The sequence below is a fragment of the Schistocerca nitens genome, chromosome 6 (assembly GCF_023898315.1).
Source record: "Schistocerca nitens isolate TAMUIC-IGC-003100 chromosome 6, iqSchNite1.1, whole genome shotgun sequence".
In the NCBI taxonomy this organism is placed as follows: Eukaryota; Metazoa; Arthropoda; class Insecta; order Orthoptera; family Acrididae; genus Schistocerca; species Schistocerca nitens.
This window is the reverse complement of record NC_064619.1, coordinates 753385024-753457112: the sequence shown is the minus strand read 5'-3', so window position 1 is coordinate 753457112 and position 72089 is coordinate 753385024.

Genomic DNA, 72089 nt, shown 5'->3' with positions numbered 1-72089 from the left:
TGCATCGGAATCTAAAACAGGTTACACAGGATAGGCTCAAAACATAGACACTCAGAAAAGTCAATCTTCTTGTACTTAAGTCTGAATTGTGCCATTTATATTTAATTCCGATGCAATTTCCGTGTTTCATCCTCAATGGTCCAAGGGATGCAGTAAACCTGCAGTTGTGCATCGGAATCTAAAACTGGTTACACATGATGGGCTCAAAACATATACATTCAGAAAAGTCAGTCTTCTTGTACTTAAGTCGGAATTATGCCATTTGTATTTAATTCCGATGCTATTTCCGTGTTTCATCGTCAATGTGAAGGTCCAAGGGATGCAGTATACCTGCAGTTGTACATCGGAATCTAAAACTGGTACCCAGGATAGGCTCAAAACATAGACAATGAGAAAAGTCAGACTTCTTGTACTTAAGTCGGCATTGTGCCATTTGTATTTAATTCCGATGCAATTTCCGTGTTTCATCGTCAATGTGAAGGTCTAAGGGATGCAGTCAACCTGCAGTTGCGCATCGGAATCTAAACCTGGTTAGACATGATAGGCTCAAAACATAGACACTCAGAAAAGTCCGTCTTCTTGTACTTATCTGGGCATTGTGCCATTTGTATTTAATTCCGATGCAGTGTCCGTCTTTCATCGTCAATGTGAAGGTGCAAGGGATGCAGTAAACCTGCAGTTGTGCATCGGAATCTAAAACTGGTAACACAGGATAGGCTCAAAACATAGACGCTCAGAAAAGTCAGTCTTCTTGTACTTAAGTCGGCATTGTGCCATTTGTATTTACTTCCGATGCAATTTCCGTGTTTCATCGTGAATGTGAAGGTCCAAGGGATGCAGTAAACCTGCAGTTGTGCATCGGAATCAAAAACTGGTTTCACAGGATAGGCTCAAAACATAGACACTCAGAAAACAAAGTCTACTTGTACTTAAGACGGCATTGTCGCTTTTGTATTTAATTCCGATGCAATTGCCGTGTTTCATCGTCAATGTTAAGGTCCAAGGGATGCAGTAAACCTGCAGTTGTGCATCGGAATCTAAAACTGGTTACACAGGACAGGCTCAAAGCATAGACACTCAGAAAAATCAGTCTCCTTGTACTTAAGTCGGAATTGTGCCATTTGTATATAATTGCGATGCAATTTCCGTGTTTCATCGTCAATGTGAAGGTCCAAGTGGTGCAGTAAACCTGCGGTTGTGCATCGGAATCTAAAACTGGTTGCACCGGATAGGCTCAAATCATAGACACACTGAAAAATCAGTGTTCATGTACTTAAGTCGGCATTGTGCCATTTGTATTTATTTCCGATTGAATTTCCGTGTTTCATCGCCAATGAGAAGGTCCAAGGGATGCAGTACACCTGCAGTTGTGCATCGGAATCCAAAACTGGTCACACAGGTTAGGCTCAAATCATAGACACTCAGAAAAGTCAGTCTTCTTGTACTTAAGTGGGCATTGTGCCATTTGTATTTAATTCCAATGCTATTTCAGTGTTTCATCGACAATGTGAAGGTCCAACGGATGCAGTAAACCTGCAATTGTTCATCGGAATCTAAAAATGGTTACACAGGATAGGCTCAACACATAAGCACTCAGAAAAGTCAGTCTTCTTGTACTTAAATCGGCATTGTGCCATGTGTATTTAATTCCGATGCAATTTCCGTGTTTCATCGTCAATGTGAAGTTCCAAGGGATGCAGTAAAACTGCCGTTGTGCATCGGAATCTAAAACTGGTTACACAGCATAGGCTCAAAACATAGATACTCAGAAAAGTCAGTCTTCTTGTACTTAAGTCGGAATTGTGCCATTTGTATTTATTCCGATTGTATTTCCGTGTTTCATCGTCAATGAGAAGGTCCAAGGGATGCAGTAAACCTGCAGTTGTGCATCGGAATCTAAAACTGGTTACACAGGATAGGCTCAGAGAATAGACACTCAGAAAAGTCCGTTTTCTTGTACTGAAGTGGGCATTGTGCCATTTGTATTTAATTCCGTTGCAGTGTCCGTGTTTCATCGTCAATGTAAAGGTGCAAGGGATGCAGTAAACCTGCAGTTGTGCATCGGAATCTAAAACTGGTTACACAGGATAGGCTCAAAACATAGACACTCAGAAAAGTCAGTCTTCTTGTACATAAGTCGGCATTGTGCCATTTGTATTTAATTCCGATGCAAATTTCAGTGTTTCATCGTCAATGTGAAGTTCCAGGGGATACAGTAACCCTGCTGTTGTGCATCGGAATCTAAAACTGGGTACACAGGTTAGGCTCAAATCATAGACACTCAGATAAGTCAGTTTTCTTGTACTTAAGTCGGCATTGTGCCAATTGTATTTAATTCCGATGCAATTTCCGTGTTTCATCGTCAATGTGAAGGTCCAAGGGATGCAGTAAACCTGCAGTTGTGCATCGGAATCTAAAACAGGTTACACAGGATAGGCTCAAAACATAGACACTCAGAAAAGTCAATCTTCTTGTACTTAAGTCTGAATTGTGCCATTTATATTTAATTCCGATGCAATTTCCATGTTTCATCCTCAATGGTCCAAGGGATGCAGTAAACCTGCAGTTGTGCATCGGAATCTAAAACTGGTTACACATGATGGGCTCAAAACATATACATTCAGAAATGTCAGTCTTCTTGTACTTAAGTCGGAATTATGCCATTTGTATTTAATTTCGATGCTATTTCCGTGTTTCATCGTCAATGTGAAGGTCCAAGGGATGCAGTATACCTGCAGTTGTACATCGGAATCTAAAACTGGTACCCAGGATAGGCTCAAAACATAGACAATGAGAAAAGTCAGACTTCTTGTACTTAAGTCGGCATTGTGCCATTTGTATTTAATTCTGATGCAATTTCCGTGTTTCATCGTCAATGTGAAGGTCCAAGGGATGCAGTCAACCTGCAGTTGCGCATCGGAATCTAAACCTGGTTAGACATTATAGGCTCAAAACATAGACACTCAGAAAAGTCCGTCTTCTTGTACTTATCTGGGCATTGTGCCATTTGTATTTAATTCCGATGCAGTGTCCGTCTTTCATCGTCAATGTGAAGGTGCAAGGGATGCAGTAAACCTGCAGTTGTGCATCGGAATCTAAAACTGGTTACACAGGATAGGCTCAAAACATAGACACTCAGAAAAATCAGTCTCCTTGTACTTAAGTCGGAATTGTGCCATTTGTATTTAATTCCGATTTTATTTCCGTGTTTCATCGTCAATGAGAATGTCCAAGGGATGCAGTAAACCTCCAGTTGTGCATCGGAATCAAAAACTTGTTTCACAGGATAGGCTCAAAACATAGACAATCAGAAAACACAGTCTACTTGTACTCAAGACGGCATTGTCGCATTTGTATTTAATTCCGATGCAATTGCCGTGTTTCATCGTCAATGTTAAGGTCCAAGGGATGCAGTAAACCTGCAGTTCTGCATCGGAATCTAAAACTGGTTACACAGGATAGGCTCAAAACATAGAAACTCAGAAAAATCAGTCTCCTTGTACTTAAGTCGGAATTGTGCCATTTGCATTTAATTCCGATTTTATTTCCGTGTTTCATCGTCAATGAGAATGTCCAAGGGATGCAGTAAACCTCCAGTTGTGCATCGGAATTTAAAACTTGTTACACAGGATAGGCTCAAAACATAGACACTCAGAAAAATCAGTCTTCTTGTACTTAAGTCGGCATTGTGCCATTTGTATATAATTGCGATGCAATTTCCGTGTTTCATCGTCAATGTGAAGGTCCAAGTGGTGCAGTAAACCTGCGGTTGTGCATCGGAAACTAAAACTGGTTGCACCGGATAGGCTCAAATCATAGACACACTGAAAAATCAGTGTTCATGTACTTAAGTCGGCATTGTGCCATTTGTATTTATTTCCGATTGAATTTCCGTGTTTCATCGCCAATGAAAAGGTCCAAGGGATGCAGTACACCTGCAGTTGTGCATCGGAATCCAAAACTGGTTACACAGGTTAGGCTCAAATCATAGACACTCAGAAAAGTCAGTCTTCTTGTACTTAAGTGGGCATTGTGCCATTTGTATTTAATTCCAATACTATTTCCGTGTTTCATCGACAATGTGAAGGTCCAACGGATGCAGTAAACCTGCAATTGTTCATCGGAATCTAAAAATGGTTACACAGGATAGGCTCAAAACATAAGCACTCAGAAAAGTCAGTCTTCTTGTACTTAAATCGGCATTGTGCCATGTGTATTTAATTCCGATGCAATTTCCGTGTTTCATCGTCAATGTGAAGGTCCAAGGGATGCAGTAAACCTGCAGTTGTGCATCAGAACCTAAAACTGGTTACACAGGATAGGCGCAAAACATAGAGAATCAGATAAGTCAGTTTTCTTGTACCTAAGTCGGCATTGTGCCAATTGTATTTAATTCCGATGCAATTTCCGTGTTTCATCGTCAATGTGAAGGTCCAAGGGATGCAGTAAACCTGCAGTTGTGCATCGGAATCTAAAACAGGTTACACAGGATAGGCTCAAAACATAGACACTCAGAAAAGTCAAACTTCTTGTACTTAAGTCTGAATTGTGCCATTTATATTTAATTCCGATGCAATTTCCGTGTTTCATCCTCAATGGTCCAAGGGATGCAGTAAACCTGCAGTTGTGCATCGGAATCTAAAACTGGTTACACATGATGGCCTCAAAACATATACATTCAGAAAAGTCAGTCTTCTTGTACTTAAGTCGGAATTATGCCATTTGTATTTAATTCCGATGCTATTTCCGTGTTTCATCGTCAATGTGAAGGTCCAAGGGATGCAGTCAACCTGCAGTTGCGCATCGGAATCTAAACCTGGTTAGACATGATAGGCTCAAAACATAGACACTCAGAAAAGTCCGTCTTCTTGTACTTATCTGGGCATTGTGCCATTTGTATTTAATTCCGATGCAGTGTCCGTCTTTCATCGTCAATGTGAAGGTGCAAGGGATGCAGTAAACCTGCAGTTGTGCATCGGAATCTAAAACTGGTTACACAGGATAGGCTCAAAACATAGACACTCAGAAAAATCAGTCTCCTTGTACTTAAGTCGGAATTATGCCATTTGTATTTAATTTCGATTTTATTTCCGTGTTTCATCGTAAATGAGAATGTCCAAGGGATGCAGTAAACCTCCAGTTGTGCATCGGAATCAAAAACTGGTTTCACAGGATAGGCTCAAATCATAGACACTCAGAAAACACAGTCTACTTGTACTTAAGACGGCATTGTCGCATTTGTATTTAATTCCGATGCAATTGCCGTGTTTCATCGTCAATGTTAAGGTCCAAGGGATGCAGTAAACCTGCAGTTGTGCATCGGAATCTAAAACTGGTTACACAGGATAGGCTCAACACATAAGCACTCAGAAAAGTCAGTCTTCTTGTACTTAAATCGGCATTGTGCCATGTGTATTTAATTCCGATGCAATTTCCGTGTTTCATCGTCAATGTGATGTTCCAAGGGATGCAGTAAAACTGCAGTTGTGCATCGGAATCTAAAACTGGTTACACAGCATAGGCTCAAAACATAGACACTCAGAAAAGTCAGTCTTCTTGTACTTAAGTCGGAATTGTGCCATTTGTATTTATTCCGATTGTATTTCCGTGTTTCATCGTCAATGAGAAGGTCCAAGGGATGCAGTAAACCTGCAGTTGTGCATCGGAATCTAAAACTGGTTACACAGGAAAGGCTCAGAGCATAGACACTCAGAAAAGTCCGTTTTCTTGTACTGAAGTCGGCATTGTGCCATTTGTATTTAATTCCGTTGCAGTGTCCGTGTTTCATCGTCAATGTAAAGGTGCAAGGGATGCAGTAAACCTGCAGTTGTGCATCGGAATCTAAAACTGGTTACACAGGATAGGCTCAAAACATAGACACTCAGAAAAGTCAGTCTTCTTGTACTTAAGTCGGCATTGTGCCATTTGTATTTAATTCCGATGCAAATTTCAGTGTTTCATCGTCAATGTGAAGTTCCAGGGGATACAGTAACCCTGCTGTTGTGCATCGGAATCTAAAACTGGGTACACAGGTTAGGCTCAAATCATAGACACTCAGAATTGTCAGTCTTCTTGTACTTAAGTGGGCATTGTGCCATTTGTATTTAATTCCAATGCTATTTCCGTGTTACATCGACAATGTGAAGGTCCAAGGGATGCAGTAAACCTGCAATTGTTCATCGGAATCTAAAAATGGTTACACAGGATAGGCTCAAAACATAAGCACTCAGAAAAGTCAGTCTTCTTGTACTTAAATCGGCATTGTGCCATGTGTATTTAATTCCGATGCAATTTCCGTGTTTCATCGTCAATGTGAAGGTCCAAGGGATGCAGTAAACCTGCAGTTGTGCATCAGAACCTAAAACTGGTTACACAGGATAGGCGCAAAACATAGACACTCAGATAAGTCAGTTTTCTTGTACCTAAGTCGGCATTGTGCCAATTGTATTTAATTCCGATGCAATTTCCGTGTTTCATCGTCAATGTTAAGGTCCAAGGGTTGCAGTAAACCTGCAGTTGTGCATCGGAATCTAAAACAGGTTACACAGGATAGGCTCAAAACATAGACACTCAGAAAAATCAGTCTTCTTGTACTTAAGTCGGAATTGTGCCATTTGTATTTAATTCCGGTAGTATTTCCGTGTTTCATCGTCAATGAGAATGTCCAAAGGATGCAGTAAACCTCCAGTTGCGCATGGGAATTTAAAACTGGTTACACAGGATAGGCTCAAAACATAGACACACAGAAAAATCAGTCTTCTTGTACTTTAGTCGGAATTGTGCCATTTGTATTTCATTCCGATTGTATTTCCGTGTTTCATCGTCAATGAGAAGATCCCAGGGATGCAGTAAAGCTGCAGTTGTGCTTCGGAATTTAAAACTGGTTACACAGGATAGGCTCAAAACATACACACTCAGAAAAGTCAGTCTTCTTGTACTTAAGTCGGCATTGTGATATTTGTATTTAATTCCGATACAATTTCCGTGTTTCATCGTCAATGTGAAGGTACAGGGGATGCAGTAAACATGCAGTTGTGCATCGGAATGTAAAACTGATTACACAGCATAGGCTCAAACATAGACACTCAGAAAAGTCAGTCTTCTTGTACTTAAGACGGCATTGTCCCATTTGTATTTAATTCCGATACAATTTCCGTCTTTCATCGTCAATGTGAAGGTCCAAGGGATGCAGTAAACCTGCAGTTGTGCATCGGAATCTAAAACTGGTAACACAGGATAGGCTCAAAACATAGACACTCAGAAAAGTCAATCTTCTTGTACTTAAGTCTGAATTTTGCTATTTATATTTAATTCCGATGCAATTTCCGTGTTTCATCGTCAATGAAAAGGTCCAAGGGATGCAGTAAACCTGCAGTTGGTCATCGGAATCTAAAACTGGTTACACATGATGGGCTCAGAACATATACATTCAGAAAAGTCAGTCTTCTTGTACTTAAGTCGGAATTGTGCCATTTGTATTTAATTCCGATGCTATTTCCGAGTTTCATCGTGAATGTGAAGGTCCAAGGGATGCAGTATACCTGCAGTTGTACATCGGAATCTAAAACTGGTACCCAGGATAGGCTCAAAACATAGACAATGAGAAAAGTCAGTCTTCTTGTACTTAAGTAGGCATTGTGCCATTTGTATTTAATTCGGATGCAATTTCCGTGTTTCATCGTCAATGTGAAGGTCCAAGGGATGCAGTCAACCTGCAGTTGTGCATCGGAATCTAAACCTGGTTAGACATGATAGGCTCAAAACATAGACACTCAGAAAAGTCCGTCTTCTTGTACTTAAGAGGGCATTCTGCCATTTGTATTTAATTCCGATGCAGGGTCCGTGTTTCATCGTCAATGTGAAGTTGCAAGGGATGCAGTAAACCTGCAGTTGTGCATCGGAATCTAAAACTGGTAACACAGGATAGGCTCAAAACATAGACAATCAGAAAAGTCAGTCTTCTTGTACTTAAGTCGGCATTGTGCCATTTGTATTTACTTCCGATGCAATTTCCGTGTTTCATCGTCAATGTGAAGCTCCACGGGATGCAGTAAACCTGCAGTTGTGCATCGGAATCAAAAACTGGTTTCACAGGATAGGCTCAAAACATAGACACTCAGAAAACACAGTCTTCTTGTACTTAAGACGGCATTGTCGCATTTTTATTTAATTCCGATGCAATTTCCGTGTTTCATCGTCAATGTGAAGGTCGAGGGGATGCAGTAAACCTGCAGTTGTGCATCGGAATCTAAAACTGATTACACAGGATAGGCTCAAAACATAGACACTCAGAAAAATCAGTCTTCTTGTACTTAAGTCGGCATTGTGCCATTTGTATTTATTTCCGATTGAATTTCCGTGTTTCATCGCCAATGAGAAGATCCAAGGGATGCAGTACACCTGCAGTTGTGCATCGGAATCTAAAACTGGTTACACAGCATAGGCTCAAAACATAGACACTCAGAAAAGTCAGTCTTCTTGTACTTAAGTCGGAATTGTGCCATTTGTATTTATTCCGATTGTATTTCCGTTTTTCATCGTCAATGAGAAGGTCCAAGGGATGCAGTAAACCTGCAGTTGTGCATCGGAATCTAAAAATGGTTACACAGGATAGGCTCAAAACATAAGCACTCAGAAAAGTCAGTCTTCTTGTACTTAGATTGGCATTGTGCCATGTGTATTTAATTCCGATGCAATTTCCGTGTTTCATCGTCAATGTGAAGGTCCAAGGGATGCAGTAAACCTGCAGTTGTGCATCAGAACCTAAAACTGGTTACACAGGATAGGCGCAAAACATAGAGACTCAGATAAGTCAGTTTTCTTGTACTTAAGTCGGCATTGTGCCAATTGTATTTAATTCCGATGCAATTTCCGTGTTTCATCGTCAATGTTAAGTTCCAAGGGATGCAGTAAACCTGCAGTTGTGCATCGGAATCTAAACCTGGTTAGACATGAATGGCTCAAAACATAAACACTCAGAAAAGTCCGTCTTCTTGTACTTAAGAGGGCATTGTGCCATTTGTATTTAATTACGATGCACTGTCCGTGTTTCATCGTCAATGTGAAGTTGCAAGGGTTGCAGTAAACCTGCAGTTGTGCATCGGAATCTAAAACTGGTAACACAGGATAGGCTCAAAACATAGACAATCAGAAAAGTCAGTCTTCTTGTACTTAAGTCGGCATTGTGCCATTTGTATTTATTTCCGATGCAATTTCCGTGTTTCATATTCAATGTGAAGGTCCAAGGGATGCAGTAAACCTGCAGTTGTGCATCGAAATTTAAAACTGGTTACACAGGATAGGCTCAAACATAGACACTCAGAAAAGTCAGTCTTCTTGTACTTAAGTCGGCATTGTCCCATTTGTATTTAATTCCGATACAATTTCCGTCTTTCATCGTCAATGTGAAGGTCCAAGGGATGCAGTAAACCTGCAGTTGTGCATCGGAATCTAAAACTGGTTACACAGGATAGGCTCAAATCATAGACACTCAGAAAAGTCAATCTTCTTGTACTTAAGTCTGAATTTTGCCATTTATATTTAATTCCGATGCATTTTCCGTGTTTCATCGTCAATGAAAAGGTCCAAGGGATGCAGTAAACCTGCAGTTGGGCATCGGAATCTAAAACTGGTTACACATGATGGGCTCAAAACATATACATTCAGAAAAGTCAGTCTTCTTGTACTTAAGTCGGAATTGTGCCATTTGTATTTAATTCCGATGCTATTTCCGAGTTTCATCGTGAATGTGAAGGTCCAAGGGATGCAGTATAACTGCAGTTGTACATCGGAATCTAAAACTGGTACCCAGGATAGGCAAAAAACATAGACAATGAGAAAAGTCAGTCTTCTTGTACTTAAGTAGGCATTGTGCCATTTGTATTTAATTCGGATGCAATTTCCGTGTTTCATCGTCAATGTGAAGGTCCAAGGGATGCAGTCAACCTGCAGTTGTGCATCGGAATCTAAACCTGGTTAGACATGATAGGCTCAAAACATAGACACTCAGAAAAGTCCGTCTTCTTGTACTTAAGAGGGCATTGTGCCATTTGTATTTAATTCCGATGCACTGTCCGTGTTTCATCGTCAATGTGAAGTTGCAAGGGTTGCAGTAAACCTGCAGTTGTGCATCGGAATCTAAAACTGGTAACACAGGATAGGCTCAAAACATAGACAATCAGAAAAGTCAATTTTCTTGTACTTAAGACGGCACTGTGCCATTTGTATTTAATTCCGATGCAATTTCCGTGTTTCATCGTCAATGTTAAGGTCCAAGGGATGCAGTAAACCTGCAGTTGTGCATCGGAATTTAAAACTGGTTACACAGGATAGGCTCAAAACATAGACACTCAGAAAAGTCAGTCTTCTTGTACTTAAGTCGGCATTGCGCCATTTGCATTTAATTCCTATGCATTTTCGGTGTTTCATCGTCACTGTGAAGGTCCAAGGGATGCAGTCAACATGCAGTTGTGCATCGGAATTTAAAACTGGTTACACAGGATATGCTCATAGCATAGACACTCAGAAAAGTCAGTCTTCTTGTACTTAATTCGGCATTGTGCCATTTGTATTTAATTCCGATGCAATTTCCGTGTTTCATCGTGAATTTGAAGGTCCAAGGGATGCAGTAAACCTGCAGTTGTGCATCGGAATCTAAAACTGGTTACACAGGATAGAATCAAAACATAGACACTCAGAAAAGTCAGTCTTCTTGTACTTAAGACGGCATTGTGCCATTTGTATTTAATTCCGATGCAATTTCCGTGTTTCATCGTCAATGTGAAGGTCGAAGGGATGCAGTAAACCTGCAGTTGTGCATCGGAATCTAAAACTGGTTACACAGGATAGGCTCAAAACATAGACACTCAGAAAAATCAGTCTTCTTGTACTTAAGACGGCATTGTGCCATTTCTATTTAATTCCGATTGTATTTCCGTGTTTCATCGTCAATGAGAAGGTCCAAGGGTGCAGTAAACCTGCAGTTGTTCATCGGAATCTAAAACTGGTTACACAGGATAGGCTCAAAACATAGACACTCAGAAAAGTCAGTCTTCTTGTACTTAATTCGGCATTGTGCCATTTGTATTTAATTCCTATGCAATTTCCGTGTTTCATCGTGAATGTGAAGGTCCAAGGGATGCAGTAAACCTGCCGTCTTGCATCGGAATTTAAAACTGGTTACACAGGATAGGCTCAAAACATAGACACTCAGAAAAATTAGTCTTCTTGTACTTAAGTCGGCATTGTGCCATTTGTATTTAATTCCGATGCAATTTCCGTGTTTCATCGTCAGTGTGAAGGTCCAAGGGATGCAGTAAACGTGCAGTTGTGCATCGGAATCTAAACCTGGTTAGACATGATAGGCTCAAAACATAGACACTCAGAAAAGTCCGTCTTCTTGTACTTAAGTCGGCATTGTGCCATTTGTATTTAATTCCGATGCAGTGTCCGTGTTTCATCATAAATGTGGAGGTGCAAGGGATGAAGTAAACCTGCAGTTTTGCATCGGAATCTAAAACTGGTAACACAGGATATGCTCATACATAGACACTCAGAAAAGTCAGTCTTCTTGTACTTAAGTCGGCATTGTGCCATTTGTATTTGATTCCGATGCCATTTCCGTGTTTCATCGTCAATGTTAAGGTCCAAGGGATGCAGTAAACCTGCAGTTGTGCATCGGAATCTAAAACTGGTTACACAGGATAGGCTCAAAGCATAGACACTCAGAAAAATCAGTCTTCTTGTACTTAAGTCGGAATTGTGCCATTTGTATTCAATTCCGATTGTATTTGCATGTTTCATCGTCAATGACAAGGTCCAAGGGATGCAGTAAACCTGCAGTTGTGCATCGGAATTTAAAACTGGTTACACAGGATAGGCTCAAAACATATACACTCAGAAAAGTCAGTCTTCTTGTACTTAAGTCGGCATTGTGCCATCTATATTTAATTCCTATGCATTTTCGGTGTTTCATCGTCACTATGAAGGTCCAAGGGTTGCAGTCAACCTGCAGTTGTGCATCGGAATTTAAAACTGGTTACACAGGATAGGCTCAAAGCATAGACACTCAGAAAAGTCAGTCTTCTTGTACTTAAGTCGGCTTTGTGCCATTTGTATTTAATTCCGATGCAATTTCCGTGTTTCATCGTGAATGTGAAGGCCCAAGGGATGCAGTAAACCTGCAGTTGTGCATCGGAATAGAAAACTGGTTTCACAGGATAGGCTCAAAACATAGACACTCAGAAAAGTCAGTCTTCTTGTACTTAAGACGGCATTGTTCCATTTGTATTTAATTCCGATGATATTTCCGTGTTTCATCGTCAATGTGAAGGTTCAAGGGATGCACTAAACCTGCAGTTGTGCATCGGAATCTAAAACTGGTTACACAGGATAGGCTCAAAACATAGACACTCAGAAAAGTCAGTCTTCTTGTACATAAGTCGGCATTGTGCCATTTGTATTTAATTCCGATGCAATTTCCGTGTTTCATCGTCAATGTGAAGGTCCAAGGAATGCAGTATACCAGCAGTTGTGCATCGGAATCTAAAACTGGTTACACAGGATAGGCTCAAAGCATAGACACTCAGAAAAGTCCGTCTTCTTGTACTGAAGTGGGCATTGTGCCATTTGTATTTAATTCCGATGCAGTGTCCGTGTTTCATCGTCAATGTAAAGCTGCAAGGGATGCAGTAAACCTGCAGTTGTGCATCGGAATCTAAATCTGGTTACACAGGATAGGTTCAAAACATAGACACTCAGAAAAGTCAGTCTTCTTGTACATAAGTCGGAATTGTGACATTTGTATTTAATTCCGATGCAATTTCAGTGTTTCATCGTGAATGTCAAGTTCCAGGGGATACAGTAACCCTGCTGTCGTGCATCGGAATCTAAACCTGGGTACACAGGATAGGCTCAAATCATAGACACTCAGAAAAGTCAGTCTTCTTGTTCTTAAATCGGCATTGTGCCATTTGTATTTAATTACGATGCAATTTCCGTGTTTCATCGTCAATGTGAAGGTCCAAGGGATGCAGTAAACCTGCAGTTGTGCATCGGAACCTAAAACTGGTTACACAGGATAGGCGCAAAACGTAGAGGCTCAGATAAGTCAGTTTTCTTGTACTTAAGTCGGCATTGTGCCAATTGTATTTAATTCCGATGCAATTTCCGTGTTTCATCGTCAATGTGAAGGTCCAAGGGTTGCAGTAAACCAGCAGTTGTGCATCGGAATCTAAAACAGCTTACACAGGATAGGCTCAAAACATAGACACTCAGAAAAGTCCGTCTTCTTGTACTTAAGTGGGCATTGTGCCATTTGTATTTAATTCCGATGCAGTGTCCGTGTTTCATCGTCAATGTGAAGTTGCAAGGGATGCAGTAAACCTGCAGTTGTGCATCGGAATCTAAAACTGGTAACACAGAATATGCTCAAAACATAGACACTCAGAAAAGTCAGTCTTCTTGTACTTAAGTCGGCATTGTGCCATTTGTATTTACTTCCGATGCAATTTCCGTGTTTCATCGTCAATGTGAAGGTCCGAGGGAAGCAGCAAACCTGCAGTTGTGCATCGGAATCAAAAACTGGTTTCACAGGATAGGCTCAAAGCATAGACACTCAGAAAACACAGTCTTCTTGTACTTAAGACGGCATTGTCCCATTTGTATTTAATTCCGATGCAATTTCGCTGTTTCATCGTCACTGTGAAGGTCCAAGGGATGCAGTCAACATGAAGTTGTGCATCGGAATTTAAAACTGGTTACACAGGATAGGCTCAAAGCATAGACAGAAAAGTCAGTCTTCTTATACTTAAGACGGCATTGTGCCATTTGTATTTAATTCCGATGCAATTTCCGTGTTTCATCGTCAATGTGAATGTCCAAGGGATGCAGTAAACCTGCAGTTGTGCATCGGAATCTAAAACTGGTTACACAGGATAGGCTCAAAACATAGACACTCAGAAAAATCAGTCTTCTTGTACTTAAGTCGGCATTGTGCCATTTGAATATAATTCCGATTGTATTTCCGTGATTCATCGTCAATGAGAAGGTCCAAGGGTGCAGTAAACCTGCAATTGTTCATCGGAATCTAAAACTGGTTACACAGGATAGGCTCAAAACATAGACACTCAGAAAAGTCAGTCTTCTTGTACTTAAGTCGGCATTGTGCCATTTGTATTTAATTCCTATGCAATTTCCGTGTTTCATCGTGAATGTGAAGGTCCAAGGGATGCAGTAAACCTGCAGTCGTGCATCGGAATTTAAAACTGGGTACACAAGATAGGCTCAAAACATAGACACTCAGAAAAATCAGTCTTCTTGTACTTAAGTCGGCATTGTACCATTTGTATATAATTCCGATGCAATTTCCGTGTTTCATCGTCAATGTGAAGGTCCAAGGGAAGCAGTAAACCTGCAGTTGTGCACCGGAATCTAAAACTGGTTACACAGGATAGGCTCAAAACATAGACAATCAGAAAAGTCAGTCTTCTTGTACTTAAGTCGGCATTGTGCCATTTGTATTTAATTCCTATGCAATTTCCGTGTTTCATCGTGAATGTGAAGGTCCAAGGGATGCAGTAAACCTGCAGTTGTGCATCGGAATTTAAAACTGGGTACACAAGATAGGCTCAAAACATAGACACTCAGAAACACAGTCTTCTTGTACTTAAGACGGCATTGTGCCATTTGTATTTAATTCCGATGCAATTTCCGTGTTTCATCGTCAATGTGAAGTTCCAAGGGATGCAGTAAAACTGCAGTTGTGCATCGGAATCTAAAACTGGTTACACAGGATAGGCTCAAAACATAGACACTCAGAAAAGTCAGTCTTCTTGTACTTAAGTCGGAATTGTGCCATTTGTATTTATTCCGATTGTATTTCCGTGTTTCATCGTCAATCAGAAGGTCCAAGGGATTCAGTAAACCTGCAGTTGTGCATCAGAATCTAAAACTGGTTACACAGGATAGGCTCAAATCATAGACACTCAGAAATGTCAGTCTTCTTGTACTTAAGTGGGCATTGTGCCATTTGTATTTAATTCCGATGCAGTGTCCGTGTTTCATCGACAATGTGACGGTGCAAGGGATGCAGTAAACCTGCAGTTGTGCATCGGAATCTAAAACTGGTTACACAGGATAGGCTCAAATATAGACACTGAGAAAAGTCAGTCTTCTTGTAATTAAGTCGGCATTGTGCCATTTGTATTTAATTCCGATGCAATTTCCGTGTTTCATTGTCAGTGTGAAGTTCCAAGGGATGCAGTAACCCTGCAGTTGTGAATCGGAATGTAAAACTGGGTACACAGGATAGGCTCAAAACATAGACACTCAGAAAAGTCAGTCTTCTTGTACTTAAGTGGGCATTGTGCCATTTGTATTTAATTACGATGCAATTTCCGTGTTTCATCGTCAATGTGAAGGTCCAAGGGATGCAGTAAAACTGCAGTTGTGCATCGGAATGTAAAACTGGTTACACAGGATAGGCTCAAAACATAGACACTCAGAAAAATCATTCTTCTTGTACTTTAGTCGGCATTGTGCCATTTGCATATAATTCCGATGCAATCTCCGTGTTTCATCGTCAATGTGAAGGTCCAAGGGATGCAGTAAACCTGCAGTTGTGCATCGGAATCAAAAACTGGTTCCCCAGGATAGTCTCAAAACATAGACACTCAGAAATGTCAGTCTTCTTGTACTTAAGTCGGCATTGTGCCATTTGTATTTAATTTGATGCAATTTCCGTGTTTCATCGTCAATGTGAAGGTACAAGGGATGCACTAAACCTGCAGTTGTGCATCGGAATCTAAAACTGGTTTCACAGGATAGGCTCAAAACATAGACTCTCATAAAAGTCAGTCTTCTTGTACTTAAGACGGCATTGTGCCATTTGTACTTAATTCCGATGCAATTTCCGTGTTTCATCGTCAATGTGAAGTTCCAAGGGATGCAGTAACCTGCAGTTGTGCATCGGAATGTAAAACTGGGTACACAGGATAGGCTCAAAACACAGACACTCAGAAAAGTCAGTCTTCTTGTACTTATGTGGGCATTGTGCCATTTGTATTTAATTCCAATGCAATTTCCGTGTTTCATCGTCAATGTGAAGTTACAAGGGATGCAGTAAACCTGCAGTTGTTCATCGGAAACAAAAACAGGTTACACAGGGTAGGCTCAAAACATAGACACTCAGAAAAGTCAGTCTTCTTGTACTTACGTTGGCATTGTGCCATTTGTATTTAATTCAGATTGTATTTCCGTGTTTCATCGACAATGCGAAGGTCCAAGGGATGCAGTAAACCTGCAATTGTTCATCGCAATCTAAAAATGGTTACGCAGGATAGGCTCAAAACATAAGCACTCAGAGAAGTCAGTCTTCTTGTACTTAAATCGGCATTATTCCATTTGTATTTAATTCCGATGCAATATCCGTGATTCATCGTCATTGTGAAGGTCCAAGGGATTCAGTACAACTGAAGTTGTGCATCGGAATCTAAAACTGGTTACACAGGATAGGCTCAAATCATAGACACTCAGAAAATTCAGTCTTCTTCTACTTTAGTGGGAATTGTGCCATTTGTATTTATTCCGATTGTATTTCCGTGTTTCATCGTCAATGAGAAGGTCCAAGTGATGCAGTAAAACTGCAGTTGTGCATCGGAAACTAAATCTGGTTACACAGGATAGGCTCAAAGCATAGACACTCAGAAAAGTCCGTCTTCTTGTACTTAAGTAGGCATTGTGCCATTTGTATTTAATTCCGATGCAGTGTCCGTGTTTCATCGACAATGTGAAGGTGCAAGGGATGCAGTAAACCTGCAGTTGTGCATCGGAATCTAAAACTGGATACACAGGATAGGATCAAAACATAGACACTCAGAAAAGACAGTCTTCTTGTACTTAAGTCGGCATTGTGCCATTTGTATTTAATTCCGATTGTATTTCCGTGTTTCATCGTGAATGTGAAGGTCCAAGGGATGCAGTAAACCTGCAGTTGTGATCGGAATTTAAAACTGGTTGCACAGGATAGGCTCAAAACATAGACACTCCGAAAAGTCAGTCTTCTTCTACTTAAGACGGCATTGTGCCATTTGTATTTAATTCCGATGCAATTTCCGTGTTTCATCGTCAATGTGAAGGTCCAAGGGATGCAGTAAAACTGCAGTTGTGCATCTGAATGTAAAACTGGTTACACAGGATAAGCTCAAAACATAGACACTCAGAAAATTCAGTCTTCTTGTACTTAAGTCGGCATTGTGCCATTTGTATATAATTCCGATGCAATCTCCGTGTTTCATCGTCAATGTGAAGGTCCAAGGGATGCAGTAAACCTGCAGTTGTGCATCGGAATCAAAAACTGGTTCCCCAGGATAGGCTCAAAACATAGACACTCAGAAAAGTCAGTCTTCTTGTACTTAAGTCGGCACTGTGCCATTTGTGTTTAATTCTGATGCAATTTCCGTGTTTCATCGTCAATGTGAAGGTCCAAGGGATGGAATAAACCTGCAGTTGTGCATCGGAATCAAAAACTGGTTTCACAGGATAGGCTCAAAACATAGACTCTCATAAAAGTCAGTCTTCTTGTACTTAAGACGGCATTGTGCCATTTGTATTTAATTCCGATGCAATATCCGTGTTTCATCGTCAATGTGAAGGTCCAAGGGATGCAGTAAACCTGCAGTTGTGCATCGGAATCTAAAAGTGGTTTCACAAGCTAGGCTCAAAACATAGACACTCAGAAAAGTCAGTCTTCTTGTACTTAAGTCGTCATTGTGCAATTTGTATTTAATTCCGATGCAATTTCCGTGTTTCATCGTCAATGTGAAGTTCCAAGGGATGCAGTAACCCTGCAGTTGTGCATCGGAATGTAAAACTGGGTACACAGGATAGGCTCAAAACATTGACACTCAGAAAAGTCAGTCTTCTTGTACTTAAGTGGGCATTGTGCCATTTGTATTTAATTCCGATGCAATTTTTGTGTTTCATCGTCAATGTGAAGGTACAAGGGATGCAGTAAACCTGCAGTTGTGCATCGGAATCAAAAACTGGTTACACAGGGTAGGCTCAAAACATAGACACTCAGAAAAGTCCGTCTTCTTGTACTTAAGTCGGAATTGTGCCATTTGTATTTATTCCGATTGTATTTCCGTGTTTCATCGTCAATGAGAAGGTCCAAGGGATGCAGTAAAACTGCAGTTGTGCATCGGAATGTAAATCTGGCTACACAGGATAGACTCAAAGCATAGACACTCAGAAAAGTCAGTCTTCTTGTACTTAAGTGGGCATTGTGCCATTTGTATTTAATTCCGATGCAGTGTCCGTGTTTCATCGACAATGTGAAGATGGAAGGGATGCAGTAAACCTGCAGTTGTGCATCGTAATCTAAAACTGGTTACACAGGATAGGCTCAAAACATAGACACCCAGAAAAGACAGTCTTCTTGTACTTAAGTCGGCATTGTGCCATTTGTATTTAATTCCGATTGTATTTCCGTGTTTCATCGTGAATGTGAAGGTCCAAGGGATGCAGTAAACCTGCAGTTGTGATCGGAATTTAAAACTGGTTACGCAGGATAGGCTCAAAACATAGACACTCCGAAAAGTCAGTCTTCTTGTACTTAAGACGGCATTGTGCCATTTGTATTTAATCCGATGCAATTTCCGTGTTTCTTCGTCAATGTGAAGGTCCAAGGGATGCAGTAAAACTGCAGGTGTGCATCGGAATGTGAAACTGGTTACACAGGATAAGCTCAAAACATAGACACTCAGAAAATTCAGTCTTCTTGTACTTAAGTCGGCATTGTGCCATTTGTATATAATTCCGATGCAATCTCCGTGTTTCATCGTCAATGTGAAGGTCCAAGGGATGCACTAAACCTGCAGTTGTGCATCGGAATCAAAAACTGGTTCCCCAGGATAGGCTCAAAACATAGACACTCAGAAAAGTCAGTCTTGATGTACTTAAGTCGGCATTGTGCCATTTGTGTTTAATTCTGATGCAATTTCCGTGTTTCATCGTCAATGTGAAGGTCCAAGGGATGCACTAAACCTGCAGTTGTGCATCGGAATCAAAAACTGGTTTCACAGGATAGGCTCAAAACATTGACTTTCATAAAAGTCAGTCTTCATGTACTTAAGTCGGCATTGTGCAATTTGTATTTAATTCCGATGCAATTTCCGTGTTTCATCGTCAATGTGAATGTCCAAGGGATGCAGTAAACCTGCAGTTGTGCATCGGAATCTAAAACTGGTTACACAGGATAGGCTCAAAACATAGACACTCAGAAAAATCAGTCTTCTTGTACTTAAGTCGGCATTGTGCCATTTGTATATAATTCCGATTGTATTTCCGTGATTCATCGTCAATGAGAAGGTCCAAGGGTGCAGTAAACCTGCAATTGTTCATCGGAATCTAAAACTGGTTACACAGGATAGGCTCAAAACATAGACACTCAGAAAAGTCAGTCTTCTTGTACTTAAGTCGGCATTGTGCCATTTGTATTTAATTCCTATGCAATTTCCGTGTTTCATCGTGAATGTGAAGGTCCAAGGGATGCAGTAAACCTGCAGTCGTGCATCGGAATTTAAAACTGGGTACACAAGATAGGCTCAAAACATAGACACTCAGAAAAATCAGTCTTCTTGTACTTAAGTCGGCATTGTACCATTTGTATATAATTCCGATGCAATTTCCGTGTTTCATCGTCAATGTGAAGGTCCAAGGGAAGCAGTAAACCTGCAGTTGTGCATCGGAATCTAAAACTGGTTACACAGGATAGGCTCAAAACATAGACAATCAGAAAAGTCAGTCTTCTTGTACTTAAGTCGGCATTGTGCCATTTGTATTTAATTCCTATGCAATTTCCGTGTTTCATCGTGAATGTGAAGGTCCAAGGGATGCAGTAAACCTGCAGTTGTGCATCGGAATTTAAAACTGGGTACACAAGATAGGCTCAAAACATAGACACTCAGAAACACAGTCTTCTTGTACTTAAGACGGCATTGTGCCATTTGTATTTAATTCCGATGCAATTTCCGTGTTTCATCGTCAATGTGAAGTTCCAAGGGATGCAGTAAAACTGCAGTTGTGCATCGGAATCTAAAACTGGTTACACAGGATAGGCTCAAAACATAGACACTCAGAAAAGTCAGTCTTCTTGTACTTAAGTCGGAATTGTGCCATTTGTATTTATTCCGATTGTATTTCCGTGTTTCATCGTCAATCAGAAGGTCCAAGGGATTCAGTAAACCTGCAGTTGTGCATCAGAATCTAAAACTGGTTACACAGGATAGGCTCAAATCATAGACACTCAGAAATGTCAGTCTTCTTGTACTTAAGTGGGCATTGTGCCATTTGTATTTAATTCCGATGCAGTGTCCGTGTTTCATCGACAATGTGACGGTGCAAGGGATGCAGTAAACCTGCAGTTGTGCATCGGAATCTAAAACTGGTTACACAGGATAGGCTCAAAACATAGACACTGAGAAAAGTCAGTCTTCTTGTAATTAAGTCGGCATTGTGCCATTTGTATTTAATTCCGATGCAATTTCCGTGTTTCATCGTCAGTGTGAAGTTCCAAGGGATGCAGTAACCCTGCAGTTGTGAATCGGAATGTAAAACTGGGTACACATGATAGGCTCAAAACATAGACACTCAGAAAAGTCAGTCTTCTTGTACTTAAGTGGGCATTGTGCCATTTGTATTTAATTACGATGCAATTTCCGTGTTTCATCGTCAATGTGAAGGTCCAAGGGATGCAGTAAAACTGCAGTTGTGCATCGGAATGTAAAACTGGTTACACAGGATAGGCTCAAAACATAGACACTCAGAAAAATCATTCTTCTTGTACTTTAGTCGGCATTGTGCCATTTGCATATAATTCCGATGCAATCTCCGTGTTTCATCGTCAATGTGAAGGTCCAAGGGATGCAGTAAACCTGCAGTTGTGCATCGGAATCAAAAACTGGTTCCCCAGGATAGTCTCAAAACATAGACACTCAGAAAAGTCAGTCTTCTTGTACTTAAGTCGGCATTGTGCCATTTGTATTTAATTTGATGCAATTTCCGTGTTTCATCGTCAATGTGAAGGTACAAGGGATGCACTAAACCTGCAGTTGTGCATCGGAATCTAAAACTGGTTTCACAGGATAGGCTCAAAGCATAGACTCTCATAAAAGTCAGTCTTCTTGTACTTAAGACGGCATTGTGCCATTTGTACTTAATTCCGATGCAATTTCCGTGTTTCATCGTCAATGTGAAGTTCCAAGGGATGCAGTAACCTGCAGTTGTGCATCGGAATGTAAAACTGGGTACACAGGATAGGCTCAAAACACAGACACTCAGAAAAGTCAGTCTTCTTGTACTTATGTGGGCATTGTGCCATTTGTATTTAATTCCAATGCAATTTCCGTGTTTCATCGTCAATGTGAAGTTACAAGGGATGCAGTAAACCTGCAGTTGTTCATCGGAATCAAAAACAGGTTACACAGGGTAGGCTCAAAACATAGACACTCAGAAAAGTCAGTCTTCTTGTACTTACGTTGGCATTGTGCCATTTGTATTTAATTCAGATTGTATTTCCGTGTTTCATCGACAATGCGAAGGTCCAAGGGATGCAGTAAACCTGCAATTGTTCATCGCAATCTAAAAATGGTTACGCAGGATAGGCTCAAAACATAAGCACTCAGAGAAGTCAGTCTTCTTGTACTTAAATCGGCATTATTCCATTTGTATTTAATTCCGATGCAATATCCGTGATTCATCGTCATTGTGAAGGTCCAAGGGATGCAGTAAACCTGCAGTTGTGCATCGGAACCTAAAACTGGTTACACAGGATAGGCTCAAAACATAGAGATTCAGATAAGTCAGTTTTCTTGAGCTTAAGTCGGCATTGTGCCAATTGTATTTAATTCCGATGCAATTTCCGTCTTTCATCGTAAATGTGAAGGTACAAGGGATGGAGTAATCCTGCAGTTGTGCATCGGAATCTAAAACTGGTTCCCCAGGATACGATCAATACATACAAACTCAGAAAAGTCAGTCTTCTTGTACTTAAGTCGGTATTGTGCCATTTGTATTTAATTCCGATGCAATTTCCGTGTTTCATCGTCAGTGTGAAGGTCCAAGGGATGCAGTAAACCTGCAGTTGTGCATCGGAATCTAAAAGTGGTAACACAGGATATGCTCATACATAGACACTCAGAAAAGTTAGTCTTCTTGTACTTAAGTCGGCATGGTGCCATTTGTATTTAATTCTGATGCAATTTCCGTGTTTCATCGTGAATGTGAAAGTCCAAGGGATGCAGTAAAGCTGCAGTTGTGCATTGGAATCAAAAACTGGTTTCACAGGATAGGCTCAAAACATAGACACTCAGAAAAGTCAATTTTCTTGTACTTAAGACGGCACTGTGCCATTTGTATTTAATTCCGATGCAATTTCCGTGTTTCATCGTCAATGTGAAGGTCCAAGGGATTCAGTACAACTGAAGTTGTGCATCGGAATCTAAAACTGGTTACACAGGATAGGCTCAAATCATAGACACTCAGAAAATTCAGTCTTCTTCTACTTTAGTGGGAATTGTGCCATTTGTATTTATTCCGATTGTATTTCCGTGTTTCATCGTCAATGAGAAGGTCCAAGTGATGCAGTAAAACTGCAGTTGTGCATCGGAAACTAAATCTGGTTACACAGGATAGGCTCAAAGCATAGACACTCAGAAAAGTCCGTCTTCTTGTACTTAAGTAGGCATTGTGCCATTTGTATTTAATTCCGATGCAGTGTCCGTGTTTCATCGACAATGTGAAGGTCCAAGGGATGCAGTAAACCTGCAGTTGTGCATCGGAATCTAAAACTGGATACACAGGATAGGATCAAAACATAGACACTCAGAAAAGACAGTCTTCTTGTACTTAAGTCGGCATTGTGCCATTTGTATTTAATTCCGATTGTATTTCCGTGTTTCATCGTGAATGTGAAGGTCCAAGGGATGCAGTAAACCTGCAGTTGTGATCGGAATTTAAAACTGGTTGCACAGGATAGGCTCAAAACATAGACACTCCGAAAAGTCAGTCTTCTTCTACTTAAGACGGCATTGTGCCATTTGTATTTAATTCCGATGCAATTTCCGTGTTTCATCGTCAATGTGAAGGTCCAAGGGATGCAGTAAAACTGCAGTTGTGCATCGGAATGTAAAACTGGTTACACAGGATAAGCTCAAAACATAGACACTCAGAAAATTCAGTCTTCTTGTACTTAAGTCGGCATTGTGCCATTTGTATATAATTCCGATGCAATCTCCGTGTTTCATCGTCAATGTGAAGGTCCAAGGGATGCAGTAAACCTGCAGTTGTGCACCGGAATCAAAAACTGGTTCCCCAGGATAGGCTCAAAACATAGACACTCAGAAAAGTCAGTCTTCTTGTACTTAAGTCGGCACTGTGCCATTTGTGTTTAATTCTGATGCAATTTCCGTGTTTCATCGTCAATGTGAAGGTCCAAGGGATGGAATAAACCTGCAGTTGTGCATCGGAATCAAAAACTGGTTTCACAGGATAGGCTCAAAACATAGACTCTCATAAAAGTCAGTCTTCTTGTACTTAAGACGGCATTGTGCCATTTGTATTTAATTCCGATGCAATATCCGTGTTTCATCGTCAATGTGAAGGTCCAAGGGATGCAGTAAACCTGCAGTTGTGCATCGGAATCTAAAAGTGGTTTCACAAGCTAGGCTCAAAACATAGACACTCAGAAAAGTCAGTCTTCTTGTACTTAAGTCGTCATTGTGCAATTTGTATTTAATTCCGATGCAATTTCCGTGTTTCATCGTCAATGTGAAGTTCCAAGGGATGCAGTAACCCTGCAGTTGTGCATCGGAATGTAAAACTGGGTACACAGGATAGGCTCAAAACATAGACACTCAGAAAAGTCAGTCTTCTTGTACTTAAGTGGGCATTGTGCCATTTGTATTTAATTCCGATGCAATTTTTGTGTTTCATCGTCAATGTGAAGGTACAAGGGATGCAGTAAACCTGCAGTTGTGCATCGGAATCAATAACTGGTTACACAGGGTAGGCTCAAAACATAGACACTCAGAAAAGTCCGTCTTCTTGTACTTAAGTCGGAATTGTGCCATTTGTATTTATTCCGATTGTATTTCCGTGTTTCATCGTCAATGAGAAGGTCCAAGGGATGCAGTAAAACTGCAGTTGTGCATCGGAATCTAAATCTGGCTACACAGGATAGACTCAAAGCATAGACACTCAGAAAAGTCAGTCTTCTTGTACTTAAGTGGGCATTGTGCCATTTGTATTTAATTCCGATGCAGTGTCCGTGTTTCATCGACAATGTGAAGATGGAAGGGATGCAGTAAACCTGCAGTTGTGCATCGTAATCTAAAACTGGTTACACAGGATAGGCTCAAAACATAGACACCCAGAAAAGACAGTCTTCTTGTACTTAAGTCGGCATTGTGCCATTTGTATTTAATTCCGATTGTATTTCCGTGTTTCATCGTGAATGTGAAGGTCCAAGGGATGCAGTAAACCTGCAGTTGTGATCGGAATTTAAAACTGGTTACGCAGGATAGGCTCAAAACATAGACACTCCGAAAAGTCAGTCTTCTTGTACTTAAGACGGCATTGTGCCATTTGTATTTAATCCGATGCAATTTCCGTGTTTCTTCGTCAATGTGAAGGTCCAAGGGATGCAGTAAAACTGCAGGTGTGCATCGGAATGTGAAACTGGTTACACAGGATAAGCTCAAAACATAGACACTCAGAAAATTCAGTCTTCTTGTACTTAAGTCGGCATTGTGCCATTTGTATATAATTCCGATGCAATCTCCGTGTTTCATCGTCAATGTGAAGGTCCAAGGGATGCACTAAACCTGCAGTTGTGCATCGGAATCAAAAACTGGTTCCCCAGGATAGGCTCAAAACATAGACACTCAGAAAAGTCAGTCTTCTTGTACTTAAGGCGGCATTGTGCCATTTGTATTTAATCCGATGCAATTTCCGTGTTTCTTCGTCAATGTGAAGGTCCAAGGGATGCAGTAAAACTGCAGGTGTGCATCGGAATGTGAAACTGGTTACACAGGATAAGCTCAAAACATAGACACTCAGAAAATTCAGTCTTCTTGTACTTAAGTCGGCATTGTGCCATTTGTATATAATTCCGATGCAATCTCCGTGTTTCATCGTCAATGTGAAGGTCCAAGGGATGCAGTAAACCTGCAGTTGTGCACCGGAATCAAAAACTGGTTCCCCAGGATAGGCTCAAAACATAGACACTCAGAAAAGTCAGTCTTCTTGTACTTAAGTCGGCACTGTGCCATTTGTGTTTAATTCTGATGCAATTTCCGTGTTTCATCGTCAATGTGAAGGTCCAAGGGATGGAATAAACCTGCAGTTGTGCATCGGAATCAAAAACTGGTTTCACAGGATAGGCTCAAAACATAGACTCTCATAAAAGTCAGTCTTCTTGTACTTAAGACGGCATTGTGCCATTTGTATTTAATTCCGATGCAATATCCGTGTTTCATCGTCAATGTGAAGGTCCAAGGGATGCAGTAAACCTGCAGTTGTGCATCGGAATCTAAAAGTGGTTTCACAAGCTAGGCTCAAAACATAGACACTCAGAAAAGTCAGTCTTCTTGTACTTAAGTCGTCATTGTGCAATTTGTATTTAATTCCGATGCAATTTCCGTGTTTCATCGTCAATGTGAAGTTCCAAGGGATGCAGTAACCCTGCAGTTGTGCATCGGAATGTAAAACTGGGTACACAGGATAGGCTCAAAACATAGACACTCAGAAAAGTCAGTCTTCTTGTACTTAAGTGGGCATTGTGCCATTTGTATTTAATTCCGATGCAATTTTTGTGTTTCATCGTCAATGTGAAGGTACAAGGGATGCAGTAAACCTGCAGTTGTGCATCGGAATCAATAACTGGTTACACAGGGTAGGCTCAAAACATAGACACTCAGAAAAGTCCGTCTTCTTGTACTTAAGTCGGAATTGTGCCATTTGTATTTATTCCGATTGTATTTCCGTGTTTCATCGTCAATGAGAAGGTCCAAGGGATGCAGTAAAACTGCAGTTGTGCATCGGAATCTAAATCTGGCTACACAGGATAGACTCAAAGCATAGACACTCAGAAAAGTCAGTCTTCTTGTACTTAAGTGGGCATTGTGCCATTTGTATTTAATTCCGATGCAGTGTCCGTGTTTCATCGACAATGTGAAGATGGAAGGGATGCAGTAAACCTGCAGTTGTGCATCGTAATCTAAAACTGGTTACACAGGATAGGCTCAAAACATAGACACCCAGAAAAGACAGTCTTCTTGTACTTAAGTCGGCATTGTGCCATTTGTATTTAATTCCGATTGTATTTCCGTGTTTCATCGTGAATGTGAAGGTCCAAGGGATGCAGTAAACCTGCAGTTGTGATCGGAATTTAAAACTGGTTACGCAGGATAGGCTCAAAACATAGACACTCCGAAAAGTCAGTCTTCTTGTACTTAAGACGGCATTGTGCCATTTGTATTTAATCCGATGCAATTTCCGTGTTTCTTCGTCAATGTGAAGGTCCAAGGGATGCAGTAAAACTGCAGGTGTGCATCGGAATGTGAAACTGGTTACACAGGATAAGCTCAAAACATAGACACTCAGAAAATTCAGTCTTCTTGTACTTAAGTCGGCATTGTGCCATTTGTATATAATTCCGATGCAATCTCCGTGTTTCATCGTCAATGTGAAGGTCCAAGGGATGCACTAAACCTGCAGTTGTGCATCGGAATCAAAAACTGGTTCCCCAGGATAGGCTCAAAACATAGACACTCAGAAAAGTCAGTCTTGATGTACTTAAGTCGGCATTGTGCCATTTGTGTTTAATTCTGATGCAATTTCCGTGTTTCATCGTCAATGTGAAGGTCCAAGGGATGCACTAAACCTGCAGTTGTGCATCGGAATCAAAAACTGGTTTCACAGGATAGGCTCAAAACATTGACTTTCATAAAAGTCAGTCTTCATGTACTTAAGACGGCATTGTGCCATTTGTATTTAATTCCGATGCAATTTCAGTGTTTCATCGTCAATGTGAAGGTCCAAGGGATGCAGTAAACCTGCAGTTGTGCATCGGAATCTAAAAGTGGTTTCACAAGCTAGGCTCAAAACATAGACACTCAGAAAAGTCAGTCTTCTTGTACTTAAGTCGGCATTGTGCAATTTGTATTTAATTCCGATGCAATTTCCGTGTTTCATCGTCAATGTGAAGTTCCAAGGGATGCAGTAACCCTGCAGTTGTGCATCTGAATGTAAAACTGGGTACACAGGATAGGCTCAAAACATAGACACTCAGAAAAGTCAGTCTTCTTGTACTTAAGTGGGCATTGTGCCATTTGTATTTAATTCCGATGCAATTTTTGTGTTTCACCGTCAATGTGAAGGTACAAGGGATGCAGTAAACCTGCAGTTGTGCATCGGAATCAAAAACTGGTTTCACAGGGTAGGCTCAAAACATAGACACTCAGAAAAGTCCGTCTTCTCGTACTTAAGTCGGCATTGTGCCATTTGTATTTAATTCCGATGCAATTTCCGTGTTTCATCGTCAATGTGAAGGTCCAAGGGATGCAGTAAACCTGCAGTTGTGCATCGGAATCTAAAACTGATTACTCAGGATAGGCTCAAAACAGAGACACTCAGAAAAATCAGTCTTCTTGTACTTAAGTCGGCATTGTGCCATTTGTATTTAATTCCGATTGTATTTCCGTGTTTCATCGTCAATGAGAAGGTCCAAGGGTGCAGTAAACCTGCAGTTGTTCATCGGGATCTAAAACTGGTTACACAGGATAGGCTCAAAACATAGACACTCAGAAAAGTCAGTCTTCTTGTACTTATGTCGGCATTGTGCCATTTGTATTTAAGTCCGATGCAATTTTTGTGTTTCATCGTCAATGTGAAGGTCCAAGGAATGCAGTTAACCTGCAGTTGTGCATCGGAATCTAAAACTGGTTGCACAGGATAGGCTCAAAACATAGACACTCAGAAAAATCAGTCTTCTTGTACTTAAGTTGGCATTGTGCCATTTGTATATAATTCCGATGCATTTTCCGTGTTTCATCGTCAATGTGAAGGTCCAAGGGAAGCAGTAAACCTGTAGTTGTGCATCGGAATCTAAAACTGGTTACACAGGATGTGCTCAAAACATAGACACTCAAAAAAGTCAGTCTTCTTGTACTTAAATCGGAATTGTGCCATTTGTATTTAATTCCGATGCAATTTCCGTGTTTCATCGTCAATGTGAAGGTCCAAGGGATGCAGTAAACCTGCAGTCGTGCATCGGAATCTAAAACTGGTTACACAGGAAAGGCTCAAAACATAGACACTCAGAAAAATCAGTCTTCTTGTACTTAAGTCGGAATTGTGCCATTTGTATTTAATTCCGATTGTATTTCCGTGTTTCATCGTCAATGAGAAGGTCCAAGGGATGCAGTAAACCTGCAGTTGTGCATCGGAATTTAAAACTGGTTACACAGGATAGGCTCAAAGCATATACACTCAGAAAAGTCAGTCTTCTTGTACTTAAGTCGGCATTGTGCCATTTATATTTAATTCCTATGCATTTTCCGTGTTTCATCGTCACTGTGAAGGTCCAAGGAATGCAGTCAACCTGCAGTTGTGCATCGGAATTTAAAACTGGTTACACAGGATAGGCTCAAAGCATAGACACTCAGAAAAGTCAGTCTTCTTGTACTTAAGTCGGCATTGTGCCATATGTATTTAATTCCGATGCAATTTCCGTGTTTCATCGTGAATGTGAAGGCCCAAGGGATGCAGTAAACCTGCAGTTGTGCATCGGAATAAAAAACTGGTTTCACAGGATAGGCTCAAAGCATAGACACTCAGAAAAGTCAGTCTTCTTGTACTTAAGACGGCATTGTGCCATATGTATTTAATTCCGATGCAATTTCCGTGTTTCATCGTCAATTTGAAGGTCCAAGGGATGCACTAAACCTGCAGTTGTGCATCGGAATCTAAAACTGGTTACACAGGGTAGGCTCAAAACATAGACACTCAGAAAAGTCAGTCTTCTTGTACTTAAGTGGGCATTATGCCATTTGTATTTAATTCCGATGCAGTGTCCGTGTTTCATCGACAATGTGAAGATGGAAGGGATGCAGTAAACCTGCAGTGGTGCATCGTAATCTAAAACTGGTTACACAGGATAGGCTCAAAACATAGACACCCAGAAAAGACAGTCTTCTTGTACTTAAGTCGGCATTGTGCCATTTGTATTTAATTCCGATTGTATTTCCGTGTTTCATCGTGAATGTGAAGGTCCAAGGGATGCAGTAAACCTGCAGTTGTGATCGGAATTTAAAACTGGTTACACAGGATAGGCTCAAAACATAGACACTCCGAAAAGTCAGTCTTCTTGTACTTAAGACGGCATTGTGCCATTTGTATTTAATTCCGATGCAATTTCCGTGTTTCTTCGTCAATGTGAAGGTCCAAGGGATGCAGTAAAACTGCAGTTGTGCATCGGAATCTAAAAGTGGTTTCACAAGCTAGGCTCAAAACATAGACACTCAGATAAGTCAGTCTTCTTGTACTTAAGTCGGCATTGTGCAATTTGTATTTAATTCCGATGCAATTTCCGTGTTTCATCGTCAATGTGAAGTTCCAAGGGATGCAGTAACCCTGCAGTTGTGCATCTGAATGTAAAACTGGGTACACAGGATAGGCTCAAAACATAGACACTCAGAAAAGTCAGTCTTCTTGTACTTAAGTGGGCATTGTGCCATTTGTATTTAATTCCGATGCAATTTTTGTGTTTCACCGTCAATGTGAAGGTACAAGGGATGCAGTAAACCTGCAGTTGTGCATCGGAATCAAAAACTGGTTTCACAGGGTAGGCTCAAAACATAGACACTCAGAAAAGTCCGTCTTCTCGTACTTAAGTCGGCATTGTGGGATTTGTATTTAATTCCGATGCAATTTCCGTGTTTCATCGTCAATGTGAAGGTCCAAGGGATGCAGTAAACCTGCAGTTGTACATCGGAATCTAAAACTGATTACTCAGGAATGGCTCAAAACATAGACACTCAGAAAAATCAGTCTTCTTGTACTTAAGTTGGCATTGTGCCATTTGTATATAATTCCGATGCATTTTCCGTGTTTCATCGTCAATGTGAAGGTCCAAGGGAAGCAGTAAACCTGTAGTTGTGCATCGGAATCTAAAACTGGTTACACAGGATGTGCTCAAAACATAGACACTCAAAAAAGTCAGTCTTCTTGTACTTAAATCGGAATTGTGCCATTTGTATTTAATTCCGATGCAATTTCCGTGTTTCATCGTCAATGTGAAGGTCCAAGGGATGCAGTAAACCTGCAGTCGTGCATCGGAATCTAAAACTGGTTACACAGGAAAGGCTCAAAACATAGACACTCAGAAAAATCAGTCTTCTTGTACTTAAGTCGGAATTGTGCCATTTGTATTTAATTCCGATTGTATTTCCGTGTTTCATCGTCAATGAGAAGGTCCAAGGGATGCAGTAAACCTGCAGTTGTGCATCGGAATTTAAAACTGGTTACACAGGATAGGCTCAAAGCATATACACTCAGAAAAGTCAGTCTTCTTGTACTTAAGTCGGCATTGTGCCATTTATATTTAATTCCTATGCATTTTCCGTGTTTCATCGTCACTGTGAAGGTCCAAGGAATGCAGTCAACCTGCAGTTGTGCATCGGAATTTAAAACTGGTTACACAGGATAGGCTCAAAGCATAGACACTCAGAAAAGTCAGTCTTCTTGTACTTAAGTCGGCATTGTGCCATATGTATTTAATTCCGATGCAATTTCCGTGTTTCATCGTGAATGTGAAGGCCCAAGGGATGCAGTAAACCTGCAGTTGTGCATCGGAATAAAAAACTGGTTTCACAGGATAGGCTCAAAGCATAGACACTCAGAAAAGTCAGTCTTCTTGTACTTAAGACGGCATTGTGCCATATGTATTTAATTCCGATGCAATTTCCGTGTTTCATCGTCAATATGAAGGTCCAAGGGATGCACTAAACCTGCAGTTGTGCATCGGAATCTAAAACTGGTTACACAGGGTAGGCTCAAAACATAGACACTCAGAAAAGTCAGTCTTCTTGTACTTAAGTCGGCATTGTGCCATATGTATTTAATTCCGATGCAATTTCCGTGTTTCATCGTGAATGTGAAGGCCCAAGGGATGCAGTAAACCTGCAGTTGTGCATCGGAATAAAAAACTGGTTTCACAGGATATGCTCAAAGCATAGACACTCAGAAAAGTCAGTCTTCTTGTACTTAAGACGGCATTGTGCCATATGTATTTAATTCCGATGCAATTTCCGTGTTTCATCGTCAATTTGAAGGTCCAAGGGATGCACTAAACCTGCAGTTGTGCATCGGAATCTAAAACTGGTTACACAGGGTAGGCTCAAAACATAGACACTCAGAAAAGTCAGTCTTCTTGTACTTAAGACGGCACTGTGCCATTTGTATTTAATTCCGATGCAATTTCCGTGTTTCATCGTCAATGTGAAGGTCCAAGGGATTCAGTACAACTGCAGTTGTGCATCGGAATCTAAATCTGGCTACACAGGATAGACTCAAAGCATAGACACTCAGAAAAGTCAGTCTTCTTGTACTTAAGTGGGCATTGTGCCATTTGTATTTAATTCCGATGCAGTGTCCGTGTTTCATCGACAATGTGAAGATGGAAGGGATGCAGTAAACCTGCAGTGGTGCATCGTAATCTAAAACTGGTTACACAGGATAGGCTCAAAACATAGACACCCAGAAAAGACAGTCTTCTTGTACTTAAGTCGGCATTGTGCCATTTGTATTTCATTCCGATTGTATTTCCGTGTTTCATCGTGAATGTGAAGGTCCAAGGGATGCAGTAAACCTGCAGTTGTGATCGGAATTTAAAACTGATTACACAGGATAGGCTCAAAACATAGACACTCCGAAAAGTCAGTCTTCTTGTACTTAAGACGGCATTGTGCCATTTGTATTTAATTCCGATGCAATTTCCGTGTTTCTTCGTCAATGTGAAGGTCCAAGGGATGCAGTAAAACTGCAGTTGTGCATCGGAATCTAAAAGTGGTTTCACAAGCTAGGCTCAAAACATAGACACTCAGATAAGTCAGTCTTCTTGTACTTAAGTCGGCATTGTGCAATTTGTATTTAATTCCGATGCAATCTCCGTGTTTCATCGTCAATGTGAAGGTCCAAGGGATGCAGTAAACCTGCAGTTGTGCATCGGAATCAAAAACTGGTTCCCCAGGATAGGCTCAAAACATAGTCACTCAGAAAAGTCAGTCTTCTTGTACTTAAGTCGGCACTGTGCCATTTGTGTTTAATTCTGATGCAATTTCCGTGTTTCATCGTCAATGTGAAGGTCCAAGGGATGGAATAAACCTGCAGTTGTGCATCGGAATCAAAAACTGGTTTCACAGGATAGGCTCAAAACATAGACTCTCATAAAAGTCAGTCTTCTTGTACTTAAGACGGCATTGTGCCATTTGTATTTAATTCCGATGCAATATCCGTGTTTCATCGTCAATGTGAAGGTCCAAGGGATGCAGTAAACCTGCAGTTGTGCATCGGAATCTAAAAGTGGTTTCACAAGCTAGGCTCAAAACATAGACACTCAGAAAAGTCAGTCTTCTTGTACTTAAGTCGTCATTGTGCAATTTGTATTTAATTCCGATGCAATTTCCGTGTTTCATCGTCAATGTGAAGTTCCAAGGGATGCAGTAACCCTGCAGTTGTGCATCGGAATGTAAAACTGGGTACACAGGATAGGCTCAAAACATAGACACTCAGAAAAGTCAGTCTTCTTGTACTTAAGTGGGCATTGTGCCATTTGTATTTAATTCCGATGCAATTTTTGTGTTTCAGCGTCAATGTGAAGGTACAAGGGATGCAGTAAACCTGCAGTTGTGCATCGGAATCAAAAACTGGTTACACAGGGTAGGCTCAAAACATAGACACTCAGAAAAGTCCGTCTTCTTGTACTTAAGTCGGAATTGTGCCATTTGTATTTATTCCGATTGTATTTCCGTGTTTCATCGTCAATGAGAAGGTCCAAGGGATGCAGTAAAACTGCAGTTGTGCATCGGAATCCAAATCTGGCTACACAGGATAGACTCAAAGCATAGACACTCAGAAAAGTCAGTCTTCTTGTACTTAAGTGGGCATTGTGCCATTTGTATTTAATTCCGATGCAGTGTCCGTGTTTCATCGACAATGTGAAGATGGAAGGGATGCAGTAAACCTGCAGTTGTGCATCGTAATCTAAAACTGGTTACACAGGATAGGCTCAAAACATAGACACCCAGAAAAGACAGTCTTCTTGTACTTAAGTCGGCATTGTGCCATTTGTATTTAATTCCGATTGTATTTCCGTGTTTCATCGTGAATGTGAAGGTCCAAGGGATGCAGTAAACCTGCAGTTGTGATCGGAATTTAAAACTGGTTACGCAGGATAGGCTCAAAACATAGACACTCCGAAAAGTCAGTCTTCTTGTACTTAAGACGGCATTGTGCCATTTGTATTTAATCCGATGCAATTTCCGTGTTTCTTCGTCAATGTGAAGGTCCAAGGGATGCAGTAAAACTGCAGGTGTGCATCGGAATGTGAAACTGGTTACACAGGATAAGCTCAAAACATAGACACTCAGAAAATTCAGTCTTCTTGTACTTAAGTCGGCATTGTGCCATTTGTATATAATTCCGATGCAATCTCCGTGTTTCATCGTCAATGTGAAGGTCCAAGGGATGCACTAAACCTGCAGTTGTGCATCGGAATCAAAAACTGGTTCCCCAGGATAGGCTCAAAACATAGACACTCAGAAAAGTCAGTCTTCATGTACTTAAGTCGGCATTGTGCCATTTGTGTTTAATTCTGATGCAATTTCCGTGTTTCATCGTCAATGTGAAGGTCCAAGGGATGCACTAAACCTGCAGTTGTGCATCGGAATCAAAAACTGGTTTCACAGGATAGGCTCAAAACATTGACTTTCATAAAAGTCAGTCTTCATGTACTTAAGACGGCATTGTGCCATTTGTATTTAATTCCGATGCAATTTCAGTGTTTCATCGTCAATGTGAAGGTCCAAGGGATGCAGTAAACCTGCAGTTGTGCATCGGAATCTAAAAGTGGTTTCACAAGCTGGGCTCAAAACATAGACACTCAGAAAAGTCAGTCTTCTTGTACTTAAGTCGGCATTGTGCAATTTGTATTTAATTCCGATGCAATTTCCGTGTTTCATCGTCAATGTGAAGTTCCAAGGGATGCAGTAACCCTGCAGTTGTGCATCTGAATGTAAAACTGGGTACACAGGATAGGCTCAAAACATAGACACTCAGAAAAGTCAGTCTTCTTGTACTTAGGTGGGCATTGTGCCATTTGTATTTAATTCCGATGCAATTTTTGTGTTTCACCGTCAATGTGAAGGTACAAGGGATGCAGTAAACCTGCAGTTGTGCATCGGAATCAAAAACTGGTTTCACAGGGTAGGCTCAAAACATAGACACTCAGAAAAGTCCGTCTTCTCGTACTTAAGTCGGCATTGTGCCATTTGTATTTAATTCCGATGCAATTTCCGTGTTTCATCGTCAATGTGAAGGTCCAAGGGATGCAGTAAAACTGCAGTTGTGCATCGGAATCTAAAACTGATTACTCAGGATAGGCTCAAAACAGAGACACTCAGAAAAATCAGTCTTCTTGTACTTAAGTCGGCATTGTGCCATTTGTATTTAATTCCGATTGTATTTCCGTGTTTCATCGTCAATGAGAAGGTCCAAGGGTGCAGTAAACCTGCAGTTGTTCATCGGAATCTAAAACTGGTTACACAGGATAGGCTCAAAACATAGACACTCAGAAAAGTCAGTCTTCTTGTACTTATGTCGGCATTGTGCCATTTGTATTTAAGTCCGATGCAATTTTTGTGTTTCATCGTCAATGTGAAGGTCCAAGGAATGCAGTAAACCTGCAGTTGTGCATCGGAATCTAAAACTGGTTGCACAGGATAGGCTCAAAACATAGACACTCAGAAAAATCAGTCTTCTTGTACTTAAGTTGGCATTGTGCCATTTGTATATAATTCCGATGCATTTTCCGTGTTTCATCGTCAATGTGAAGGTCCAAGGGAAGCAGTAAACCTGTAGTTGTGCTTCGGAATCTAAAACTGGTTACACAGGATGTGCTCAAAACATAGACACTCAAAAAAGTCAGTCTTCTTGTACTTAAATCGGAATTGTGCCATTTGTATTTAATTCCGATGCAATTTCCGTGTTTCATCGTCAATGTGAAGGTCCAAGGGATGCAGTAAACCTGCAGTCGTGCATCGGAATCTAAAACTGGTTACACAGGAAAGGCTCAAAACATAGACACTCAGAAAAATCAGTCTTCTTGTACTTAAGTCGGAATTGTGCCATTTGTACTTAATTCCGATTGTATTTCCGTGTTTCATCGTCAATGAGAAGGTCCAAGGGATGCAGTAAACCTGCAGTTGTGCATCGGAATTTAAAACTGGTTACACAGGATAGGCTCAAAGCATATACACTCAGAAAAGTCAGTCTTCTTGTACTTAAGTCGGCATTGTGCCATTTATATTTAATTCCTATGCATTTTCCGTGTTTCATCGTCACTGTGAAGGTAAAAGGAATGCAGTCAACCTGCAGTTGTGCATCGGAATTTAAAACTGGTTACACAGGATAGGCTCAAAGCATAGACACTCAGAAAAGTCAGTCTTCTTGTACTTAAGTCGGCATTGTGCCATATGTATTTAATTCCGATGCAATTTCCGTGTTTCATCGTGAATGTGAAGGCCCAAGGGATGCAGTAAACCTGCAGTTGTGCATCGGAATAAAAAACTGGTTTCACAGGATAGGCTCAAAGCATAGACACTCAGAAAAGTCAGTCTTCTTGTACTTAAGACGGCATTGTGCCATATGTATTTAATTCCGATGCAATTTCCGTGTTTCATCGTCAATTTGAAGGTCCAAGGGATGCACTAAACCTGCAGTTGTGCATCGGAATCTAAAACTGGTTACACAGGGTAGGCTCAAAACATAGACACTCAGAAAAGTCAGTCTTCTTGTACTTAAGTCGGCATTGTGCCATTTGTATTTAATTCCTATGCAATTTCCGTGTTTCATCGTGAATGTGAAAGTCCAAGGGATACAGTAAAGCTGCAGTTGTGCATTGGAATCAAAAACTGGTTTCACAGGATAGAATCAAAACATAGACACTCAGAAAAGTCAATTTTCTTGTACTTAAGACGGCACTGTGCCATTTGTATTTAATTCCGATGCAATTTCCGTGTTTCATCGTCAATGTGAAGGTCCAAGGGATTCAGTACAAGTGCACTTGTGCATCGGAATCAAAAACTGGTTCCCCAGGATAGGCTCAAAACATAGACACTCAGAAAAGTCAGTCTTCTTGTACTTAAGTCGGCATTGTGCCATTTGTATTTAATTCTGATGCAATTTCCGTGTTTCATCGTCAATGTGAAGGTCCAAGGGATGCACTAAACCTGCAGTTGTGCATCGGAATCACAAACTGGTTTCACAGGATAGGCTCAAAACATAGACTCTCATAAAAGTCAGTCTTCTTGTACTTAAGACGGCATTGTGCCATTTGTACTTAAGTCCGATGAAATATCCGAGTTTCATCGTCAATGTGAAGGTCCAAGGGATGCAGTAAATCTGCAGTTGTGCATCGGAATCTAAAAGTGGTTTCACAGGCTAGGCTCAAAACATAGACACTCAGAAAAGTCAGTCTTCTTGTACTTAAGTCGGCATTGTGCAATTTGTATTTAATTCCGATGCAATTTCCGTGTTTCATCGTCAATTTGAGGTTCCAAGGGATGCAGTAACCCTGCAGTTGTGCATCGGAATCTAAAACTGGTTACACAGGATAGGCTCAAAACATAGACAATCAGAAAAGACAGTCTTCTTGTACTTAAGTCGGCATTGTGCCATTTGTATTTAATTCCGATTGTATTTCCGTGTTTCGTCGTGAATGTGAAGGTCCAAGGGATGCAGTAAACCTGCAGTTGTGCATCGGAATTTAAAACTGGTTACACAGGATAGGCTCAAAACATAGACACTCAGAAAGTCAGTCTTCTTGTACTTAAGACGGCATTGTGCCATTTGTATTTAATTCCGATGCAATTTCCGTGTTTCATCGTCAATGTGAAGGTCCAAGGGATGCAGTAAACCTGCAGTTATGCATCGGAATGTAAAACTGGTTACACAGGATAAGCTCAAAACATAGACACTCAGAAAAATCAGTCTTCTTGTACTTAAGTCGGCATTGTGCCATTTGTATGTAATTCCGATGCAATCTCCGTGTTTCATCGTCAATGTGAAGGACCAAGGGATGCAGTAAACCTGCAGTTGTGCATCGGAATCAAAAACTGGTTCCCCAGGATAGGCTCAAAACATAGACACTCAGAAAAGTCAGTCTTCTTGTACTTAATTCGGCATTGTGCCATTTGTATATAATTCCGATGCAATTTCCGTGTTTCATCGTGAATTTGAAGGTCCAAGGGATGCAGTAAACCTGCAGTTGTGCATCGGAAACGACAAATGGTTACACTGGATAGGCTCAAAACATTAAGATTCAGATAAGTCAGTCTTATTGTACTTAAGTCGGCATTGTGACATTCGTATTTAATTCCGATGCAATTTCCGTGTTTCATCGTCAATGTGAAGGTGCAAGGGATGCAGTTAACCTGCAGTTGTGCATCGGAATCTAAAACCGGTAACACAGGATAGGCTCAAAACATAGACACTCAGAAACACAGTCTTTTTGTACTTAAGACGGCATGTGCCATTTGTATTTAATTCCGATGCAATTTCCGTGTTTCATCGTCAATGTGAAGTTCCAAGGGATGCAGTAAAACTGCAGTTCTGCATCGGAATCTATAACTGGTTACACAGGATAGGCTCAAAACATAGACACTCAGAAAAGTCAGTCTTCTTGTACTAAAGTCGGAATTGTGCCATTTGTATTTATTCCGATTGTATTTCCGTGCCTCATCGTCAATGTGAAGGTCCAAGGGATGCAGTAAACCTGCAGTTGTGAATCGGAATCAAAAACTGGTTCCCCAGGATAGTCTCAAAGCATAGACACTCAGAAAAGTCCGTCTTCTTGTACTTAAGTGGGCATCGTGCCATTTGTATTTAATTCCGATGCAGTGTCCGTGTTTCATCGACAATGTGAAGGTGCAAGGGATGCAGTAAACCAGCAGTTGTGCATCGGAATCTAAAACTGGTTACACAGGATAGGCTCAAAACATAGACACTCAGAAAAGTCAGTCTTCTTGTACTTAAGTCGGCATTGTGCAATTTGTATTAAATTCCGATGCAATTTCCGTGTTTCATGGTCAATGTGAAGTTCCAAGGGATGCAGTAACCCAGCAGTTGTGCATCGGAATCTAAAAGTGGTAACACAGGATATGCTCATACATAGACACTCAGAAAAATTAGTCTTCTTGTACTTAAGTCGGCATTGTGCCATTTGTATTTAATTCTGATGCAATTTCCGTGTTTCATCGTTAATGTGAATGTCCAAGGCATGCAGTAAAGCTGCAGTTGTGCATTGGAATCAAAAACTGGTTTCACAGGATAGGCTCAAAACATAGACACTCAGAAAAGTCAATTTTCTTGTACTTAAGACGGCACTGTGCCATTTGTATTTAATTCCGATGCAATTTCCGTGTTTCATCGTCAATGTGAAGGTCCAAGGGATTCAGTACAACTGAAGTTGTGCATCGGAATCTAAAACTGGTTACACAGGATGGGCTCAAATCATAGACACTCAGAAAATTCAGTCTTCTTCTACTTAAGTGGGAATTGTGCCATTTGTATTTATTCCGATTGTATTTCCGTGTTTCATCGACAATGTGAAGGTGCAAGGGATGCAGTAAAGCTGCAGTTGTGCATCGGAATCTAAAACTGGATACACAGGATAGGCTCAAAACATAGACACTCAGAAAAGTCAGTCTTCTTGTACTTAAGTCGGCATTGTGCCATTTGTGTTTAATTCTGATGCAATTTCCGTGTTTCATCGTCAATGTGAAGGTCCAAGGGACGCACTAAACCTGCAGTTGTGCATCGGAATCAAAAACTGGTTTCACAGGATAAGCTCAAAACATAGACTCTCATAAAAGTCAGTCTTGTTATACTTAAGACGGCATTGTGCCATTTGTATTTAATTCCGATGCAATATCCGTGTTTCATCGTCAATGTGAAGGTCCAAGGGATGCAGTAAACCTGCAGTTGTGCATCGGAATCTAAAAGTGGTTTCACAAGCTAGGCTCAAAACATAGACACTCAGAAAAGTCAGTCTTCTTATACTTAAGTCGTCATTGTGCAATTTGTATTTAATTCCGATGCAATTTCCGTGTTTCATCGTCAATGTGAAGTTCCAAGGGATGCAGTAACCCTGCAGATGTGCATCGGAATGTAAAACTGGGTACACAGGATAGGCTCAAAACATAGACACTCAGAAAAGTCAGTCTTCTTGTACTTAAGTGGGCATTGTGCCATTTGTATTTAATTCCGATTCAATTTTTGTGTTTCATCGTCAATGTGAAGGTACAAGGGATGCAGTAAACCTGCAGTTGTGCATCGGAATCAAAAACTGGTTGCACAGGGTAGGCTCAAAACATAGACACTCAGAAAAGTCCGTCTTCTTGTACTTAAGTCGGAATTGTGCCATTTGTATTTATTCCGATTGTATTTCCGTGTTTCATCGTCAATGAGAAGGTCCAAGGGAAGCAGTAAAACTGCAGTTGTGCTTCGGAATCTAAATCTGGCTACACAGGATAGGCTCAAAGCATAGACACTCAGAAAAGTCCGTCTTCTTGTACTTAAGTGGGCATTGTGCCATTTGTATTTAATCCCGATGCAGTGTCCGTGTTTCATCGACAATGTGAAGGTGCAAGGGATGTAGTAAACCTGCAGTTGTGCATCGTAATCTAAAACTGGTTACACAGGATAGGCTCAAAACATAGACACTCAGAAAAGACAGTCTTCTTGTACTTAAGTCGGCATTGTGCCATTTGTATTTAATTCCGATTGTATTTCCGTGTTTCATCGTGAATGTGAAGGTCCAAGCGATGCAGTAAACCTGCAGTTGTGCATCGGAATCAATAACTGGTTACACAGGGTAGGCTCAAAACATAGACACTCAGAAAAGTCAGTCTTCTTGTACTTAAGTCGGCATTGTGCCATTTGTGTTTAATTCTGATGCAATTTCCGTGTTTCATCGTCAATGTGAAGCTCCAAGGGATGAACTGAACCTGCAGTTGTGCATCGGAATCAAAAACTGGTTTCACAGGATAGGCTCAAAACATAGACTCTCATAAAAGTCAGTCTTCATGTACTTAAGACGGCATTGTGCCATTTGTATTTAATTCCGATGCAATATCCGTGTTTCATCGTCAATGTGAAGGTCCAAGGGATGCAGTAAACCTGCAGTTGTGATCGGAATTTAAAACTGGGTACACAGGATAGGCTCAAAACATAGACACTCAGAAAAGTCCGTCTTCTTGTACTTAAGTCGGCATTGTGCCATTTGTATTTAATTCCGATGCAGTGTCCGTGTTTCATCGTCAATGTAAAGGTGCAAGGGATGCAGTAAACCTGCAGTTGTTCATCGGAATCTAAAACTGGTTACACAGGATAGGCTCAAAACATAGACACTCAGAAAAGTCAGTCTTCTTGTACTTATGTCGGCATTGTGCCATTTGTATTTAAGTCCGATGCAATTTTTGTGTTTCATCGTCAATGTGAAGGTCCAAGGAATGTAGTAAACCTGCAGTTGTGCATCGGAATCTAAAACTGGTTGCACAGGATAGGCTCAAAACATAGACACTCAGAAAAATCAGTCTTCTTGTACTTAAGTTGGCATTGTGCAATTTGTATTTAATTCCGATGCAATTTTTGTGTTTCACCGTCAATGTGAAGGTACAAGGGATGCAGTAAACCTGCAGTTGTGCATCGGAATCAAAAACTGGTTTCACAGGGTAGGCTCAAAACATAGACACTCAGAAAAGTCCGTCTTCTCGTACTTAAGTCGGCATTGTGCCATTTGTATTTAATTCCGATGCAATTTCCGTGTTTCATCGTCAATGTGAAGGTCCAAGGGATGCAGTAAACCTGCAGTTGTGCATCGGAATCTAAAACTGATTACTCAGGATAGGCTCAAAACAGAGACACTCAGGAAAATCAGTCTTCTTGTAGTTAAGTCGGCATTGTGCCATTTGTATTTAATTCCGATTGTATTTCCGTGTTTCATCGTCAATGAGAAGGTCCAAGGGTGCAGTAAACCTGCAGTTGTTCATCGGAATCTAAAACTGGTTACACAGGATAGGCTCAAAACATAGACACTCAGAAAAGTCAGTCTTCTTGTACTTATGTCGGCATTGTGCCATTTGTATTTAAGTCCGATGCAATTTTTGTGTTTCATCGTCAATGTGAAGGTCCAAGGAATGCAGTAAACCTGCAGTTGTGCATCGGAATCTAAAACTGGTTGCACAGGATAGGCTCAAAACATAGACACTCAGAAAAATCAGTCTTCTTGTACTTAAGTTGGCATTGTGCCATTTGTATATAATTCCGATGCATTTTCCGTGTTTCATCGTCAATGTGAAGGTCCAAGGGAAGCAGTAAACCTGTAGTTGTGCATCGGAATCTAAAACTGGTTACACAGGATGTGCTCAAAACATAGACACTCAAAAAAGTCAGTCTTCTTGTACTTAAATCGGAATTGTGCCATTTGTATTTAATTCCGATGCAATTTCCGTGTTTCATCGTCAATGTGAAGGTCCAAGGGATGCAGTAAACCTGCAGTCGTGCATCGGAATCTAAAACTGGTTACACAGGAAAGGCTCAAAACATAGACACTCAGAAAAATCAGTCTTCTTGTACTTAAGTCGGAATTGTGCCATTTGTATTTAATTCCGATTGTATTTCCGTGTTTCATCGTCAATGAGAAGGTCCAAGGGATGCAGTAAACCTGCAGTTGTGCTTCGGAATTTAAAACTGGTTACACAGGATAGGCTCAAAGCATATACACTCAGAAAAGTCAGTCTTCTTGTACTTAAGTCGGCATTGTGCCATTTATATTTAATTCCTATGCATTTTCCGTGTTTCATCGTCACTGTGAAGGTCCAAGGAATGCAGTCAACCTGCAGTTGTGCATCGGAATTTAAAACTGGTTACACAGGATAGGCTCAAAGCATAGACACTCAGAAAAGTCAGTCTTCTTGTACTTAAGTCGGCATTGTGCCATATGTATTTAATTCCGATGCAATTTCCGTGTTTCATCGTGAATGTGAAGGCCCAAGGGATGCAGTAAACCTGCAGTTGTGCATCGGAATAAAAAACTGGTTTCACAGGATAGGCTCAAAGCATAGACACTCAGAAAAGTCAGTCTTCTTGTACTTAAGACGGCATTGTGCCATATGTATTTAATTCCGATGCAATTTCCGTGTTTCATCGTCAATTTGAAGGTCCAAGGGATGCACTAAACCTGCAGTTGTGCATCGGAATCTAAATCTGGCTACACAGGATAGACTCAAAGCATAGACACTCAGAAAAGTCAGTCTTCTTGTACTTAAGTGGGCATTGTGCCATTTGTATTTAATTCCGATGCAGTGTCCGTGTTTCATCGACAATGTGAAGATGGAAGGGATGCAGTAAACCTGCAGTTGTGCATCGTAATCTAAAACTGGTTACACAGGATAGGCTCAAAACATAGACACCCAGAAAAGACAGTCTTCTTGTACTTAAGTCGGCATTGTGCCATTTGTATTTAATTCCGATTGTATTTCCGTGTTTCATCGTGAATGTGAAGGTCCAAGGGATGCAGTAAACCTGCAGTTGTGATCGGAATTTAAAACTGGTTACACAGGATAGGCTCAAAACATAGACACTCCGAAAAGTCAGTCTTCTTGTACTTAAGACGGCATTGTGCCATTTGTATTTAATTCCGATGCAATTTCCGTGTTTCTTCGTCAATGTGAAGGTCCAAGGGATGCAGTAAAACTGCAGTTGTGCATCGGAATGTGAAACTGGTTACACAGGATAAGCTCAAAACATAGACACTCAGAAAATTCAGTCTTCTTGTACTTAAGTCGGCATTGTGCCATTTGTATATAATTCCGATGCAATCTCCGTGTTTCATCGTCAATGTGAAGGTCCAAGGGATGCAGTAAACCTGCAGTCGTGCATCGGAATCTAAAACTGGTTACACAGGAAAGGCTCAAAACATAGACACTCAGAAAAATCAGTCTTCTTGTACTTAAGTCGGAATTGTGCCATTTGTATTTAATTCCGATTGTATTTCCGTGTTTCATCGTCAATGAGAAGGTCCAAGGGATGCAGTAAACCTGCAGTTGTGCATCGGAATTTAAAACTGGTTACACAGGATAGGCTCAAAGCATATACACTCAGAAAAGTCAGTCTTCTTGTACTTAAGTCGGCATTGTGCCATTTATATTTAATTCCTATGCATTTTCCGTGTTTCATCGTCACTGTGAAGGTCCAAGGAATGCAGTCAACCTGCAGTTGTGCATCGGAATTTAAAACTGGTTACACAGGATAGGCTCAAAGCATAGACACTCAGAAAAGTCAGTCTTCTTGTACTTAAGTCGGCATTGTGCCATATGTATTTAATTCCGATGCAATTTCCGTGTTTCATCGTGAATGTGAAGGCCCAAGGGATGCAGTAAACCTGCAGTTGTGCATCGGAATAAAAAACTGGTTTCACAGGATAGGCTCAAAGCATAGACACTCAGAAAAGTCAGTCTTCTTGTACTTAAGACGGCATTGTGCCATATGTATTTAATTCCGATGCAATTTCCGTGTTTCATCGTCAATTTGAAGGTCCAAGGGATGCACTAAACCTGCAGTTGTGCATCGGAATCTAAATCTGGCTACACAGGATAGACTCAAAGCATAGACACTCAGAAAAGTCAGTCTTCTTGTACTTAAGTGGGCATTGTGCCATTTGTATTTAATTCCGATGCAGTGTCCGTGTTTCATCGACAATGTGAAGATGGAAGGGATGCAGTAAACCTGCAGTTGTGCATCGTAATCTAAAACTGGTTACACAGGATAGGCTCAAAACATAGACACCCAGAAAAGACAGTCTTCTTGTACTTAAGTCGGCATTGTGCCATTTGTATTTAATTCCGATTGTATTTCCGTGTTTCATCGTGAATGTGAAGGTCCAAGGGATGCAGTAAACCTGCAGTTGTGATCGGAATTTAAAACTGGTTACACAGGATAGGCTCAAAACATAGACACTCCGAAAAGTCAGTCTTCTTGTACTTAAGACGGCATTGTGCCATTTGTATTTAATTCCGATGCAATTTCCGTGTTTCTTCGTCAATGTGAAGGTCCAAGGGATGCAGTAAAACTGCAGTTGTGCATCGGAATGTGAAACTGGTTACACAGGATAAGCTCAAAACATAGACACTCAGAAAATTCAGTCTTCTTGTACTTAAGTCGGCATTGTGCCATTTGTATATAATTCCGATGCAATCTCCGTGTTTCATCGTCAATGTGAAGGTCCAAGGGATGCACTAAACCTGCAGTTGTGCATCGGAATCAAAAACTGGTTCCCAAGGTTAGGCTCAAAACATAGACACTCAGAAAAGTCAGTCTTCTTGTACTTAAGTCGGCATTGTGCCATTTGTGTTTAATTCTGATGCAATTTCCGTGTTTCATCGTCAATGTGAAGGTCCAAGGGATGCACTAAACCTGCAGTTGTGCATCGGAATCAAAAACTGGTTTCACAGGATAGGCTCAAAACATTGACTTTCATAAAAGTCAGTCTTCATGTACTTAAGACGGCATTGTGCCATTTGTATTTAATTCCGATGCAATTTCAGTGTTTCATCGTCAATGTGAAGGTCCAAGGGATGCAGTAAACCTGCAGTTGTGCATCGGAATCTAAAAGTGGTTTCACAAGCTAGGCTCAAAACATAGACACTCAGAAAAGTCAGTCTTCTTGTACTTAAGTCGGCATTGTGCAATTTGTATTTAATTCCGATGCAATTTCCGTGTTTCATCGTCAATGTGAAGTTCCAAGGGATGCAGTAACCCTGCAGTTGTGCATCTGAATGTAAAACTGGGTACACAGGATAGGCTCAAAACATAGACACTCAGAAAAGTCAGTCTTCTTGTACTTAAGTGGGCATTGTGCCATTTGTATTTAATTCCGATGCAATTTTTGTGTTTCACCGTCAATGTGAAGGTACAAGGGATGCAGTAAACCTGCAGTTGTGCATCGGAATCAAAAACTGGTTTCACAGGGTAGGCTCAAAACATAGACACTCAGAAAAGTCCGTCTTCTCGTACTTAAGTCGGCATTGTGGGATTTGTATTTAATTCCGATGCAATTTCCGTGTTTCATCGTCAATGTGAAGGTCCAAGGGATGCAGTAAACCTGCAGTTGTGCATCGGAATCTAAAACTGATTACTCAGGATAGGCTCAAAACATAGACACTCAGAAAAATCAGTCTTCTTGTACTTAAGTCGGCATTGTGCCATTTATATTTAATTCCGATTGTATTTCCGTGTTTCATCGTCAATGAGAAGGTCCAAGGGTGCAGTAAACCTGCAGTTGTTCATCGGAATCTAAAACTGGTTACACAGGATAGGCTCAAAACATAGACACTCAGAAAAGTCAGTCTTCTTGTACTTATGTCGGCATTGTGCCATTTGTATTTAAGTCCGATGCAATTTTTGTGTTTCATCGTCAATGTGAAGGTCCAAGGAATGCAGTAAACCTGCAGTTGTGCATCTGAATCTAAAACTGGTTGCACAGGATAGGCTCAAAACATAGACACTCAGAAAAATCAGTCTTCTTGTACTTAAGTTGGCATTGTGCCATTTGTATATAATTCCGATGCATTTTCCGTGTTTCATCGTCAATGTGAAGGTCCAAGGGAAGCAGTAAACCTGTAGTTGTGCATCGGAATCTAAAACTGGTTACACAGGATGTGCTCAAAACATAGACACTCAAAAAAGTCAGTCTTCTTGTACTTAAATCGGAATTGTGCCATTTGTATTTAATTCCGATGCAATTTCCGTGTTTCATCGTCAATGTGAAGGTCCAAGGGCTGCAGTAAACCTGCAGTCGTGCATCGGAATCTAAAACTGGTTACACAGGAAAGGCTCAAAACATAGACACTCAGAAAAATCAGTCTTCTTGTACTTAAGTCGGAATTGTGCCATTTGTATTTAATTCCGATTGTATTTCCGTGTTTCATCGTCAATGAGAAGGTCCAAGGGATGCAGTAAACCTGCAGTTGTGCATCGGAATTTAAAACTGGTTACACAGGATAGGCTCAAAGCATATACACTCAGAAAAGTCAGTCTTCTTGTACTTAAGTCGGCATTGTGCCATTTATATTTAATTCCTATGCATTTTCCGTGTTTCATCGTCACTGTGAAGGTAAAAGGAATGCAGTCAACCTGCAGTTGTGCATCGGAATTTAAAACTGGTTACACAGGATAGGCTCAAAGCATAGACACTCAGAAAACTCAGTCTTCTTGTACTTAAGTCGGCATTGTGCCATATGTATTTAATTCCGATGCAATTTCCGTGTTTCATCGTGAATGTGAAGGCCCAAGGGATGCAGTAAACCTGCAGTTGTGCATCGGAATAAAAAACTGGTTTCACAGGATAGGCTCAAAGCATAGACACTCATAAAAGTCAGTCTTCTTGTACTTAAGACGGCATTGTGCCACATGTATTTAATTCCGATGCAATTTCCGTGTTTCATCATCAATTTGAAGGTCCAAGGGATGCACTAAACCTGCAGTTGTGCATCGGAATCTAAAACTGGTTACACAGGGTAGGCTCAAAACATAGACACTCAGAAAAGTCAGTCTTCTTGTACTTAAGTCGGCATTGTGCCATTTGTATTTAATTCCTATGCAATTTCCGTGTTTCATCGTGAAAGTGAAAGTCCAAGGGATACAGTAAAGCTGCAGTTGTGCATTGGAATCAAAAACTGGTTCCACAGGATAGAATCAAAACATAGACACTCAGAAAAGTCAATTTTCTTGTACTTAAGACGGCACTGTGCCATTTGTATTTAATTCCGATGCAATTTCCGTGTTTCGTCGTCAATGTGAAGGTCCAAGGGATTCAGTACAACTGCACTTGTGCATCGGAATCAAAAACTGGTTCCCCAGGATAGGCTCAAAACATAGACACTCAGAAAAGTCAGTCTTCTTGTACTTAAGTGGGCATTGTGCCATTTGTATTTAATTCCGATTCAATTTTTGTGTTTCATCGTCAATGTGAAGGTACAAGGGATGCAGTAAACCTGCAGTTGTGCATCGGAATCAATAACTGGTTGCACAGGGTAGGCTCAAAACATAGACACTCAGAAAAGTCCGTCTTCTTGTACTTAAGTCGGAATTGTGCCATTTGTATTTATTCCGATTGTATTTCCGTGTTTCATCGTCAATGAGAAGGTCCAAGGGAGGCAGTAAAACTGCAGTTGTGCATCGGAATCTAAATCTGGCTACACAGGATAGGCTCAAAGCATAGACACTCAGAAAAGTCCGTCTTCTTGTACTTAAGTGGGCATTGTGCCATTTGTATTTAATCCCGATGCAGTGTCCGTGTTTCATCGACAATGTGAAGGTGCAAGGGATGTAGTAAACCTGCAGTTGTGCATCGTAATCTAAAACTGGTTACACAGGATAGGCTCAAAACATAGACACTCAGAAAAGACAGTCTTCTTGTACTTAAGTCGGCATTGTGCCATTTGTATTTAATTCCGATTGTATTTCCGTGTTTCATCGTGAATGTGAAGGTCCAAGCGATGCAGTAAACCTGCAGTTGTGCATCGGAATCAAAAACTGGTTACACAGGGTAGGCTCAAAACATAGACACTCTGAAAAGTCAGTCTTCTTGTACTTAAGTCGGCATTGTGCCATTTGTGTTTAATTCTGATGCAATTTCCGTGTTTCATCGTCAATGTGAAGCTCCAAGGGATGAACTGAACCTGCAGTTGTGCATCGGAATCAAAAACTGGTTTCACAGGATAGGCTCAAAACATAGACTCTCATAAAAGTCAGTCTTCATGTACTTAAGACGGCATTGTGCCATTTGTATTTAATTCCGATGCAATATCCGTGTTTCATCGTCAATGTGAAGGTCCAAGGGATGCAGTAAACCTGCAGTTGTGCATCGGAATGTAAGACTGGGTACACAGGATAGGCTCAAAACATAGACACTCAGAAAAGTCCGTCTTCTTGTACTTAAGTCGGCATTGTGACATTTGTATTTAATTCCGATGCAGTGTCCGTGTTTCATCGTCAATGTGAAGGTGCAAGGGATGCAGTAAACCTGCAGTTGTGCATCGGAATCTAAAACTGGTTACACAGGATAGGCTCTAAACATAGACACTCAGAAAAATCAGTCTTCTTGTACTTAAGTCGGAATTGTGCCATCTGTATTTAATTCCGATTGTATTTCCGTGTTCATCGTCAATGAGCAGGTCCATGGGATGCAGTAAACCTGCAGTTGTGCATCGGAATTTAAAACTGGTTACACAGGATAGGCTCAAAGCATATACACTCAGAAAAGTCAGTCTTCTTGTACTTAAGTCGGCATTGTGCCATTTATATTTAATTCCTATGCATTTTCGGTGTTTCATCGTCACTGTGAAGGTCCAAGGAATGCAGTCAACCTGCAGTTGTGCATCGGAATTTAAAACTGGTTACACAGGATAGGCTCAAAGCATAGACACTCAGAAAAGTCAGTCTTCTTGTACTTAAGTCGGCATTGTGCCATATGTATTTAATTCCGATGCAATTTCCGTGTTTCATCGTGAATGTGAAGGCCCAAGGGATGCAGTAAACCTGCAGTTGTGCATCGGAATAAAAAACTGGTTTCACAGGATAGGCTCAAAACATAGACACTCAGAAAAGTCAGTCTTCTTATACTTAAGTCGTCATTGTGCAATTTGTATTTAATTCCGATGCAATTTCCGTGTTTCATCGTCAATGTGAAGTTCCAAGGGATGCAGTAACCCTGCAGTTGTGCATCGGAATGTAAAACTGGGTACACAGGATAGGCTCAAAACATAGACACTCAGAAAAGTCAGTCTTCTTGTACTTAAGTGGGCATTGTGCCATTTGTATTTAATTCCGATGCAATTTTTGTGTTTCATCGTCAATGTGAAGTTCCAAGGGATGCAGTAAACCTGCAGTTGTGCATCGGAATCAAAAACTGGTTACACAGGGTAGGCTCAAAACATAGACACTCAGAAAAGTCCGTCTTCTTGTACTTAAGTCGGAATTGTGCCATTTGTATTTATTCCGATTGTATTTCCGTGTTTCATCGTCAATGAGAAGGTCCAAGGAAGGCAGTAAAACTGCAGTTGTGCATCGGAATCTAAATCTGGCTACACAGGATAGGCTCAAAGCATAGACACTCAGAAAAGTCCGTCTTCTTGTACTTAAGTGGGCATTGTGCCATTTGTATTTAATCCCGATGCAGTGTCCGTGTTTCATCGACAATGTGAAGGTGCAAGGGATGTAGTAAACCTGCAGTTGTGCATCGTAATCTAAAACTGGTTACACAGGATAGGCTCAAAACATAGACACTCAGAAAAGACAGTCTTCTTGTACTTAAGTCGGCATTGTGCCATTTGTATTTAATTCCGATTGTATTTCCGTGTTTCATCGTGAATGTGAAGGTCCAAGCGATGCAGTAAACCTGCAGTTGTGCATCGGAATCAAAAACTGGTTACACAGGGTAGGCTCAAAACATAGACACTCAGAAAAGTCCGTCTTCTTGTACTTAAGTCGGCATTGTGCCATTTGTGTTTAATTCTGATGCAATTTCCGTGTTTCATCGTCAATGTGAAGCTCCAAGGGATGAACTGAACCTGCAGTTGTGCATCGGAATCAAAAACTGGTTTCACAGGATAGGCCCAAAACATAGACTCTCATAAAAGTCAGTCTTCATGTACTTAAGACGGCATTGTGCCATTTGTATTTAATTCCGATGCAATATCCGTGTTTCATCGTCAATGTGAAGGTCCAAGGGATGCAGTAAACCTGCAGTTGTGCATCGGAATGTAAGACTGGGTACACAGGATAGGCTCAAAACATAGACACTCAGAAAAGTCCGTCTTCTTGTACTTAAGTCGGCATTGTGCCATTTGTATTTAATTCCGATGCAGTGTCCGTGTTTCATCGTCAATGTGAAGGTGCAAGGGATGCAGCAAACCTGCAGTTGTTCATCGGAATCTAATACTGGTTACACAGGATATGCTCATACATAGACAGTCAGAAAAGTCAGTCTTCTTGTACTTAAGTCGGCATTGTGCCATTTGTATTTAATTCCGATGCAATTTCCGTGTTTCATCGTCAATGTGAAGGTCCAAGGGATGCAGTAAACCTGCAGTTGTGCATCGGAATCTAAAACTGGTTACACAGGATAGGCTCAAAACATAGACACTCAGAAAACACAGTCTTCTTGTACTTAAGACGGCATTGTGCCATTTGTATTTAATTCCGATGCAATTTCCGTGTTTCATCGTCAATGTGATGGTCCAAGGGATGCAGTAAACCTGCAGTTGAGCATCGGAATCTAAAACTGGTTACACAGGATAGGCTCAAAACATAGACACTCAGAAAAATCAGTCTTCTTGTACTTAAGTCGGAATTGTGCCATTTGTATTTAATTCCGATTGTATTTCCGTGTTCATCGTCAATGAGCAGGTCCATGGGATGCAGTAAACCTGCAGTTGTGCATCGGAATTTAAAACTGGTTACACAGGATAGGCTCAAAGCATATACACTCAGAAAAGTCAGTCTGCTTGTACTTAAGTCGGCATTGTGCCATTTATATTTAATTCCTATGCATTTTCGGTGTTTCATCGTCACTGTGAAGGTCCAAGGAATGCAGTCAACCTGCAGTTGTGCATCGGAATTTAAAACTGGTTACACAGGATAGGCTCAAAGCATAGACACTCAGAAAAGTCAGTCTTCTTGTACTTAAGTCGGCATTGTGCCATATGTATTTAATTCCGATGCAATTTCCGTGTTTCATCGTGAATGTGAAGGCCCAAGTGATGCAGTAAACCTGCAGTTGTGCATCGGAATAAAAAACTGGTTTCACAGGATAGGCTCAAAACATAGACACTCAGAAAAGTCAGTCTTCTTATACTTAAGTCGTCATTGTGCAATTTGTATTTAATTCCGATGCAATTTCCGTGTTTCATCGTCAATGTGAAGTTCCAAGGGATGCAGTAACCCTGCAGTTGTGCATCGGAATGTAAAACTGGGTACACAGGATAGGCTCAAAACATAGACACTCAGAAAAGTCAGTCTTCTTGTACTTAAGTGGGCATTGTGCCATTTGTATTTAATTCCGATGCAATTTTTGTGTTTCATCGTCAATGTGAAGTTCCAAGGGATGCAGTAAACCTGCAGTTGTGCATCGGAATCAAAAACTGGTTACACAGGGTAGGCTCAAAACATAGACACTCAGAAAAGTCCGTCTTCTTGTACTTAAGTCGGAATTGTACCATTTGTATTTATTCCGATTGTATTTCCGTGTTTCATCGTCAATGAGAAGGTCCAAGGGATGCAGTAAAACTGCAGTTGTGCATCGGAATCTACACAGGATAGGCTCAAAGCATAGACACTCAGAAAAGTCCGTCTTCTTGTACTTAAGTGGGCATTGTGCCATTTGTATTTAATCCCGATGCAGTGTCCGTGTTTCATCGACAATGTGAAGGTGCAAGGGATGCAGTAAACCTGCAGTTGTGCATCGTAATCTAAAACTGGTTACACAGGATAGGCTCAAAACATAGACACTCAGAATAGACAGTCTTCTTGTACTTAAGTCGGCATTGTGCCATTTGTATTTAATTCCGATTGTATTTCCGTGTTTCATCGTGAATGTGAAGGTCCAAGCGATGCAGTAAACCTGCAGTTGTGCATCGGAATCAAAAACTGGTTACACAGGGTAGGCTCAAAACATAGACACTCAGAAAAGTCAGTCTTCTTGTACTTAAGTCGGCATTGTGCCATTTGTGTTTAATTCTGATGCAATTTCCGTGTTTCATCGTCAATGTGAAGGTCCAAGGGATGCACTAAACCTGCAGTTGTGCATCGGAATCAAAAACTGGTTTCACAGGATAGGCTCAAAACATAGACTCTCATAAAAGTCAGTCTTCATGTACTTAAGACGGCATTGTGCCATTTCTATTTAATTCCGATGCAATATCCGTGTTTCATCGTCAATGTGAAGGTGCAAGGGATGCAGTAAACCTGCAGTTGTTCATCGGAATCTAATACTGGTTACACAGGATATGCTCATACATAGACAGTCAGAAAAGTCAGTCTTCTTGTACTTAAGTCGGCATTGTGCCATTTGTATTTAATTCCGATGCAATTTCCGTGTTTCATCGTCAATGTGAAGGTCCAAGGGATGCAGTAAACCTGCAGTTGTGCATCGGAATCTAAAACTGGTTACACAGGATAGGCTCAAAACATAGACACTCAGAAAACACAGTCTTCTTGTACTTAAGACGGCATTGTGCCATTTGTATTTAATTCCGATGCAATTTCCGTGTTTCATCGTCAATGTGATGGTCCAAGGGATGCAGTAAACCTGCAGTTGAGCATCGGAATCTAAAACTGGTTACACAGGATAGGCTCAAAACATAGACACTCAGAAAAATCAGTCTTCTTGTACTTAAGTCGGAATTGTGCCATTTGTATTTAATTCCGATTGTATTTCCGTGTTCATCGTCAATGAGCAGGTCCATGGGATGCAGTAAACCTGCAGTTGTGCATCGGAATTTAAAACTGGTTACACAGGATAGGCTCAAAGCATATACACTCAGAAAAGTCAGTCTGCTTGTACTTAAGTCGGCATTGTGCCATTTATATTTAATTCCTATGCATTTTCGGTGTTTCATCGTCACTGTGAAGGTCCAAGGAATGCAGTCAACCTGCAGTTGTGCATCGGAATTTAAAACTGGTTACACAGGATAGGCTCAAAGCATAGACACTCAGAAAAGTCAGTCTTCTTGTACTTAAGTCGGCATTGTGCCATATGTATTTAATTCCGATGCAATTTCCGTGTTTCATCGTGAATGTGAAGGCCCAAGTGATGCAGTAAACCTGCAGTTGTGCATCGGAATAAAAAACTGGTTTCACAGGATAGGCTCAAAACATAGACACTCAGAAAAGTCAGTCTTCTTATACTTAAGTCGTCATTGTGCAATTTGTATTTAATTCCGATGCAATTTCCGTGTTTCATCGTCAATGTGAAGTTCCAAGGGATGCAGTAACCCTGCAGTTGTGCATCGGAATGTAAAACTGGGTACACAGGATAGGCTCAAAACATAGACACTCAGAAAAGTCAGTCTTCTTGTACTTAAGTGGGCATTGTGCCATTTGTATTTAATTCCGATGCAATTTTTGTGTTTCATCGTCAATGTGAAGTTCCAAGGGATGCAGTAAACCTGCAGTTGTGCATCGGAATCAAAAACTGGTTACACAGGGTAGGCTCAAAACATAGACACTCAGAAAAGTCCGTCTTCTTGTACTTAAGTCGGAATTGTACCATTTGTATTTATTCCGATTGTATTTCCGTGTTTCATCGTCAATGAGAAGGTCCAAGGGATGCAGTAAAACTGCAGTTGTGCATCGGAATCTACACAGGATAGGCTCAAAGCATAGACACTCAGAAAAGTCCGTCTTCTTGTACTTAAGTGGGCATTGTGCCATTTGTATTTAATCCCGATGCAGTGTCCGTGTTTCATCGACAATGTGAAGGTGCAAGGGATGCAGTAAACCTGCAGTTGTGCATCGTAATCTAAAACTGGTTACACAGGATAGGCTCAAAACATAGACACTCAGAATAGACAGTCTTCTTGTACTTAAGTCGGCATTGTGCCATTTGTATTTAATTCCGATTGTATTTCCGTGTTTCATCGTGAATGTGAAGGTCCAAGCGATGCAGTAAACCTGCAGTTGTGCATCGGAATCAAAAACTGGTTACACAGGGTAGGCTCAAAACATAGACACTCAGAAAAGTCAGTCTTCTTGTACTTAAGTCGGCATTGTGCCATTTGTGTTTAATTCTGATGCAATTTCCGTGTTTCATCGTCAATGTGAAGGTCCAAGGGATGCACTAAACCTGCAGTTGTGCATCGGAATCAAAAACTGGTTTCACAGGATAGGCTCAAAACATAGACTCTCATAAAAGTCAGTCTTCATGTACTTAAGACGGCATTGTGCCATTTGTATTTAATTCCGATGCAATATCCGTGTTTCATCGTCAATGTGAAGGTCCAAGGGATGCAGTAAACCTGCAGTTGTGTATCGGAATCTAAAAGTGGTTTCACAACCTAGGCTCAAAACATAGACACTCAGAAAAGTCAGTCTTCTTGTACTTAAGTCGGCATTGTGCAATTTGTATTTAATTCCGATGCAATTTCCATGTTTCATCGTCAATGTGAAGTTCCAAGGGATGCAGTAACCATGCAGTTGTGCATCGGAATGTAAAACTGGGTACACAGGATAGGCTCAAAACATAGACACTCAGAAAAGTCCGTCTTCTTGTACTTAAGTCGGCATTGTGCCATTTGTGTTTAATTCCGATGCAATTTCCGTGTTTCATCGTCAATGTGAAGGTCCAAGGGATGCAGTAAACCTGCAGTTGTGCATCGGAATCAAAAACTGGTTGCACAGGGTAGGCTCAAAACATAGACACTCAGAAAAGTCCGTCTTCTTGTACTTAAGTCGGAATTGTGCCATTTGTATTTATTCCGATTGTATTTCCGTGTTTCATCGTCAATGAGAAGGTCCAAGGGAGGCAGTAAAACTGCAGTTGTGCATCGGAATCTAAATCTGGCTACACAGGATAGGCTCAAAGCATAGACACTCAGAAAAGTCCGTCTTCTTGTACTTAAGTGGGCATTGTGCCATTTGTATTTAATCCCGATGCGGTGTCCGTGTTTCATCGACAATGTGAAGGTTCAAGGGATGCAGTAAACCTGCAGTTGTGCATCGTAATCTAAAACTGGTTACACAGGATAGGCTCAAAACATAGACACTCAGAAAAGACAGTCTTCTTGTACTTAAGTCGGCATTGTGCCATTTGTATTTAATTCAGATTGTATTTCCGTGTTTCAACGACAATGTGAATGTCCAAGGGATACAGTAGTTTTGCAGTTGTTCATCGGAATCTAAAAATGGTTACACAGGATAGGCTCAAAACATAGGAACTCAGAAAAGTCATTCTTCTTGTACTTAAGTCGGCATTGTGCCATTTGTATATAATTCCGATGCAATTTCCGTAATTCATCGTCAATGTGATGGTCCAAGGGATGCAGTAAGCCTGCAGTTGTGCATCGGAATCTAAAACTGGTTACACAGGATAGGCTCAAAACATAGACACTCGGAAAAATCAGTCTTCTTGTACTTAAGTCGGAATTGTGCCATTTGTATTTAATTCCGATTGTATTTCCGTGTTTCATCGTCAATGAGAAGGTCCATGGGATGCAGTAAACCTGCAGTTGTGCATCGGAATTTAAAACTGGTTACACAGGATAGGCTCAAAGCATATACACTCAGAAAAGTCAGTCTTCTTGTACTTAAGTTGGCATTGTGCCATTTGTATATAATTCCGATGCATTTTCCGTGTTTCATCGTCAATGTGAAGGTCCAAGGGAAGCAGTAAACCTGCAGTTGTGCATCGGAATCTAAAACTGGTTACACAGGATAGGCTCAAAACATAGACACTCATAAAAGTCAGTCTTCTTGTACTTAAGTCGGAATTGTGCCATTTGTATTTAATTCCGATGCAATTTCCGTGTTTCATCGTCAATGTGAAGGTCCAAGGAATGAAGTATTTCTGCAGTTGTGCATCGGAATCTGAAACTGGTTACACAGGATATGCTCATACATAGACAGTCAGAAAAGTCAGTCTTCTTGTACTTAAGTCGGCATTGTGCCATTTGTATTTAATTCCGATGCAATTTCCGTGTTTCATCGTCAATGTGAAGGTCCAAGGGATGCAGTAAACCTGCAGTTGTGCATCGGAATCTAAAACTGGTTACACAGGATAGGCTCAAAACATAGACACTCAGAAAACACAGTCTTCTTGTACTTAAGACGGCATTGTGCCATTTGTATTTAATTCCGATGCAATTTCCGTGTTTCATCGTCAATGTGAAGGTCCAAGGAATGCAGTAAACCTGCAGTTGTGCATCGGAATCTAAAACTGGTTACACAGGATAGGCTCGAAACATAGACACTCAGAAAAATCAGTCTTCTTGTACTTAAGTCGGAATTGTGCCATTTGTATTTAATTCCGATTGTATTTCCGTGTTTCATCGTCAATGAGAAGGTCCATGGGATGCAGTAAACCTGCAGTTGTGCATCGGAATTTAAAACTGATTACACAGGATAGGCTCAAAGCATATACACTCAGAAAAGTCAGTCTTCTTGTACTTAAGTCGGCATTGTGCCATTTATATTTAATTCCTATGCATTTTCGGTGTTTCATCGTCACTGTGAAGGTCCAAGGAATGCAGTCAACCTGCAGTTGTGCATCGGAATTTAAAACTGGTTACACAGGATAGGCTCAAAGCATAAACACTTAGAAAAGTCAGTCTTCTTGTACTTAAGTCGGCATTGTGCCATATGTATTTAATTCCGATGCAATTTCCGTGTTTCATCGTGAATGTGAAGGCCCAAGGGATGCAGTAAACCTGCAGTTGTGCATCGGAATAAAAAACTGGTTTCACAGGATAGGCTCAAAACATAGACACTCAGAAAAGTCAGTCTTCTTGTACTTAAGACGGCATTGTGCCATTTGTATTTAATTCCGATGCAATTTCCGTGTTTCATCGTCAATGTGAAGGTCCAAGGGATGCACTAAACCTGCAGTTGTGCATCGGAATCTAAAACTGGTTACACAGGATAGGCTCAAAACATAGACACTCAGAAAAGTCAGTCTTCTTGTACTTAAGTCGGCATTGTGCCATTTGTATTTAATTCCTATGCAATTTCCGTGTTTCATCGTGAAAGTGAAATTCCAAGGGATGCAGTAAAGCTGCAGTTGTGCATTGGAATCGAAAACTGGTTTCACAGGATAGAATCAAAACATAGACACTCAGAAAAGTCAATTTTCTTGTGCTTAAGACGGCACTGTGCCATTTGTATTTAATTCCGATGCAATTTCCGTGTTTCATCGTCAATGTGAAGGTCCAAGGGATTCAGTACAACTGCAGTTGTGCATCGGAATCTAAAACTGGTTACACAGGTTAGGCTCAAATCATAGACACTCAGAAAATTCAGTCTTCTTCTACTTAAGTCGGAATTGTGCCATTTGTATTTATTCCGATTGTATTTCCGTGTTTCATCGTCAATGAGAAGGTCCAAGGGATGCAGTAAAACTGCAGTTGTGCATCGGAATCTAAAACTGGTTACACAGGATAGGCTCAAAGCATAGACACTCAGAAAAGTTCGTCTTCTTGTACTTAAGTGGGCATTGTGCCATTTGTATTTAATTCCGATGCAGTGTCCGTGTTTCATCGACAATGTGAAGGTGCAAGGGATGCAGAAAACCTGCAGTTGTGCATCGGAATCAAAAACTGGTTCCCCAGGACAGGCTCAAAACATAGACACTCAGAAAAGTCAGTCTTCTTGTACTTAAGTAGGCATTGTGCCATTTGTATTTAATTCTGATGCAATTTCCGTGTTTCATCGTCAATGTGAAGGTCCAAGGGATGCACTAAACCTGCAGTTGTGCATCGGAATCAAAAACTGGTTTCACAGGATAGCCTCAATACATAGACTCTCATAAAAGTCAGTCTTCTTGTACTTAAGACGGCATTGTGCCATTTGTACTTAATTCCGATGAAATATTCGAGTTTCATCGTCAATGTGAAGGTCCAAGGGATGCAGTAAATCTGCAGTTGTGCATCGGAATCTAAAAGTGGTTTCACAGGCTGGGCTCAAAACATAGACACTCAGAAAAGTCAGTCTTCTTGTACTTAAGTCGGCATTGTGCCATTTGTATGTAATTCCGATGCAATCTCCGTGTTTCATCGTCAATGTGAAGGTCCAAGGGATGCAGTAAACCTGCAGTTGTGCATCGGAATCAAAAACTGGTTCCCCAGGATAGGCTCAAAACATAGACAATCAGAAAAGTCAGTCTTCTTGTACTTAAGTAGGCATTGTGCCATTTGTATTTAATTCTGATGCAATTTCCGTGTTTCATCGTCAATGGTAAGGTCCAAGGGATGCACTAAACCTGCAGTTGTGCATCGGAATCAAAAACTGGTTTCACAGGATCGGCTCAAAACATAGACTCTCATAAAAGTCAGTCTTCTTGTACTTAAGACGGCATTGTGCCATTTGTACTTAATTCCGATGCAATCTCCGTGTTTCATCGTCAATGTGAAGGTCCAAGGGATGCAGTAAACCTGCAGTTGTGCATCGGAATCAAAAACTGGTTCCCCAGGATAGGCTCAAAACATAGACAATCAGAAAAGTCAGTCTTCTTGTACTTAAGTAGGCATTGTGCCATTTGTATTTAATTCTGATGCAATTTCCGTGTTTCATCGTCAATGTTAAGTTCCAAGGGATGCAGTAACCCTGCAGTTGTGCATCGGAATGTAAAACTGGGTACACAGGATAGGCTCAAAACATAGACACTCAGAAAAGTCAGTCTTCTTGTAATTAATTGGGCATTGTGCCGTTTGCATTTAATTCCGATGCAATTTCCGTGTTTCATCGTCAATGTGAAGGTACAAGGGATGCAGTAAACCTGCAGTTGTGCATCGGAATCAAAAACTGGTTACACAGGGTAGGCTCAAGACATAGACACTCAGGAAAGTCAGTCTTCTTGTACTTAAGTCGGCATTGTGCCATTTGTATTTAATTCAGATTGTATTTCCGTGTTTCAACGACAATGTGAAGGTCCAAGGGATACAGTAAATTTGCAGTTGTTCATCGGAATCTAAAAATGGTTACACAGGATAGGCTCAAAACATAAGAACTCAGAAAAGTCATTCTTCTTGTACTTAAGTCGGCATTGTGCCATTTATATTTAATTCCGATGCAATTTCGTGTTTCATCGTCAATGAAAAGTTCCAAGGGTGCAGTAAACCTGCAGTTGTTCATCGGAATCTAAAACTGGTTACACAGGATAGGCTCAAAACATAGACACTCAGAAAGATCAGTCTTCTTGTACTTAAGTCGGCATTGTGCCATTTGTATTTAATTCCGATTGTATTTCCGTGTTTCATCGTGAATGTGAAGGTCCAAGGGATGCAGCAAACCTGCAGTTGTGTATCGGAATCTAAAACTGGTTACACAGGATAGGCTCAAAACATAGACACTCAGAAAAATCAGTGTTCTTGTACTTAAATTAGCATTGTGCCATTTGTATATAATTGAGAAGCAATTTCCGTGTTTCATCGTCAATGTGAAGGTCCAAGGGATGCAGTAAACCTGCAGTTGTGCATCGGAATCTAAAACGGGTTACACAGGATAGGCTCGAAACATAGGCACTCAGAAAAGTCAGTCTTCTTGTACTTAAGTCGGCATTGTGCCATTTGTATTTAATACCGATGCAATTTCCGTGTTTCATTGTCAATGTGAAGGTCCAAGGGATGCACTAAACCTGCAGTTGTGCATCGGAATCAAAAACTGGTTTCACAGGATAGGCTCAAAACATAGACACTCATAAAAGTCAGTCTTCTTGTACTTAAGGCGGCATTGTGCCATTTGTATTTAATTCAGATGCAGTATCCGTGTTTCATCGTCAATGTGAAGTTCCAAGTGATGCAGTAAACCTGCGGTTGTACATCGGAATCTAAAACTGGTTACACAGGATAGGCTCAAAACATAGACACACAGAAAAGTCAGACTTCTTGTACTTAAGTCTGCATTGTGCCATTTGTATTTAATTCCGATACAATTTCCGTGTTTCATCGTCAATGTGAAGGTACAGGGGATGCAGTAAACATGCAGTTGTGCATCGGAATGTAAAACTGATTACACATGATAGGCTCAAAACATAGACACTCAGAAAAGTCAGTCTTCTTGTACTTAACTCGGCATTGTGCCGTTTGTATTTAATTAAGATGGAATTTCCGTGTTTCATCGTCAATGTGAAGGTACAAGGGATGCAGTAAACCTGCAGTTGTGCATCGTAAACTAAAAATGGTTACACTGGATAGGCTCAAAACATTAAGATTCAGATAAGTCAGTCTTATTGTACTTCAGTCGGCATTGTGACATTCATATTTAATTCCGATGCAATTTCCGTGTTTCATCGTCAATGTGAAGGTCCAAGGGATGCAGTAAACCTGCAGTTGTGCATCGGTATCTAAAACTGGTTACACAGGATAGGCTCAAAACATAGACACTCAGAAAACACAGTCTTCTTGTACTTAAGACGGCATTGTGCCATTTGTATTTAATTCCGATGCAATTTCCGTGTTTCATCGTCAATGTGATGGTCCAAGGGATGCAGTAAACCTGCAGTTGTGCATCGGAATCTAAAACTGGTTACACAGGATAGGCTCAAAACATAGACACTCAGAAAAATCAGTCTTCTTGTACTTAAGTCGGAATTGTGCCATTTGTATTTAATTCCGATTGTATTTCCGTGTTTCATCGTCAATGAGAAGGTCCATGGGATGCAGTAAACCTGCAGTTGTGCATCGGAATTTAAAACTGGTTATACAGGATAGGCACAAAGCATATACACTCAGAAAAGTCAGTCTTCTTGTACTTAAGTCGGCATTGTGCCATTTATATTTAATTCCTATGCATTGTCGGTGTTTCATCGTCACTGTGAAGGTTCAAGGAATGCAGTCAACCTGCAGTTGTGCATCGGAATTTAAAACTGGTTACACAGGATAGGCTCAAAGCATAGACACTCAGAAAAGTCAGTCTTCTTGTACTTAAGTCGGCATTGTGCCATTTGTATTTAATTCCGATGCAATTTCCGTGTTTCATCGTCAATGTGAAGGTCCAAGGGATGCAGTAAACCTGCAGTTGTGCATCGGAATCTAAAACTGGTTTTACAGGATAGGCTCAAAACATAGGCACTCAGAAAAGTCAGTCTTCTTGTACTTAAGACGGCATTGTGCCATTTGTATTTAATTCCTATGCAATTTCCGTGTTTCATCGTGAAAGTGAAAGTCCAAGGGATGCAGTAAAGCTGCAGTTGTGCATTGGAATCACAAACTGGTTTCACAGGATAGAATCAAAACATAGACAGAAAAGTCAATATTCTTGTACTTAAGACGGCACTGTGCCATTTGTATTTAATTCCGATGCAATTTCCGTGTTTCATCGTCAATGTGAAGGTCCAAGGGATTCAGTACAACTGCAGTTGTGCATCGGAATCTAAAACTGGTTACACAGGTTAGGCTCAAATCATAGACACTCAGAAAATTCAGTCTTCTTCTACTTAAGTCGGAATTGTGCCATTTGTATTTATTCCGATTGTATTTCCGTGTTTCATCGTCAATGAGAAGGTCCAAGGGATGCAGTAAAACTGCAGTTGTGCATCGGAATCTAAAACTGGTTCCCCAGGATAGGCTCAAAACATAGACACTCAGAAAAGTCAGTCTTCTTGTACTTAAGTAGGCATTGTGCCATTTGTATTTAATTCTGATGCAATTTCCGTGTTTCATCGTCAATGTGAAGGTCCAAGGGATGCACTTAACCTGCAGTTGTGCATCGGAATCAAAAACTGGTCTCACAGGATAGGCTCAAAACATAGACTCTCATAAAAGTCAGTCTTCTTGTACTTAAGACGGCATTGTGCCATTTGTACTTAATTCCGATGAAATATCCGAGTTTCATCGTCAATGTGAAGGTCCAAGGGATGCAGTAAATCTGCAGTTGTGCATCGGAATCTAAAAGTGGTTTCACAGGCTAGGCTCAAAACATAGACACTCAGAAAAGTCAGTCTTCTTGTACTTAAGTCGGCATTGTGCAATTTGTATTTAATTCCGATGCAATTTCCGTGTTTCATCGTCAATGTGAGGTTCCAAGAGATGCAGTAACCCTGCAGTTGTGCATCGGAATCTAAAACTGGTTACACAGGATAGGCTCAAAACATAGACAATCAGAAAAGACAGTCTTCTTGTACTTAAGTCGGCATTGTGCCATTTGTATTTAATTCCGATTGTATTTCCGTGTTTCATCGTGAATGTGAAGGTCCAAGGGATGCAGTAAACCTGCAGTTGTGCATCGGAATCTAAAACTGGTTACACAGGATAGGCTCAAAACATAGACACTCAGAAAAGTCAGTCTTCTTGTACTTAAGTGGGCATTGTGCCATTTGTATTTAATTCCGATGCAATTTCCGTGTTTCATCGTCAATGTGAAGGTCCAAGGGATGCAGTAAACCTGCAGTTGTGCATCGAAATGTAAAACTGGTTACACAGGATAAGCTCAAAACATAGACACTCAGAAAAATCAGTCCTCTTGTACTTAAGTCGGCATTGTGCCATTTGTATGTAAATCCGATGCAATCTCCGTGTTTCATCGTCAATGTGAAGGTCCAAGGGATGCAGTAAACCTGCAGTTGTGCATCGGAATCAAAAACTGGTTCCCCAGGATAGGCTCAAAACATAGACACTCAGAAAAGTCAGTCTTCTTGTACTTAAGTAGGCATTGTGCCATTTGTATTTAATTCTGATGCAATTTCCGTGTTTCATCGTCAATGGTAAGGTCCAAGGGATGACTAAACCTGCAGTTGTGCATCGGAATCAAAAACTGGTTTCACAGGATAGGCTCAAAACATAGACTCTCATAAAAGTAAGTCTTCTTGTACTTAAGACGGCATTGTGCCATTTGTACTTAATTCCGATGCAATATCCGAGTTTCATCATCAATGTGAAGGTCCAAGCGATGCAGGAAACCTGCAGTTGTGCATCGGAATCTAAAAGTGGTTTCACAGGCTAGGCTCAAAACATAGACACTCAGAAAAGTCAGTCTTCTTGTACTTAAGTCGGCATTGTGCAATTTGTATTTAATTGCGATGCAATTTCCGTGTTTCATCGTCAATGTGAAGTTCCAAGGGATGCAGTAACCCTGCAGTTGTGCATCGGAATGTAAAACTGGGTACACAGGATAGGCTCAAAACATAGACACTCAGAAAAGTCAGTCTTCTTGTAATAAATTGGGCATTGTGCCGTTTGTATTTAATTCCGATGCAATTTCCGTGTTTCATCGTCAATGTGAAGGTACAAGGGATGCAGTAAACCTGCAGTTGTGCATCGGAATCAAAAACTGGTTACACAGGGTAGGCTCAAAACATAGACACTCAGAAAAGTCAGTCTTCTTGTACTTAAGTCGGCATTGTGCCATTTGTATTTAATTCAGATTGTATTTCCGTGTTTCAACGTCAATGTGAAGGTCCAAGGGATACAGTAAAATTGCAGTTGTTCATCGGAATCTAAAAATGGTTACACAGGATAGGCTCAAAACATAAGAACTCAGAAAAGTCATTCTTCTTGTACTTAAGTCGGCATTGTGCCATTTATATTTAATTCCGATGCAATTTCGTGTTTCATCGTCAATGAAAAGGTCCAAGGGTGCAGTAAACCTGCAGTTGTTCATCGGAATCTAAAACTGGTTACACAGGATAGGCTCAAAACATAGACACTCAGAAAGGCCAGTCTTCTTGTACTTAAGTCGGCATTGTGCCATTTGTATTTAATTCCGATTGTATTTCCGTGTTTCATCGTGAATGTGAAGGTCCAAGGGATGCAGCAAACCTGCAGTTGTGCATCGGAATCAAAAACTGGTTACACAGGATAGGCTCAAAACATAGACACTCAGAAAAATCAGTGTTCTTGTACTTAAATTAGCATTGTGCCATTTGTATATAATTGAGATGCAATTTCCGTGTTTCATCGTCAATGTGAAGGTCCAAGGGATGCAGTAAACCTACAGTTGTGCATCGGAATCTAAAACGGGTTACACAGGATAGGCTCGAAACATAGGCACTCAGAAAAGTCAGTCTTCTTGTACTTAAGTCGGCATTGTGCCATTTGTATTTAATTCCGATGCAATTTCCGTGTTTCATTGTCAATGTGAAGGTCCAAGGGATGCACTAAACCTGCAGTTGTGCATCGGAATCAAAAACTGGTTTCACAGGATAGGCTCAAAACATAGACACTCATAAAAGTCAGTCTTCTGGTACTTAAGGCGGCATTGTGCCATTTGTATTTAATTCAGATGCAGTATCCGTGTTTCATCGTCAAAGTGAAGTTCCATGTGATGCAGCAAACCTGCGGTTGTGCATCGGAATATAAAACTGGTTACACAGGATAGGCTCAAAACATAGACACACAGAAAAGTCAGACTTCTTGTACTTAAGTCTGCATTGTGCCATTTGTATTTAATTCCGATACAATTTCCGTGTTTCATCGTCAATGTGAAGGTACAGGGGATGCAGTAAACATGCAGTTGTGCATCGGAATGTAAAACTGATTACACATGATAGGCTCAAAACATAGACACTCAGAAAAGTCAGTCTTCTTGTACTTAACTCGGCATTGTGCCGTTTGCATTTGATTCCGATGGAATTTCCGTGTTTCATCGTCAATGTGAAGGTACAAGGGATGCAGTAAACCTGCAGTTGTGCATCGGAAACTAAAAATGGTTACACTGGATAGGCTCAAAACATTAAGATTCAGATAAGTCAGTCTTATTGTACTTCAGTCGGCATTGTGACATTCGTATTTAATTCCGATGCAATTTCCGTGTTTCATTGTCAATGTGAAGGTCCAAGGGATGCAGTAAACCTGCAGTTGTGCATCGGAATCTACAACTGGTTACACAGGATAGGTTCAAAACATAGACACTCAGAAAAGTCAGTCTTCTTGTACTTAAGTGGGCATTGTGCCATTTGTATTTAATTCCGATGCAGTGTCCGTGTTTCATCGTCAATGTGAAGCTGCAAGGGATGCAGTTAACCTGCAGTTGTGCATCGGAATCTAAAACCGGTAACACAGGATAGGCTCAAAACATAGACACACAGAAACACAGTCTTTTTGTACTTAAGACGGCATGTGCCATTTGTATTTAATTCCGATGCAATTTCCGTGTTTCATCGTCAATGTGAAGTTCCAAGGGATGCAGTAAAACTGCAGTTGTGCATCGGAATCTAAAACTGGTTACACAGGATAGGCTCAAAACATAGACACTCAAAAATGTCAGTCTTCTTGTACTAAAGTCCTAATTGTGCCATTTGTATTTATTCCGATTGTATTTCCGTGTCTCATCGTCAATGTGAAGGTCCAAGGGATGCAGTAAACCTGCAGTTCTGCATCGGAATCTAAAACTGGTTACACAGGATAGGCTCAAAGCATAGACACTCAGAAAAGTCCGTCTTCTAGTACTTAAGTGGGCATTGTGCCATTTGTATTTAATTCCGATGCAGTGTCCGTGTTTCATCGACAATGTGAAGGTGCAAGGGATGCACTAAACCTGCAGTTGTGCATCGGAATCTAAAACTGGTTACACAGGATAGGCTCAAAACATAGACACTCAGAAAAGTCTGTCTTCTTGTACTTAAGTCTTCATTGTGCAATTTGTATTTAATTCCGATGCAATTTCCGTGTTTCATGGTCAATGTGAAGTTCCAAGGGATGCAGTATCCCAGCAGTTGTGCATCGGAATGTAAAGCTGGGTACACAGGATAGGCTCAAAACATAGACACTCAGAAAAGTCAGTCTTTTTGTACTTAAGTGGGCATTGTGCCATTTGTATTTAATTCCGATGCAATTTCCGTATTTCATAGTCAATGTGAAGGTACAAGGGATGCAGTAAACCTGCAGTTGTGCATCGGAATCAAAAACTGGTTACACAGGGTAGGCTCAAAACATAGACACTCAGAAAAGTCAGTCTTCTTGTACTTAAGACGGCATTGTGCCATTTGTACTTAATTCCGATGCAATATCCGAGTTTCATCGTCAATGTGAAGGTCCAAAAGATGCAGTAAACCTGCAGTTGTGCATCGGAATCTAAAAGTGGTTTCACAGGCTAGGCTCAAAACATAGACACTCAGAAAAGTCAGTCTTCTTGTACTTAAGTCGGCATTGTGCAATTTATATTTAATTCCGATGCAATTTCCGTGTTTCATCGTCAATGTTAAGTTCCAAGGGATGCAGTAACCCTGCAGTTGTGCATCGGAATGTAAAACTGGGTACACAGGATAGGCTCAAAACATAGACACTCAGAAAAGTCAGTCTTCTTGTACTTAAGTGGGCATTGTGCCATTTGTATTTAATTCCGATGCAATTTCCGTGTTTCATCGTCAATGAGAAGGTACAAGGGATGCAGTAACCCTGCAGTTGTGCATCGGAATGTAAAACTGGGTACACAGGATAGGCTCAAAACATAGACACTCAGAAAAATCAGTCTTCTTGTACTTAAGTCGGCATTGTGCCATTTGTATTTAATTCAGATTGTATTTCCGTGTTTCATCGACAATGTGAAGGTCCAAGGGATACAGTAAATTTGCAGTTGTCCATCGGAATCTAAAAATGGTTACACAGGATAGGCTCAAAACATAGAGATTCAGATAAGTCAGTTTTCTTGTGCTTAAGTCGGCATTGTGCCAATTGTATTTAATTCCGATGCAATTTCCGTCTTTCATCGTAAATGTGAAGGTCCAAGGGATGCAGTAAACCTGCAGTTGTGCATCGGAATCTAAAAGTGGTTTCACAGGCTAGGCTCAAAACATAGACACTCAGAAAAGTCAGTCTTCTTGTACTTAAGTCGGCATTGTGCAATTTATATTTAATTCCGATGCAATTTCCGTGTTTCATCGTCAATGTTAAGTTCCAAGGGATGCAGTAACCCTGCAGTTGTGCATCGGAATGTAAAACTGGGTACACAGGATAGGCTCAAAACATAGACACTCAAAAAGTCCGTCTTCTTGTACTTAAGTCGGCATTGTGCCATTTGTATTTAATTCCGATGCAATTTCCGTGTTTCATTGTCAATGTGAAGGTCCAAGGGATGCACTAAACCTGCAGTTGTGCATCGGAATCAAAAACTGGTTTCACAGGATAGGCTCAAAACATAGACACTCATAAAAGTCAGTCTTCTTGTACTTAAGGCGGCATTGTGCCGTTTGTATTTAATTCAGATGCAGTATCCGTGTTTCATCGTCAATGTGAAGTTCCAAGTGATGCAGTAAACCTGCGGTTGTGCATCGGAATCTAAAACTGGTTACACAGGATAGGCTCAAAACATAGACACACAGAAAAGTCAGACTTCTTGTACTTAAGTCTGCATAGTGCCATTTGTATTTAATTCCGATACAATTTCCGTGTTTCATCGTCAATGTGAAGGTACAGGGGATGCAGTAAACATGCAGTTGTGCATCGGAATGTAAAACTGATTACACATGATAGGCTCAAAACATAGACACTCAGAAAAGTCAGTCTTCTTGTACTTAACTCGGCATTGTGCCGTTTGTATTTAATTCCGATGGAATTTCCGTGTTTCATCGTCAATGTGAAGGTACAAGGGATGCAGTAAACCTGCAGTTGTGCATCGGAAACTAAAAATGGTTACACTGGATAGGCTCGAAACATTAAGATTCAGATAAGTCAGTCTTATTGTACTTCAGTCGGCATTGTGACATTCGTATTTAATTCCGATGCAATTTCCGTGTTTCATCGTCAATTTGAAGGTCCAAGGGATGCAGTAAACCTGCAGTTGTGCATCGGAATCTACAACTGGTTACACAGGATAGGTTCAAAACATAGACACTCAGAAAAGTCCGTCTTCTTGTACTTAAGTGGGCATTGTGCTATTTGTATTTAATTCCGATGCAGTGTCCGTGTTTCATCGTCAATGTGAAGCTGCAAGGGATGCAGTTAACCTGCAGTTGTGCATCGGAATCTAAAACCGGTAACACAGGATAGGCTCAAAACATAGACACTCAGAAACACAGTCTTTTTGTACTTAAGACGGCATGTGCCATTTGTATTTAATTCCGATGCAATTTCCGTGTTTCATCGTCAATGTGAAGTTCCAAGGGATGCAGTAAAACTGCAGTTGTGCATCGCAATCTAAAACTGGTTACACAGGATAGGCTCAAGACATAGACACTCAGAAAAGTCAGTCATCTAGTACTAAAGTCGGAATTGTGCCATTTGTATTTATTCCGATTGTATTTCCGTGTCTCATCATCAATGTGAAGGTCCAAGGGATGCAGTAAACCTGCAGTTGTGCATCGGAATCTAAAACTGGTTACACAGGATAGGCTCAAAGCATAGACACTCAGAAAAGTCCGTCTTCTAGTACTTAAGTGGGCATTGTGCCATTTGTATTTAATTCCGATGCAGTGTCCGTGTTTCATCGACAATGTGAAGGTGCAAGGGATGCAGTAAACCAGCAGTTGTGCATCGGAATCTAAAACTGGTTACACAGGATAGGCTCAAAACATAGACACTCAGAAAAGTCAGTCTTCTTGTACTTAAGTCTTCATTGTGCAATTTATATTTAATTCCGATGCAATTTCCGTGTTTCATGGTCAATGTGAAGTTCCAAGGGATGCAGTAACCCAGCAGTTGTGCATCGGAATGTAAAGCTGGGTACACAGGATAGGCTCAAAACATAGACACTCAGAGAAGTCAGTCTTCTTGTACTTAAGTGGGCATTGTGCCATTTGTATTTAATTCCGATGCAATTTCCGTACTTCATCGTCAATGTGAAGGTACAAGGGATGCAGTAAACCTGCAGTTGTGCATCGGAATCAAAAACTGGTTACACAGGGTAGGCTCAAAACATAGACACTCAGAAAAGTCAGTCTTCTTGTACTTAAGACGGCATTGTGCCATTTGCACTTAATTCCGATGCAATTTCCGTATTTCATCGTCAATGTGAAGAAACAAGGGATGCAGTAAACCTGCAGTTGTGCATCGGAATCTAAAAGTGGTTTCACAGGCTAGGCTCAAAACACAGATACTCAGAAATGTCAGTCTTCTTGTACTTAAGTCGGCATTGTGCCATTTGTATTTAATTCCGATACCATTTCCGTGTTTCATCGTCAATGTGAATTTACAGGGGATGCAGTAAACATGCAGTTGTGCATCGGAATGTAAAACTGTTTACACACGTGATAGGCTCAAAACATAGACACTCAGAAAAGTCTGTGTTCTTGTACTTAAATCGGCATTGTGCCATTTGTATTTAATTCCGATGCAATTTCCGTGATTCATCGTCAGTGTGAAGGTCCAAGGGATGCAGTAAACCTGCAGTTGTGCATCGGAATCTAAACCTGATTAGACATGATAGGCTCAAAACATAGACACTCAGGAAACTCCGTCTTCTTGTCCTTAAGTCGGCATTGTGCCATTTGTATTTAATTTAGATGCAGTGTCCGTGTTTCATCGCCAATGTGAAGGTGCAAGGGATGCAGGAAACCTGCGGTTGTGCATCGGAATCTAAAACTGGTTACACAGGATCGGCTAAAAACATAGACACTCAGAAAAGTCAGTCTTCTTGTACTTGAATGGGCATTGTGCCATTTGTATTTAATTCTGATGCAATTTCCGTGTTTCATCGTGAATGTCAAGGTCCAAGGGATGCAGTAAACCTGCAGTTGCGCATTGGAATCAAAAACTGGTTCACAGGATAGGCTCAAAACATAGACACTCAGGAAAGTCAGTCTTCTTGTAATTAAGACGGCATTGTGCCATTTGTATTTAATTCCGATGCAATTTCCGTGTTTCATCGTCAATGTGAAGTTCTAAGTGATGCAGTAAACCTGCGGTTGTGCATCGGAATCCAAAACTGGTTACACAGGATAGGCTCAAAACATGGACACACAGAAAAGTCAGACATCTTGTACTTAAGTCTGCATTGTGCCATTTGTATTTAATTCCGATACAATTTCCGTGTTTCATCGTCAATGTGAAGGTACAGGGGATGCAGTAAACATGCAGTTGTGCATCGGAATGTAAAACTGATTACACATGATAGGCTCAAAGCATAGACACTCAGAAAAGTCAGTCTTCCTGTACTTAAGTCATCATTGTGCCGTTTGTATTTAATTCCGATGGAATTTCCGTGTTTCATCGTCAATGTGAAGGTACAATGGATGCAGTAAACCTGCAGTTGTGCATCGGAAACTAAAAATGGTTACACTGGATAGGCTCAAAACATTGAGACTCAGATAAGTCAATCTTATTGTACTTAAGTCGGCATTGTGACATTTGTATTTAATTCCGATACAATTTCCGCGTTTCATCGTCAATGTGAAGGTCCAAGGGATGCAGTAAACCTGCAGTTGTGCATCGGAATCTACAACTGGTTACACAGGATAGGTTCAAAACATAGACACTCAGAAAAGTCCGTCTTCTTGTACTTAAGTGGGCATTGTGCCATTTGTATTTAATTCCGATGCAGTGTCCGTGTTTCATCGTCAATGTGAAGGTGCAAGGGATACAGTTAACGTGCAGTTGTGCATCAGAATCTAGAACTGGTAACACAGGATAGGCTCAAAACATAGACACTCAGAAACACAGTCTTTTTGTACTTAAGACGGCATTGTGCCATTTGTATTTAGATCCGATGCAATTTCCGTGTTTCATCGTCAATGTGAAGTTCCAAGGGATGCAGTAAAACTGCAGTTGTGCATCGGAATCTGAAACTGGTTACACAGGATAGGCTCAAAACATAGACACTCAGAAAAGTCAGTCTTCTTGTACTTAAGTGGGCATTGTGCCATTTGTATTTAATTCCGATCCAATTTCCGTGTTTCATCGTAAATGTGAAGGTACAAGGGATGCAGTAATCCTGCAGTTGTGCATCGGAATCTAAAACTGGTTACACAGGATAGGCTCAAAACATAGACACTCAAAAAAGTCAATCTTCTTGTACTTAAGTCGGCATTGTGCCATTTATATTTAATTCCGGTGCAATTTCGTGTTTCATCGTCAATGAAAAGGTCCGAGGGTGCAGTAAACCTGCAGTTGTTCATCGGAATCTAAAACTGGTTACACAGGATAGGCTCAAAACATAGACACTCAGAAAGGCCAGTCTTCTTGTACTTAAGGCGGCATGGTGCCACTTGTATTTAATTCAGATGCAGTATCCGTGTTTCATCGTCAATGTGAAGTTCCAAGTTATGCAGTAAACCTGCGGTTGTGCATCGGAATCTAAAACTGGTTACACAGGATAGGCTCAAAACATAGACACACAGAAAAGTCAGACTTCTTGTACTTAAGTCGGCATTGTGCCATTTGTATTTAATTCCGATACAATTTCCGTGTTTCATCGTCAATGTGAATTTACAGGGGATGCAGTAAACATGCAGTTGTGCATCGGAATGTAAAACTGATTACACATGATAGGCTCAAAACATAGACACTCAGAAAAGTCAGTCTTCTTGTACTTAAGTGGACATTGTGCCATTTGTATTTAATTCCGATCCAATTTCCGTGTTTCATCGTCAATGAGAAGGTACAAGGGATGCAGTAACCCTGCAGTTGTGCATCGGAATGTAAAACTGGGTACACAGGATAGGCTCAAAACATAGACACTCAGAAAAGTCAATCTTCTTGTACTTAAGTCGGCACACTGCCATTTGTATTTCATTCAGATTGTATTTCCGTGTTTCATCGACAATGTGAAGGTCCAAGGGATACAGTAAATTTGCAGTTGTTCATCGGAATCTAAAAATGGTTACACAGGATAGGCTCAAAACATAGAGATTCAGATAAGTCAGTTTTCTTGTGCTTAAGTCGGCATTGTGCCAATTGTATTTAATTCCGATGCAATTTCCGTCTTTCATCGTAAATGTGAAGGTACAAGGGATGCAGTAATCCTGCAGTTGTGCATTGGAATCTAAAACTGGTTACACAGGATAGGCTCAACACATAGACACTCAAAAAAGTCAATCTTCTTGTACTTAAGTCGGCATTGTGCCATTTATATTTAATTCCGGTGCAATTTCGTGTTTCATCGTCAATGAAAAGGTC